This window comes from Caloenas nicobarica, chromosome 13, assembly GCF_036013445.1.
Source record: "Caloenas nicobarica isolate bCalNic1 chromosome 13, bCalNic1.hap1, whole genome shotgun sequence".
Taxonomy (NCBI): Eukaryota; Metazoa; Chordata; class Aves; order Columbiformes; family Columbidae; genus Caloenas; species Caloenas nicobarica.
Window position 1 is genome coordinate 12,712,450 of NC_088257.1, and position 72,089 is coordinate 12,784,538.

Consider the following 72,089-nt stretch of genomic DNA (forward strand, 5'->3'; position numbering starts at 1 on the left):
TGAATGCTAAACCTCATTCTTTAGGTGTGGATGGCTCTGTAAAGATTACCTATACTAAAATAATAATGGAAGATTAACACCAAATACAGTAACATCACTTAGTGAATCAGATTTTTGTTTTCCGTATAGTGTTTCAGAGGTACAACAGAACATCCTGTTTTAAAACAGGTCTGTCTTTCAAACACACACTACTGAAATAACAGAAGAAAATTGAGAACCTGACTACATAGACGAGATCATCTGGAGAACCAGCAAGGTTTCAAAAACTAAAGCATTCCTTCCCTCATCCACTTACAGAACGATCACTCAGCCATCAGCTCTGCTGCTGCTGATGGTGCTCAAAAAAAAGTGACTGAAACACACAGAAGCACAGGATGACACAGACTGTTAAACAGTATTGCTGTCACTCCCTGATTCCTTTCCCTCTGCAACTGAGTACAGGAAACAGTTGCTGCCATTAAAAGCCCTCTTGTCAGTCAATACTGGAAGGTGGCTGGCATGTCAGGTGGCAAAAAATGCTAACAAAAGATAAGGTCTTTCAAGTACTGAGACAAGGAGTTACACAGCTTACTCCTCTGTGGTTCCTACCATGTCTGTTTTGCAGTGTTTCACCTCTGTACAGCAGGGAAGGAGCTTATGGCCTTCAGTTTGGTTTAGGTTATTTGTAGATGGCACGTGTATGAGGCATCTAGAGAGAGCCATCAGCTTCCATAGAATGAATCATTATTATGACTGATAGAAATCGCTAAGAAAAACGAGAAAACACACAATACTTGTATCGATTTATACACTACACAGCCAGTTCCATCTGTGCTTTGAAATGTCGTTTATATACCTGCACTGTAGGTGGAACGAGTACTAACAACTGAACAGCAGTCTGTCCCACATCCTTCAAAAATGTTTAATGAAGAATTTAATTGGCAGCCCAGTAGATCTGCCAAAAGCAAACTTCTTTCCTTTACTGAAGTGTTTATGCTAGACTGCACATTGAATAATGTCTAAGAATCAACTTGAGATCTGGAACAATATGTTAGGTTTCTGTTTGTTTGGACTTTTGATTTTCCTGGACATTAAAGCAAACTCAAGTTCATTCTCCTATGCATACAGGCTCAACTATTTAAGCGTTTAAAATCTAAAAATAAGAATGTATGTTCGTATATGTGTCGGCAGGTGCCTAACTGAAATTCATATGTATCAATTAGAAAACAATTTTTCACAGTGGTCGAGCTTTGTGCTGGATGAGAATGACTAGGACAGGGCACCTTTACCAGAGCGTGCTCCCTGGGTTCTGAGAGCTGCTGTGTCCTGTGCCAGCTCCCAGTGTTGCGAGGTGCCAGTGGCTCAATCTGTGAGCTCTTCCAGCTCAGGAGTGGCAGTGGCAGGGCGGGGTGGGCAGCGTAGGTAGCAATCTGTGAACACATTCTCCCTCAAGATTTTTGAAAGCAGAGGAAAAACAAGGAAAGGGTAAATGGTAAATACGGCGCTGTGACAGAAAGACGGCCATAAAGGAACAGCAATTTGGCATGCATCACATTTACACAGAATTGTACAAGGATAAAACTGTTTTGTCTGTATCTCTGCTGTGTATCGTCCACAAAATGAATTTCTTCACTGGGAAATAAACAGAGCTAATAAAAACAAACAAACCCTTGAAAGCCAAATTCTTTCCACAAAGGCCAGTTTTTAAAGAAAGTTTTTGTATGTCCCTTCATTTAATTTTGTAATCATGTCCACATCACAAAAGTTTATTTTTTCTTATCTGTCATGTATGTGCTGAGGAAAAGAAATGGGGGACACGCATCTGTGTCAGGGTCAGAACAGTCAGCACATATCAGATTAACTGCAAATACCAGAAACTCAACGGCAGTCTTGTAGCCTTTGTGCCAAATTTGTCATATTTTAACTTGCTAGTTGCCACAGAAACTTCAGTCAGAATATCTATTTTCCTTTCAAAATTCCTCAGTTTCAAGAAGAAAACAAACACGTTTCTCCAGAAGCTTTCAGCTGTTGCAAAACTGATCTAATTTTCAGCTACAGTATTCCCAAATGAATCAGAAATATCATCTTTCATCACAGTGCTAATGACATCCTACAAGGTGATAAAATTAGCAGTTGGAAAGCGTAATCTTGCCACCACACTTCTCAATTTGCCATTCACTTCTTCCAAGCTGTTGTCCACTTCATGCCACTGCCTCAACAAATTTCCAAATTGTTTGTTTACTTAAATGCCCAAAGCATACGTTGTTGACAAGCCTTCTATAAGATAAACATTTTCATTATTCTCACGAGAGATTTGTCTCCGCCCAAAAATCTCTTTCTTGTCTTCAACCTCACTATTCCTTTATAAAGCTTTCTCAGATCACTTATAAAACTAGGATTTCCAAACAATTTTCTTAGCTATGTTTATTCTCAAACTGTCCTGACAACCACGGTTTCATTAAAATTTACTAGTGGTTTGATCATCTCTGATTAAGGAATTTCTGTGTTTGATAGTGTGAGCACTTTTTATAATTAGAAAACAAATACAAGAATACACAACTTCTTGGTTCAAAGAATTTCAAAACTGCTGAGGAAGGGGATATATCTGTTTCGCTCTTGAAAATTCCAAGTCCACAAAAAGAAGATGTTAACCGAAAGTGCAAGATGAATTAAATTAAGCAATCTATCCAAAACCTATTTCAGCTCGTGAAATCATCTAGCTCTGTGACAGACAGTAAAGTCCCTTCTACTCCCTTTACCATGCAAAAGCTGGTTTTAGCATTTTAGAAGGCAGGCTGAAATATTTTGAATGGCTTTGAGATTACTTTGCATGCCTCTGACTCTTCTCTGCAAATTCCTTACAAAGAATATTATCATGTCATTTTTTCTTCAGGGAAATCCCAGACTGAAATTATACAACTCATTCAAACGCTGCTGTCCATTTGCCCAAGTTATCTGCCTTGCCATCAGAGACCCGTGCTGCCATGCAAGAATTACTAGGCTGGTCTCAGAAGTGAGGTAATAATAGGCAACTAAGGGAGTCCAGAGAGTGTTCAAGATGATGCACGTGTATGCTTTCCTCTAGCTCCTTCAATACACATATTACGCTAAACTGGGTTTGCTCTAAACTCCCATTGATTCACTGCACTTGGACTCACATTCAGCTCCCAACTTGCAACTCGCACTCCTTTATTTACAGCATTAATTCATTAATTTTGACAGCAGTATAACAGCAGAACAAAGGCCAGTGCTGTGTAGCAGTACGAAAGCTGGCTCAGGGACTGAAAAGGGAATAGCTGTGTAGCACAGAATCCCATGCTAATGTACTTTGTTACTCCTTTAAACTTTCCTTTTCAGCAGGGCAAGATGGCATTGACAGGTGAGTGGGATGCTCCTTACAGTAGCAATGCTAAGCTTAGATAACTGAACATGCTGCTATTAGACTTCGTGTAACTACTGGCTCAGATTCAACACAACTGTCCTGTTTGAAGACAAGTGCCATGATCTGTATTTTTATTTTGAAGGCAAATACTGCATTGTTTATCCGTCGAAATAATTCCTTTAGCTTGCCATAAGTGAAAAGGATAAACAGAGCACAGTGGACTCCTAGACCATTTAAATTCATATAGTGTTTCTGTTCTCTGTTTTATTTGTTTTCTCCACAGAGCACCTATTTTTCAATTTAAGTTATGAACTAGGCTTCTATGGGTGGGCATATATCTAACCCCAAATTTCTTAAATGCTGCACTTAGAGTCTTTATCTATAGGACCAACACAGATGTCCCAGAACAGCTGCTGAGCTGTAGTTCCAAACCAGTCTAAAAAGTAAATGTATTCGTCTCCTCCAATTCAAGGGGAAATATATATATATTCTCTTTCTGTGACTTACGTTCTACTCTACTCCTAGCGAATAAGACAGACTCCCTTTTTGCACAATAGGAGTCTAATTTGGAACGGGGTGCTATTGAACAAAAGATAGTTGTAAATTATATGCTTAACAGAGAATATGTTCTTGTGTAATTCACAACAAAGTGAAGAGAAGTAAAAGAAATGAGGAGTAGTTCATGGCCCAATGTAGCACTGAGCTTTTAATGCCCAGAAGATGCATATTAAAAGAAGCTGCTAAAATAAACCTTTTAAAAGAAGACAAACTGGATGTGTGTAGTTAAGCTGGGGGATGCAGATTGGACAAGGCATGTGCTTAATTTTAAAAACTTTGCTCCTCTTGCACATTTTGTGAATGACATTAGAATACTCTTGCTAATATTTTGCAAGACTTCTTTTTCCTTTCATTCAAAAAGAAAAAGGACATTATCCCAAGAGGAGACATAAGGCAAGCCACAGAATATAGGTCTCTTAGCAGTGAATAAAGTCATCCAATGGAGCCAGAAAAAACAAACAAACTTTAAAATGTGGTTTTTTACATATTTATCACTAATGGAAGCATATTTGCCGTAATGGGTATTAGTGGCATTTGTATGCTAAATGCAGTTTTAGCGTTCTGAGAAGAGTGATGCACACGGAAGTGTCAAGCATGTCAGTAAGATCAAACATATTTGAAAAATGAGGTAAAGTTTTGAACTGGCAGACTTTAAATCAGAACCAGATAGAAGAACATAACCTCCAGAACGTTCTGATTTGCCTTTTCTACCCAGTAGTTCATACAAGCTTCTGATTTTTCATAGATGCAGTGCTATTGTCTGTGAATAAATTAATGTAGATAAATGGTTCCAAGTACCAACAAAAATACTGAGCTGTACAATCTCATGATGAATTCACAGTGATCACATCTTTGGTGTATTTATAGAGCACTAAAGCTCTCAGGAATTTGGGTTCACAAATGTTCAAAGGCAGAGCCAGAGCTCTTGCCATGTGTACCCAGTCCACCTATGTGGATTGTAGGATGCTATTGCCCGTGACAACAGGAGAAACTGAATAAATGACAGAGGATATCCCATATTTGTGATCACATTCGTATATTCTTTTGGTTTCACAGTGTCACAGAATCCCGGTGTTGGACTTCATCTAGTCTCACTGCTGAATAAATACATGGTTCTCCTAGCTTCATGCAAATACTTACTTTCCATTGCTTAATAATTAAATACAATTGTTTAGAAGCTGGTAATGCAAATGTGGTTTATGCAAGAAAATTTTATAAAAACAATCCATTTGCTTGGGTCTAGTTATTTGTGCCTCCGTATTACCACGAGGAAAGGAAACTGACCCAGTTGCTTTGTTTACAGTCTAGCTAAATGGCATAGGTGCTACCTCATTCATTGGCTGTACAAGAAGTAATAAGGTCGCAGAAAAAGCTGGAGCAGCCTTATTTTCCTTCAGGGCTGACTACATTAATGCACTTGCTGAAGGAGGGGATAGTAACGATACAGTCAGCACTTATCAGCACAAAATTAGTAACGATATACAATCCCAGTGCTTTAAAAGTAAGGAGCTCCAATTCTAACAAAAGTCCTGGTAATGCCCTGGTTTAAAGTCCAAGTGAAATCTGTGTATGTCTCTCCAAACCAGCTTAGTATTAAAAAAAAAAAAATCCAAAAACCTGAGCCAGAACCAACTTCACTGTTCAATGTTCATATATTAATATGTTTAGATATTCAAGCCTTCTGTACAGTTCTGAAGGATTGATCATGACGACATCCGTTGAGAAAGGTCAAGAAACTCCAGTAAATTGGAAACTGTAGGGTGGGGGGTGGTTGTTGTGGTTTGTTTTTGTTGGTGTGTGTTGTTTTTTTTTTTCCAAAGTTCTAATGATGCAGAAGCTGCATAATAATCTCCCTGTGAACCATAAACATAATAAAAGCTGAGGCCATTTCTAACATAATCTCTATCAGCAAGATGCCAGCGCTTTTCCAGATTTCCTAACGGGTCCCTGCTAATTCCATGCCAAAACTAGCAGTGGATTTCTTCCTTTTAATCTCCCCTAATGCCTTATTCGATTATTGTCACTGCTCTCCGACCGCGCACCGTCCCTTCAGACCCTAATTCCCCACTGGAACAGTCAGATGAGGCTGAACGGCGGTGGCGAGTCTAAAGGACACACACGGCCACCGACACCCCCCGCCTCCCCACCCCGGGCACAGGGCGGCAGAGCAGCACGGGGAAGGGGCTGAGCCACCCTCACCCGGCGGGGCCCCTGCCCGAGAGGGGACGGGCGGCAGGAGGATGAGCGCGGACACTTGCTCCAGTTGACGGGACTGAGGGCACCTGAGCGTCCCCGCGCGTACCTGAGGCATGGCTCTGCTCATCGCCTGGGTGTGCGTCGCTGTGAGGTGAGTGAGCGCTCCCCTCGCAGCCCCAGCGACTGCTGGCGGCTCCCTCAAGCCCCGCCGCAGCCCGGAGGACCGAGGCGACGGGGCCCGAGCGCTCTGCCCTCCTCTGCTCTCCCCCGGGGGCCGGTTCCTCGACGGGCGGGAGTTTGGCGGGAGGGCTGAGGCGAGGGGACGGCGGGAGGCGCGAGGGGCTGACGGCGGGACCGGCCTCTCCTCGCAGCCTGGACAAGGCGCTGGGGGCCCAGGGCGACGGCGGGGACCTCTACTCGGAAAACATCACTCGCATCCTCGACAAGCTGCTGGACGGCTACGACAACAGGCTCCGACCGGGATTTGGAGGTAAACTCCGGTCCCCTCGGGGAGCCTGAGAGCGCACGGCGCGGTGCGGGGGGACGAGCGGCGGCTCTCGGCGGTGGCGGGGGGGGTTCTCCCGAGCGGGCGCTGGGAGGAGGGTCCCGTCCCGGAGCCGGCGGAGGGAGGCGGTGAAGCGCAAGCGGCGGGCGGCAAAGGAGGAAAGTTTCCCGTGGCCCGCCGGCTCCGCCGGGGCAGCCCCGCTGCTCCCGCTCTGCCCCCAGCTCGTCTCCGTGTCCCGCAGGCGCCGTGACAGAAGTCAAAACGGACATCTACGTGACCAGCTTTGGGCCAGTGTCCGACGTGGAGATGGTAAGGGCCCCGCTCGCTGCCCCTGCTCTCCTTTCCCGGGATTCATTACGGTGGCATCTGAGTTGACCGTCATTAAAGCAGATTACGAGGCTTAATCTTCTTGACTATCCGCAGGCCCCAGCAGAGCAGTTTGGCTGGAGCTGCATATAGCTATTTCCCCAGCAGAGTCAGCCAGCGCAGCCCGAGGCCCAGGTCCCAGCCTGAGCACAGAGAGCAACGCGAGCCTTAGGGCAGGGCACAGGTGGGAGGTTAAAGATGCCTCTTTAACCTCATTAAGAAGATTGTAAGCACCTGTGGCCCTGCACATAGGTTTGCAGGAAGGCTGCATGGTAGGTGATAACTTAATGAGCAGCTGCAAGGGAATGATGTCATTTCTGAGATGGCTGCCTCTTGTCATGCTGGGTACCCCCCAAATCCAGGCAGCTGCAGATTTGGGTGAACTCTTGTCAATTACAGCAGCAACCCCAGGAAAATGTTACTTACTCCATCAGAGTGAGGATGGCATTGCTGTTCTCCCTGTGGAAATTGACTTTGCTGGTTTTGTCCTAGCCCGCTTCCTCCAGCACCTGCTGACCTGAGCCTGCAGTCCAGTTTGCAGGCAAGGAACTGTGGGCCCCAAGGTGCAACTAAAAGTTTTCCCACCTCTTTTCATCAGTCTATCTGAGAGAAGGCATAACCTTGCCTTCTTACACATTTGCCTGTGGCCAAGGTTAAGCTCCATTTCCTAAGCAACTTCTGTAGAGAACTCCATTCTGAAGGCTTGTGAGAATATTACTAAGAATCCTTGAGAAAAATAACTTAGATTAATATTAACTTGACATCATAATCCTACTGTAATGTGACTCTCTCACATCAGTCGTTTCTTTGTGAATATCCAAAGTAAGCTGCAGAAGAGGCACTGATCATGTCTTTTTGTTCCTGGCAATTAAACGTTGATAGTTTGGTTTTGCATATTGAAAGGACACTAAATTAGACATTTGTATTTCCTTAGACCTCAGTCACTTTGAATTAAATTATTATCTTTGAGAAGCAATGAGGTTTCTTTTCTTTACTCATATCAAATAATTTGTTCACTGATTAATTTGTAACTATTCTTTAAATAATAAGAAAATAGGATATTCTATCTTTTTTTTTTTTAGTAACTACTTAATGTTAATAGGATTAAGTGTTTAAATAGTAAATGAAATGCCAGTGACATGTGTGTTAGGTTCTTTCATGGAGTTACTGTACACACAGCAACTTGGGACCACTGGCCCCCACACATCAGTCAACTGCCTGTTTGTTTTCCATAGGAATACACAATGGATGTCTTCTTTCGACAGACATGGACTGATGAGAGGTTGAAGTTTAGTGGACCAACTGAGATTTTGAGATTGAACAATTTAATGGTTAGTAAAATTTGGACACCAGACACATTTTTTAGAAATGGAAAAAAATCAATTGCTCATAATATGACAACTCCTAACAAACTTTTCAGAATTATGCAGAATGGAACTATTCTTTACACAATGAGGTGAGAACCTATTCTTCTGCTTTTGGTTGACCTTTGGTTTTGATTCTTTCAAGTAGTGGTTTTTTTCATTATCATCTGCTATACTGTATTCTAGACTCACCATTAATGCTGATTGTCCTATGCGGCTGGTGAACTTCCCTATGGATGGACATGCTTGTCCATTGAAGTTTGGAAGCTGTAAGTTTTTCTCTTTCATTTTTTTTTTTGGTAGTAATACATTCGGTCTACATGTATGTGAGAAGCTCAGAAGTGAGATCCTAGGACACTACTTATTTTTTTATTGTATTTTTTATAGTAGACTCTTACTTTCTCCTCTGAGACTCAGACCATTCATAAGCATATGGATTTATTCACTGAAGGGTGACTGTTGAAGCATATTTTATTGTTTATTGTTCTTACACATCTAGTAGTCAAAGTGGATCTTTCAACAAGTTACAAAAGCTGTAGTAAATTTTCTATATTACTTCTAGTTTTACAAATATTTAGTCAACCTGTGGTAATCACTTTTGAAAATATTTAGTTGATCCGTAGTAATCAATGTGTGTGTTTTATAGCAAATTAATAAACAACAGCTAGTGCCTGTCAGGTCCCACCTCAACCATTCTCTTATTGGCTTTTTTTGCATTTTGTCATTAATGAGGTTAGGAACTTGCTGGAGTAGGATGCGTGTTTCTGTGGGTATCTGAGCCACAAAAGGGATCATGCTACTTATTTTTTTCAATTGCTTAAAATTACATAATTAATAATAGTAATTTTTTCCTCTGTAACTCAGATGCTTATCCAAAAAGTGAAATAATTTATACATGGAAAAAAGGACCCTTGCATTCAGTAGAAGTACCACAGGAGTCCTCCAGTCTCCTCCAGTATGACCTCATAGGACAAACTGTATCTAGTGAAACAATTAAATCTAACACAGGTAAGATGTGGCCTTGTAGGAGCTATTGACATTATAAAACACATCTTGAAAATTAATTACAGTTTGTTTTTTTAATATAGAACAAAATCAGTTTAATTATATTTTGCTATTTTAAAACCTAAAAACCTTAGAAAGAATCTAACCTTTTCAATACAGTCTCTTTAAGCATACAATTTTTCCTGCAATTCTCAAGAATTCCCCGTCTCCTTGCCACAGTAAAAACAATACATAAAATAAATATTATTCTCTTCTGTTTCCATAAGGTCACTTTACCTTTTTTTAATCAGCTTATTTTTATTATGCACTAAGAGGCCTGTAAGTGCTTTCCTCAGAACAGTATGTTGGGTTTAAGCCAATAATGTTTACTCATGATGTTGCCCAATGATGCTGACATACTTGTCTCTTAACAGGTGAATATGTAATCATGACAGTTTATTTCCACTTGCAAAGGAAGATGGGCTACTTCATGATACAGATATATACTCCATGCATTATGACAGTCATTCTTTCTCAGGTGTCTTTCTGGATTAATAAGGAGTCTGTTCCAGCCAGAACAGTTTTTGGTATGCTGCATTAAGGTCTTTGAACAGTTCAGCATCTCATATAACATTCATTCATTACTTTCATTGCTTGTTTGTTTTAGGTGAATATTCACTTCAACTGCTCTATTTCCATCTTCAAAGGAAAATAGGCTACTATCTCATTCAGACATACATTCCATGCATCATGACTGTAGTCCTGTCTCAAGTTGTGTTTTGGATCAACAAAGAATCCGTTCCAGCAAGAACCGTGGCTGGTATTCATGTTTTGTTCTTTCATCATTCATTTCATTCACTGTATTGAATCCATTGTATCGAACAGCTACTGTAATCCAGTGGGGACTGGAGAAGGCAGCTAGTAGATTTCAGTGAACAAAAGTAAATACTAAAATTAAACCAAATAATACTCAATCTACCCATGAGGGTCAAAATTATTCAGGATATTTGGTTAGCCAAACTTGTTTGTGATGTTTTCTTCCCCTCCATATGTTTTCATATGCAGGAAGGGATGATTTCTGAGTGAATGTCACCCTCTCCATTTTTTGAAGAGGAAATTTTCTGTTGATTTATTATCTTGTGAAACCAATCTGAGTTAAAGCTTTAAAAAAAATCACAAGAGGGAACTAGTCTCATCTGACGTAAGGTACCTCATCCAGCATTCATTCTGAGGTGCTCTCTTCCCCTTGTCTACAAAAGTATCTAAACAACTACTGAGGACTTCAGGTGGATAAAGTTAGGTGAGATGAATCCTGTCCCTAGCATGGGTTGAAGTTGGAATATGAAGGCTGTGTCCATACTATTATGGCAAGGCCCTTTTTTCTTTCCAGTGGTTTGAATTAATTCTCCCAAAGCTGTGAGTTTTGTCTCCTTAATTTTTAGTGTGTGTTCTGCTATTACATTTTACACCACTCCACACTTCAACTGCACTCATTATTAAGTGGTAAACTTTCTCTGACTGAACAGTTGCATTTAGAAAACCAATCATAAAAATACTAAGTAAAAATAACAAAACTTGTCAAAAACTTCATGAATCCACTACCTATACATATATATTTTGCAACTCTGTCTATTTTCTTTTAGGCCCTTTGTAAGACTTGTCTTCAGTATGTTTCCTAAGCATAAATGATGCAAGTCTCATAATTCAAAATAAGTATATAATTGTAGTTAGCATGCTACAGAATTTGTATAGTTTCATTTCAGTCAGTCGGCTTTTCCTGCCTGCAGGGCATGGTATTCATAAAAGCATTGCAAACTTTTAGGAATGTGAAATGAACACAACTTCCTCAGGTGCCTCTGAAGAAAGATCAACACTTTTGTTCTTGAAATCCCTGTTGGGAGTTGGGATGCAGTTTGACATCATTAAGCACTTACAAGAGATTTCTTTAAATGCTTAAAAATATTAAAATATCAGGCAATAGATTTCCAAGGATGTTTATTGCAATTGAAGCACAAAATATATCTTAGAGGTTTGTACACCAAATATGATGCTACCTGATTTGGCTTTACATTGCGTCTACAGTGACATCCTCTACACTTTGAGCAAAACGTATTTCCTATTTAGTGGGCAGTGGAAGTCAATTCTGTATGCTTGAAGTAATGTGCAAACAAGTCTTCAGCTGATTCAGTAATAATTATATAGAGACCCCAAACCCTAGAATAACAACTCTTAGATGTCATACTAAATAGTAAATACAGAATTAGAAACAGTAAATATTTTATGAAAACAGTAAAATAGACATCTTTTTCAGTATTGTGGAAAATTAGTCATATTGATATTTTAAATACATATCTCAATCCTTATTCCATTCTTATTTCTCCCAGGCACAGTCTGAATTTATAGTCCTCATTAATTCAAAATCCCCTGGATTCTGAACAGCTCCATCTAAGAAAAAGAGGGCAAATTCCTTATGACAAAAAAGACTTTCAGGCCCCAGTAAAAAAGAAATGTTTTAAAATTATCCTTTCTGCATCATATTGTAAATACTTGAATTACAAATTTTCAGTTTTACATCTCAGTTCCCAGACCATGAGGTTGAGAGAAATTAATAGTAGAAGAATAACAATGGTGTGCCAAAACCAATTTCTCAGAACAAATTCATTTAGCAACTCTATTTACCTCTAAAATGGATGCCAGTTATCTTTTACAGGTAATATTACAACAAGTACTCTAAACATTTTGCAAAGATAAATTAATGGTCATAAGCACCTACTCTTTGCAGACCTGCAAGTGAAAAATGGGAGACAGAAATACTTAAAGAGACGGTCTCGTATTCCTTATAATTGTGTCACTGCAAAGAACGGCAGATTGCTAGTACAGAATTCCTTTTTTTTATGTGGAGCTACGTATGTAGCTATGCATATACATATATATGCATATATGTGTGAAGTTTTATGAAGCATGGTATGATCAGAAATTTCTTAGAATAAGAAACATGGTTCTTGGAGGCTGAATTTTAAGTATGCTCTGAATCCACATGGCAGTGGCTATTATTTTACATTTTTATGTGACTTCATCTAATCTTTTTTATTCCTGGCAGAAATTAATCTGTTATTTTGCAGAAAGATAGTACTCAGTTTCTACTTTCCAAGGAGGTCACCCTGGGAATTTTAAATTAATGTCGAGTCATTAAACTTTATTTATAATAACGTCTCAGATAGGGAAAGGTGTTTGGGGTTTTTTTTGTTGTTTCATTTTTAATAAGAGAACATATTTCAGTATTTGCATCACGTAACAGATTCTTCAAAATGTACAAAGAAGTGTTCAAATTTGAAAAACAAGGGCAAACAATCATCGGTTACACAGTTTACCAACTGTAATTTGGCATTCAGTTTGATAAAGTAGTTTTCTACAGTACAGAGCATTTCATCAATATTCACTCTACTTTGAGAGAAGTCTTATCTATATCTGCAATAGAACAGGAGTCCTATTCCTAAGTTTAAATTCCTGCTGCAGTAAGTTTTTATTCAGACACAGAATATATCATTTTTATTACTAACTAGCACATGGACAGATTCTAATCTAATCACACATCATATTGAAAGGTTCATTCTGGACCTTTGGAATTGAAATATATCTCAGCATACTTGTATTCATAGTATAAAATGAGTCTGGCAGATTTGGGAGAAGTAGCGATCCTACATATTTTTATACCATCTCCTATTTGCATTTCATTAAAATGTGTTAAGTAATGACATTGGGATGTAGTTAACCTCAGACAGCTGGCAAGTTACATCATGTGAAAGAGTTGCAAAAAAACTCTGGAAATGATCAAGTCACCCTGTCTTGATGCTGCAGTATGCAATGACACTGCATCCTTTCCACTGAGCATCATTCATGGTGTATTGATTCATCATCATAACATGACATTATAACATCCTTTCCTTTCCCACCTACCCTTTCCCAGTTGCAGAAAAGAGCAGACGGGGGTATTCTCCACCTTACTATCTTTACATACCTGCAATTTTCACATTCTAGCAGGCATAATTATAAGTAAACATGAGTCATAGAGGCTTATATGTCAATGAATGAGTTTGCTTTTGCACTTTTAACTTCTATCAGGCAACAGTGGGAAGTATATTTCCTACATTGTTAACGCTGTATACTTCAAAACAGAATAAATTCATGAGTTCACATGAATAACTCTGTAGGGCCCATATGAGCTACATGACCAGAATTGTTGTGTGAAAATAGATAAGCAGCTATAGAGAAGTAGCTTTTCTATCCCTTGTTTGTAACTATGGGCACTTTCAAATTATAGTAGTGTTATTGAATCTTAAACAATGTATCCAGTGATTAAAGACACAGGGGACCAAACTCTCATTACTATAAATATTTGGATCATAGCCTACCACTGGCTTTAATGCAGAATTCAATTGATTCAGTGAGGGTTCTGTAAGCCATGATCTGACTTGTGCAACAACAGGAGACAGGATTACTGTTGGGAAATGATAGTAGATTTCTAGATTTCTAGATTTCTGCCAAACACTCCATTTACTAACCCCTCAAGTAAAGTGTCTTTCATAGTTTGAGCCCCAATTTTGTTATACCCATGTTTACCACAATTCTAAGAAGCTGCACCAGGTAGTAGGTAGTTATCTTCACTTTCACTCTACTCAATGTATTAAGGAAGTTTGTTCAGAGCTTTTAGATGCTGAAGCCAGTATACATGAATTACTTAAGAATACAAAAGACTTAGCAGTGTTGGTAGTCAGCTGGTATGTAGGATGACAGCTAAAACCAAAGAGGAGTTGTGGGGTTGTTTAATATATATGAATTTAAGAGTAGGAGTGTGGAAGCAAAAATCTAATTCCCCCATTTTCTTTCCCTTATTTTCAAGGAATCACTACAGTTCTAACAATGACCACTTTAAGCATCAGTGCACGCCATTCTTTGCCCAAGGTGTCCTATGCTACCGCCATGGATTGGTTCATAGCTGTGTGCTTTGCCTTTGTCTTCTCTGCACTTATTGAGTTTGCAGCTGTCAACTACTTTACCAATCTTCAGACCCAGAGAGCAATGAGGAAGGCAGCCAGGGCAGCAGCACTGGCAGCAGCACTATCAGCAGCAACTGTACCGGCAGAGGACGAGATTGTCTCGGTAATTGCTTGCTTTTCTGATAATAAGCATCATATAGGAAGAGGCAGCCAAAGTAGTGAATGCAAAACAATATTAAAGTGATCTTAACCTGAGACAGATTATGTAACCAGACCATGTCTATTTATCAAAGACATTGTTCTTATTTCAGAAAATAAAAAGGCTTCATTTATTCATACTGTTTATTTAAATTTGGGATATGATTTACTAGAGAGTTGTTTATTTGGTAAGATATTTAAGGAAAGCCATTAGGCTGTTACCCATAATACTTCTCTTGAGCAATGCTGTAGGCAGTGTGGTCGGGCAGCTGTGGTTCTCTCAGTCAGACTGCAGTGTTGCAGGACACTGTACAATGAAATGAACATGTGCATTGGCCAGATGATTATGGGATCACTGTAGTGTACTGGTACATACCATAAGTGGGTCATCTGGAAAAAGAGGAATTAGCCTTTACATAAACTTGGCATCTGTTACTTTCATAAAAATCTGTGTTGGTGGAAGCCTGAGGAAAAAACATAAATGTAAAGATTACGGATAGATTTTACTATATGCGAAAGACAGGAAGGCTTTCTAGTATCAAAAAAATTTGTCAGAGTTGCTTGTAAATATTATTCTTTACATCTCAGGCTAAGTAATGAATGCTGTCTCACAACATATATTAATATATTTATCACTATAGCCCTAGCCCTCCTGTTTTCAAAATCAGTTTTGCTACCACCAGCTTTCCCATTCTGAGAGGAATAACAGATTTTAAATGACCTTCTGCAAAACCTTTGAGTCTGTAGTTGAATGAGGAAGTCAATCTAAGAGAACATCAGGACAACACCTGACCCACCACATAGTCATTTTTCCACATTTGCTTATAAACAGCAGTTAAGGTTATAACATTTAGGTACAAACTGTTAAAGTCATAATTGATAAGTTCCATATTATAGTGAGGCCAAGCTCCAGGGCACCTTGCTACTGGTCCTCATTGGAGCTAATCTATGAATGTTCTTCAATCTGGAAACATTGTGCTTGTAAGCCATTTTGTATTTTGCTCACAATTTTTTTAACATTTAAAAAAATGGTAAGCCATATTGTATTTTGCTTACACATTTTTTAATATTTAAAAAAATTGAAGACATTGTAAGATGTAATAAAATATAGAAATGTGTTTTATTTTCCTGAAATACATAAATACAAAAAGAAGCAAATATTTATACATTTTTTGTTTGTTTTAAACCACAGTTATATAAAGAAAATACAAAAGAAAGTCCAAAATATCTAAAAGGAGCTTGGACACAAATGTTTGCAGAATCTTGTACTGATTTTAAAGTGACAGCAGGAAGGCTGCAAATATTGCCAAAACTAATTCAACGTTCATATCTACATTTATTTTAACCAGTAAGCTTTTGTAATTAAATTTAAACCTGACAAAAAACAATGAGAGGAAAAGAGAGTATCTGTTTGCCAATAATTAGGATATAGTCCCCGTTCCGCAATATAATGATATTTGAATAAGAAGTACTCTGGACTGAATGAGCAGAACATTGCAATGGTAAAGTAGCGTAAAATAAGAAAAATGCTGTTAAGACAGAAGGAACTTTACAATGTAGTAAAACTTCATTTATTTCTTGTTGAATTTTTTTTCTATTTTGAGGGCAAGCTATCAGAAAAAAGAGAGATCGCTTGGTTTTATGTAGCATGGAAAATATTGATAGCTGCTACATAATGTAGTGAAACAATAGCTCAGTTCTTTACTGCACACACTTCCTTACTTGAAGTCCCTGCTGAGCGATATGAAAACAGTTTGGCCCACTCTGCACATGCTACTGCTGGTGAATTCACAGCAGATGCTACAAAGCCACCACCACATCCCCCTCACCTCTCCTCCCCCAGTCTCCAGAAGACAACAGTTGCAAAAAATAACCCTCTGCATGTGCCCAGATATACTAGAACATACTCCTGCTGATTGAGGCTCCTTCAATACTTCTGAGTCAGGTTTACCTGGCCTCTGTATCATTGCAGACCAAGCTAAGCACAAACTACAAAATGGCTGTTGAACAAATTAATTTAAAAAAATAAATTAAAATATCTCAAGTTTCTTATCAAGGGCTTCAGCCACAAACAGGCATACAGCCAAACTGAAGACACACTTTTCTCATTTTGTAAATATTTACTTGTTAGCCTTTCCAAGGGAAAAAAAAAAAAGGCATCTAACAATAAAACAGACACCTAGGAAGCACACTGCAAGCATTTCCTCAAGAAAATTATTTACAACTAGCTAACAACATACAGATTTAGCAGAGCAGTAAACCACATAACATCAAGGTCCCAAGGTAAATTCAGACTCTAAAACACTCCACAGTGTCCACAAAATTCTGTAGTCCTGATCTTGCTCAAAGATCATATTATCCAAGACAGTAATTTTTGAGCCCCGTAAGTCCACCGCTTTTTTTCTCACAGGACCCTTTCTCTGTGAGAACCCACCTCTTCAGTAATAGAAAAAGCAAAATCAATGTGATCATAAAAATGAAGGATACTTACAGTTGAAGGAAAGATGATGTAGTCAGAATAGCTTCTAGAAGAATTAACTATTAGATTTAAAAGATCCCATTCCACAAGGGCAAGCTGGGAAAAAGGAGTAATTACAGGATAAGAGATAATAATAAAAGCTATTTTTATTATTATTTTCTTTCTTTTTTTTGTGTGGTGAAGGTAAGGGGCAAAGAACTTTTGTGTATTGTCACACAGATGGATATACTGCAGGCAGTGATATAATTTCAGCTGAAACAGACCTGAACTAGCCAATTTGAATGCTAACAGTGTAGTTAGCACAGGCTGATTGCGCGAGTATATGACCATTTCCTCGGGCCTCTACTGAGCTTTTTACTTCTATAGTTACATTACTGGTTTTAAGGCAGTTGTGTTTAAATAAGACACACAGCATAATACTCAGTTCCTTTCTTATTGTAGATTTAAGAGCTGTTTCTGAGGTCCCGACTTCCCTTTTCTTGTCCTACCCCACAACTTGTTCCGCTTGTTTGTCTCTGGATTCTTTAATCAGTTTTCTCTCCAGATTTTTCTTTTTTTTGGTTGCTACAATGCTCAGTTATTATTGCTTACAATTTATCTTCCCTCTCCTGCTCTTCTTTTTTCTCCCCATTTACTCTGCCTCTCTTCTTAAAATGTTTTCTAATTCACTAGGAAAAAAAAAAATTCTATTAGAATCCATGTCTTATACATTAAAATGTTTTTTAACTGTGTACTTTATTTGATTTAAAAAAAAAATCTTGGCCTTCTCTCATACCCTGGTCTTTGTTACCTTGTCTTTTCTAATATGTGATTTTTTAAAAAAAATTTCTTTTTGCTCTTTAAGATAGGATAGTAAAGTTGTTTATCCACTTGTAATGCTAGTATTTTTATTTGTGATTTTTAAGTGCATGAAAGTTCTCAGAATTTTGGCTGTATGAAAGGGCAGGTATAGGATGAAGAGTTGTGAACAGTGTGTCAAAAATGCTTACTGTCTTCTGCATTCATAGAAGTCAGATGATATTGTTACATTGAGAAAAATTCTGAAGATTGTAAAGGTTTACTCAGTTTCAGAGAGTCTATTTGTAAAAATAAAAGTGAAAAAGTGAGATGTACCTACTTGAACATATTTATGGCTGTACAACTGCCAATAGAACTCTGCTACCAGTAGCAACATTAAGAATAGCAATACAGGCTAGAAGTTTTTAAGTGCCTGAAGAGTGGCTAAAGAACATTGTGGTGGGAATAGCCTTGGGCTGTCTGAACTAGTACTTTCTATATAACAGGAGACCCATTCTTCTGCTTTGCGTAAGAGAAGCCCAGCGAGACAGTTTTGGTATAAATGAAAATTCAAGGAGCTCTAAAACAGCCAGTTAGAAGATTTTGCTGCTTGAGTGAGGGCCTAAATTCATCAAGATAAACATAATTACAGAATATATTCAAGGTTTTTTTAAATTCCAAATTAACTATGTCTCCTAAAAAAAAATTTCAAAATACTATCAAAAAACCTCCTTCCTCTTTTGCCCTTCAGTCTAGTTAATTTTATTTAAAATCTTGCTTCATTCAAACAACAAAAAAAAATTCTCACACATTTTTATGTTGTAGCCAAAAAAACTGTACGCTCAGAAATGAAAGATGGCAGACAACCAAATTCTGCTCTACTGTACTAGTGAGAGAAACTCTGCTCAAGCCATTGGACTACGCTGGTTTCAGTAGGAGAGACCACGTACTCAGTTAACTGATGGCAGCCCAGCATGTCTGTTCTGGCTCCAGGAAAGCCACTCTATTTACCTCCATGAACTGAGAGCAGAATTTGGCTTGCTGTCTTTGTCAGCTGCAGGCAATCCCTGTGTGAAGTACAAAACTATGGGCGTTCCACTCCAAAATACAATGGCAACAAGCTGAGTGGTCATCTGGACCCTGACAGAAACCTGGTTTTATTCATAGTGTGACCAAGCTTGTTCTAGCTTGTCAAAACCAAACGTTATTATATGTACATGTATATATAAAACATTATGGCATTTAGCTTTTGAATTCATTTCAAATGTCTATTTTCTATATCAATCATACTGTTTCATCATTATGGCTTCCTTTATCCAGGAATATCACAGTACTGGAAGTTCCAGGGGAAGGGGAATTGGTGATACTGTCTGGAGTGCACCATTTAAAGTAACGCTCTGCAAGGTGGTCAGGGAGTAGACACACTGGATCAAAAGACATCCTTTGCATGTGAGAGACTGCATGTAAGAGACAAAAGATTGTTACAGGGTGGTAGCTTGACCCGTAGTTTTAACAGAAAACCACACAGAACTGTGAAATACTGCTGGGAGAGCTTTCTTCTCCTTACAGTGTTCCTATGCTTCAAAATAACATGGCTTGGGCAGAAAAGGGTTCTCATTCTCTTTAACAACCCTGCCCGACTGCAGAGCAGCCATATGTCACTTCTGTATAGAGGATTTAGTTTTCTATAATTACGTCAGAATATATTGAGTATGTTTAATGAGTATCCCAGTGTAACTCAAAAGAGAGCACTTCTATTTGTGTTACTAACAGAAACAGCTATATGCATTAAAGTCTTGACTGAGAACATGGCACTTTCAATCGAATTAAGGAGACCTTCCTGCTCCTCCACAATTGCAGATTATCGAGTAGACTATTAAAAACAAACAACAACTTTCAATTATATTGACTTTTTGTCATCCCAACAAGGAAAGTAGATGCTGATTATTTGATTCTGCCTGAGTTATATATTTGTCTGATTGGCAAAGCCAATGCATGGCAGTAAGGAAGGTTTAGAAGTAGCTGATATCATACACCAAAATAGAAAAACTCAAGAAGAATTGGATTTAGACATTTTTTTGTTCAGCATTGAAGTCTAATTCCAGTACCATTTTGCAGGGAGGCAGTAGGAACAAAATATAGTTAAATTACAGAAAAAATCCCAAACAAACCTCTCTAGTGCTGTTTGTGCAATTCAGTCTCATTTAGACCCTCAAAGAAGTAGTTCCTATATGCTGCAGAAATTTAGCGGAGTAAATGCAGACAGGGACTGTTTTCAGGACTGACACTGACAAGTTTAAGAGCCGAATGTGACTCTGAACTTTAAAATCTGTTTTAAGATAAACATATCCTTTGGCAGAGGCTCTGTGCTAATTATTCAATTTTTCTGATATGCTACATGTAAATGTTAGGAAGAGACTCTACTACAGTACCTTCATGTTGACAAGAGAATGACTAGGGCTCCAGTCTCTGCTCTCCTTACTGCTTCACCTGATGGTTAGGCTATGTTTTGAAAGACATTAATTTCTGTCCCTGAAGGTTAAGAAAGAATTAGAACATGGCTTTCTCATGCTCCAAGTGAGTAATTTAACCTGAGTGATTTAACTTAACCCTTTTACTAGGGTAAAGCATGAAGAAAAAAAATTTGCATGTTATTCTTCATAATATTTCTAGGAAAGGAAACTGAGAATTCCTAAAGAGATGCCTAAAGCTAGGACTATTAATGACTTCGAAACTGTATTCAGCTTTTGATTATGCATAACACTGTTTTAAATGTTTGCAATACACATTTTTTGAATCAGATTCCATAGATGAGATATGCAAAGAAATGTCTAAATTATAGGTTATAATGAACCTCTGGTATGAGATGGATACTTAAACTGCACAAAACTGTAAAGACTGAGATGCCTTAGTGCATGCCCAAGGGCATCTTACATGACATGGTGAACTTTACTGCTACAAGGTGCTGCGTGTGCATTGTTCAGTAGCTAAGAGGAGATTTTACAGATCACTGTGGAACATAAGGGGCAAGCTATGCGTAACTCCCTCTTTGGCAGCTAAGTCACTAGCATGTGATTTTGTGTGTATAATATGAATGGCTGAAATTACTCAAACTGTATCTACTAATGAGATGGACAGAGAAAAAGAACATTTAATTTAGTGTTCTGCCTTGTACAAACATTGAGTTTTGGTTCTAGTTTGTTTGTTTGTTTCTACTTTTTTTTTTCATGTGATTGGCGATGTCAGGAAGTTCAATATCCTTAACCAATAAAGTATAAAGAAAAGGGGGAATAACACATTTTTTAATCCAAAGTTTTAGAGTTTATTCTCAATGAATCTCTTTTTACTGCATTGTCCACAGGAAAAAGAGATGTGAGTAAAAGAGAGATAACCGAGGACACATATTCATATATTTAAAGTTATCCAGTATCTGAGTGTATACATAAGATAGTCATGTTACTGCTAGGTCATAAACTAAACTGATAGTGAGAATATGTATTTGCAGTACAAAGGAACAGAAAGCAGTAGAGAATTTTGCAAATATGAATTACAGAAATCTCTTGAGGAGGAGAAACATAAGAACAAAGGACATTCATAAATCACAGTTAGCATCTGTATAAAAATCAGAACAAGTAGATCAAAAATTCCATTTACTCCAAGGTTATATATGTTGTATTTTTTAAAATCTGGAAGCCAAGCAATTTGCTGAGAGCTTCCTGAGATATTCTGGTCATAAGCAAATTGTAGTGATATTGATGAGACTTGTGAAGAACTGTACCTTTCTAGACGAGATGAGACTGCTTTGTGAGCTTTCCAGGGGATCAAAGAGCTGAGCTGCATAAGCCTAATAGAAGCCAGACTATACCTTACTAGCCCATATACACACCAGTCTTTGTCTAGTCTAGTTGTATGATATCTCAAATTAAACAGTGATCTTGCAATTTGTTCTGTGTCACTGGGCAGTCGTGCATAGTGACAAGTTTAATTGCCTGATGGGACTAGCATTCCACATGAGTGCAAGAGTACTCCTCTGAATCAGGATTCAGTACTTAACAAAATTCATTATTTCTTTATGACAGTGTGCCATGCCTCAGGCTTCTTTTTGTTGCTCTTGATAATTCTAAAATAGTCCTTACTATTTGAGTGATTGCCTATGTGAACTATGCAAAACAGACTATTCATTCCTGTTTTCTCTCTGTGTTTTGCTAAAGCTTCATGATGTCATTGCGGGTAATCCTTGTCAAAAGAAAAAGTTAAATGTAAATACAGTAGACAAATTATCTGCAATCTACTGTATCTGTACTGCATGACAAAAAATTGTGACTTTACTGAGACAAGAAAATGCACTGGTCCTTCCTAAATATTGGAATAGTCTATTTGAGGTAATGAGAAGTTATTGATATCACTTCATTGATAGAAATTGACCTAAAGTGGTCCATAAGGGGGAGCATAATCAAGTTAGTTAATATGCTGCCCAAGTTCTGAGGGCACACATTGACTCCGGATCTTCCTGTCTCCAATTTGAGATGGAATCACATTGACGTAATCATCCTTCTGTAGCAATCCTCCTTCAATAGGAATGAGATTGAATAAATGTTATAAATAAAAGAACTACCAAGATTATACTTTACCAAGAGCATATTCAGATGACACAATGATTTTACTACCTCTGCATTCTAAATATGTTCAATACTGAACATCATCCACAGACCATACGCTACATCTGTTCTGACTACTGTTAACTCCATCACCTCAGTACAATAACTCCTGATTCACGCTTGAATGATCCAGAGCAGAATTTGACCTGCTGTATTCCAGAATATCACAGATGAAAAGGGCGATGATTCACCTTAGCACTTGTATTTTAGGAACCACTCATTCTCCACAAAAGGTCAAGCTCTCTTACAGTAAAGCAAAAAACAAGCTACCTTATAACTTTTACAATTCAGTTCAAAGCACGGCATACAGACAAAAGGGAATAGCAACTTGTATGAAAGCAGTAGCCCAGTCTCTATCAGTCAGTCTGTTTATAGAGTGGGATTATTATTATTATGATTAGTGCAAGTGGACATGGATAACCCTGTTTCTGAGACACATCTGTAGATCATCCTCCATTTAAATCTCTCTGTTGCTTGCTGTGTTACTAGAAAATACAAAATCCAGCATCTGCGTTCCAGATAGGCACAGTCCCAGAATATGAATGCTATTAATATCCTTTCAAAACATGATACTAATAATTTAATGTGTAGTTGGGAAAGTGGAAGAATGAGGGATATGGCAAGTTGGAAGTGTTGATGGGATGTGGGGGAAGAAAAACATAATAGGCAAAAGAGATAGATACAGAAAAAATGTGCTTTTTTCTTTTTTTTTTTCTTTTTTTCTCAAAATCAGACGTTGTTCTCTTCACCTTTTACTCAGACTAAAATCAGCTGTGAGGAACCCATCTCTCCCCAGTTTTGGTTTGATACCAGTGCATTCATCCACAAGCACAACTTGGCATTGTGTTATAGCAATGTCATTTGTTCTGAAACTCTGGTGTAACACTGACCACTAAAAGGATAAATCCTGTTATAACTCTATTTCAGTCATACATGAGATACCAGGTGTGTTAGGCTAGTCTTGTATTAGAGAAATTACAGCCAAAATATAAGCAATGTATTTGAGAAAGTGCTTCTTTTCCTTTTAATTACCAATTCATTTATCTGATTAACTAAAATCCGTTTCCATGCTTAGAAATCCTGCAAGATAAATCCCAAAAATGTTGACAGTGGGCCGCATTTAAGGGAGTGATTGAGTGACAATCATTCACAAGGAATGACTTTGGAAATTGCATATCTAACAGAATTTGGCCACTTTAAAACCATTCAAGTGTTACTATTTCATTTTGCAATACATACATATGCTGTTGTATTCTAAGTTATTTACATTGGCTAAGACTTCCCTCATCAGCTTCAGTCATCTTGTTCTGCTGACCGAAAAAGCTGCTTATTCAAACACAAGAATAGCTGTGTATGTTGTGTGATTTTGCTGCGCTATATTCTTCATCAATAATGTGGAAATAAGTTTTGCATTCCTTTATTGATGAAGCCTCAGACTAAAATGTTGTGTATTAGCATTCTTGTTAGACTCTAGGGTATTTCTGTTGCTCTCCATTAACAGAAGATGTGAGTACTTCATATTAAAATAATAAAAAACAACTTGATGCTCTAGGCGTTCTTCCCTATTTTCTCAGTCATCAGCCGAATCTTACAGCTGCTGCCATGCAGCCACATTACTAATGGCAGTCCTGGGCAGTGGCAGTAGCAGCAAGGCTTTCGAAAACTGCCTCCCATTTGATAGTACTGTGAAAGTGGGTAACCTATATCCGTTAAAGCAGGCTTAGATCCTGGGGTAGGTCTTATTCCTAAGCCATTTCTGCAAGGAAGAAATCTATTACTTCTACTCTTGTGCAAGTAAAAAAATGGCAACTTGGCCACAAATAGAACAGGTGTATATAATGAATATACATGTCAGCCTAGCAACTAAGACATAAAATCTAAATGTTCCTGAGGTCTGGCTAAATTTTTAAGAGCTATTATACAGCTTTCTAAAAAGTTATTTGACCTGGCTTTGAATATTGCACAAAATATAGGAATAATCTAGTTTCATTTTGCCATAAATGAAAATAAAAATAGTCCCATTACAGTTAGAATGAATATTTGTCTTCAGTTGTATGCATGAAACTGCTGTGGGAATCATGAGATATTTGAAAACGAAATTTCATCCTAGAAAAACCTACAGGACAATTTAGCATTTGTGTCTTCAGCATCTGTGAAGTTAGTCCATTTCTTTTTGTGCAGCAGATTTCTGTTTCATAAGCAGTTAGTCTGCGACTAACATGCATGACAGCTCAACTCCATTCAGTGAGCATTTACCAAAACTCATCAATGGGCTTACACAGTGAAGATTGCACTTGAGCCAGCCCATATGTGCTATTTTGTTTAAACTTGATTCATATCTACGTAGACTTCAGTCATGCCAATATATTGCAACTTAGATACACTATTACCTTCTTTTCTTTTAGCTCAATCTTTTCTTTCTCTCTTGTAGCTTCCATTTATTATCATGTTAAAAATATAGGAAGCACCTATTCTTTTATGTTTTTACAGAAAAGCTCTAGGCCACAAACATACCTCTGTATATTTGCATTATTGTTGTGATTTCCTTAGGTTGCTCTATAGCAGAGAAACAGCAATAAAATCAGAAAATTGAGTAGAAAGGTGGAGAGAAGCCTAATGATCACAAAACCTAAGATTCTGTATCCAGAAATCATCTTTTTTTTTTTTCTCCTTTTTCTTTTTTTCTTCCACAGCATTCTGACTCTAACTGTAACCTGAAGAAGCGAGTAAACTCCGTAACGTCTCAGGCAGAACAGTCTCCTGAAGCCAGCATAATATCAAATAGTGCATCCCAGTGTCAACCAGTGTCTGTTCCTCCACCAGCCCCACCACCACCACTTGGAGGCACAAGTAAAATAGACCAGTATTCTAGGATCCTCTTTCCAGTGGCATTTGCAGGATTCAACCTCGTATACTGGGTTGTTTATCTTTCAAAAGACACAATGGAAGTGAGTAGTAGAATTTCTGAATATTTGCTTATGATATGTAATATCTTTACTTGACCAACATTATTTTAATTATTCACTTACTCTTGCAACTCCAGTTAATCAGTCCTTTCTTAGGAAAGTTACCAATAACAGCTTTCTCTTAAAAAAATCAGCTGTGGCTTCCAGTAGTAGCAGCACTCAGTACAATGCAGAAAGGCTATTTGAAGATGAGAAATGCAAACACCTATCTCTATGCCATGTTGCACTGAGCAGAACACATTGTGTGAGGGAATGTATGATGCTATTCTCAGCAAACAAACTAAATCTTCCATTTCTTAATCTTCCTATCTGCAGTGAGGAACAGTAGAATTATCTGCTGAAGCAATGTAGTGAAAGAGACAAGAACTTTAATATCTCCTAAGGTTTGCTCAGTGAGGAAATAAGAGAACAGTCTCCTCCCAAAAGTTTGTTATTCATTCTAAATATTTATCCATAGTGTGAAGAATCGACAACTGCAGTATACAGTTTGTGAATCAAGAGTCCCTGGTTTTATACCTTTTAACACTGATTTTTCCTGTTTCTTTGTATAGCTTAACCGTTGTATGCAGACAAAGCTGCTAAATTTTTTGCTTAAGTTATTTTGAATCAGGTGGAGAGTGATCACATCTTTAGGTATCCATGAGCTCCAGAAGACATGTGCCCTGCAAATTGAGCATGTCTAGAATAACCAGTCAGTGATTAGCTTATAATTTTCCAGCAGTCATTAAACTTTAAGTCTTTAATGCTTTAATTCTCTGATTTTTCCGTTTTGCCTAAATACAGTGAATAGTGTCCCATTTCCTTGGTAAAAAAAAAATATTCATTTGCCTCGTTGCCATAGAGTTTTTGAATCTCACTGTACATTGCAGTCAATATGATTGGTACATTTAGCTTTATTTAGGACAGCTAGAGAGATAATGATGGTGTTTAGGTAGTACTGAATGCACAAAGTCCCTACATCAATAAAAACAGAGGCTGGCAATCTGGTATGAGTGGTGAGCAGCTTGTGCCTCTGTTTCCTAGATTAGAGGTAAATCAGGCCAAGGGAAATCTCATGGACAGCCAGGAGATGTTGAAGTAACAAGACAGTGCTGATCAGCTGACGGGTGGCATCTTGCCTCTGCTTGAAGCAGGGGCTACTAGCCCCTAATTTTGCTGATTTTTGCTACTGGTATGATCGGGAAAATGCTGTCTCTCGAAGATGGAGCATGCTGCCAAGCAGCTCATATAAAATCAGGAGGGCAGGAAGATAGGAGGCCCTATCTCTTACAAATGTTTCTGCAGATGTCTCTCTCAAGAGGTCACAGCTGCTGCCTCCTGGCCCCTCAAAATCTGCCCAATGCTAAATTTAGCATTTGTGCCAGAGTTACTGATCCTGCTATTAAAATATTGACTATGTGTGCAAATTACTTATCTCAATCAGAGAAGGGAAGTATCAAAAAAGCTCATTTATAATCATTACTGCTTCTGTTTTGAGGCCAGTTCCTCAGCTTGTGTAGCTTGCCATAACTCCAGTGATTTCATTTAACTGTTCGCATTTTGAATCTAGAAATGTTTGGAACATAGTTGCCATTTCCCTTGGTAGTGATGAAATATTTACACTGAACCTTGTATATTAATAGTTATAGTAGAACTAGGCTTTTAAAATACTTCGAAAGACTAGGGCGTAGTGCTGACTATAAATATTTTTAAAATGGCACTTTTGCAAGCTCGCAAACCTACTTACAAATTCAGAAATTATGTTCTGTAGTAGCCTTATAGAATGACAGAAATCTAGGAGCAAGATTTAGAAAACAGAACAGTATTGACAGCTGGGGTGTTTCAAATGATGAAGAATGTAAAACAATTACATAAAATGTTGATCAAGCTCTTATTCATAAATGATATTTTCCTGTTTGTGTATTCAGCTGTAACTAATAATGAGTGAGATACACATTGCTAGGTTTCTAATTCAATATGTTGTATCGGTTTACCAGTTGTTACTTTCAGGGAAAACCGGGATTGCTTTTGCTTTAAAAATACATTAAAAATATTTAAACCTTTCCGTTGAAGTGGAGAATATAAAGTTAGGTGAGAAAAGCGTGGCATGCTTCAAGGCCATTTCAACTCAATCACAGGCTCAAGCCCAAAAGATTAAATATTCGTACAGCCTTATTCAGTTAAGAAATTTAATTTCATTTAGAAAGTGCATTTTATGCAGTATCGCAGGTATATTAGCTTTTCTTTTTTGAGTTACTACTTTGAGTTCATTTGGCTTTTGTTTAAAAAACAAAATAGAAAAAAAAAAATCTAATCAGTTCATTAAAATAACCAAATTTCCTGTGCAGAAGTTCTTTTAGTGCACCATTCTAGGATTTTTGATTAGTGCAGTTTGGAGCATAGAACATCATTCACCTAAGTCTGTTATTGTGGAGATTCCTAAAGCGAACATCCACCTACTGTCTTTGGATGGTGCGTATAGAATAAATCAAGAAGCTTTTCCTGAATGGGTTTGTAAAACCAGGCGATTAGCACTGGAATCAAAGGTAAGTTTCAACTCATGTAATTATCTTGTGGCCAGACTCTGACTTTGAAGGAAGTGCCAGAAGCATTTTTCACTTCATGTTCTGCAGTCAGAGCATCAGCTAAAATGAGCAGCCTTGTTAATGTAATGACACAGAGTTGCATGAAACGAGGAACTCTCTCCTACGCTGTTTGGTACTTTTCTGGGCACTACTAAGCATTTTTCCTTATGGCTTAGGTAATGGGCCATATGTTACAGAAATGAAGAAGTCATTCTTGTGTATTGTATCTGATAATATTTATAAGAACCTTGGGGCTTCAGTACTTTTCAAAGTGCTCCTTGGAATACCTTTTTCTTCCCCCTCCATTTAGTAATTTTATTTTTTGGAAGTATTCGGGTTAATCACCCTTTATCTTGCTATACATGTAAACTAAAAGTATGTTCATTACACAGAAGGTTTAGGATTTGGAAGTTTGCATAATGAACAAGGTGTCTCTAAAAAAAATATACGCCTTTAAACATTCGAGTATTATTTTTTCAGAGCAACTAGGATTATGCAGATAGCAAGAGTATCTTAGGCTGAACTCTGTATTTGTACTGACATATATATAGGATCAAGTCCAGCTCAGCAAACCAGATAGTAGCAAACTTTCTTCGTAAAATTAATCTTTTGCTACATTTTCAAGCAAAATAGCTGTATTCTCTGAATCAAAAAAAAAAAAATCCAAGTTGAAATTAAGTGCTTCAACTGAATGCTTTTTATACATGGATGGGGATGAAGTTACCTTCTGGCCTTACTGTTTAAATAAATGGTTCTATTCTCCATTGGAACAAGTGGGAAAACATTCAGTTGCAGTCATCCACCATGTAACTTGATAGATACAAGATATTTCAGTGTAAACTGGTTTGCAATAGCATTGCAGGACAGCAATTAAATTGGTAAAAGTACAGAAATGAAGCTAATATAGTCCTCTGCCTGCATTTTACTAGACAGCATGCTATTAGAACCTAATATAACCAAAGGACAACACAAAAGTAGAAAAAATGAGGTACTTGAAAATACATACAAAAGAATCCCCAGTTGAAATAACACATGCCAGTTTTTAGACCACAGAAAATGCTGATGCTTGTATGATAAGCCAACCTTTCAAAAGGTTTTATAACTGTAATGCTGACAGATGCTTAACTATAACAATCACTGTGCCATTTATAATATAAAAAAATAAAGCATTAAATTACTCTAAGAGGACTTACTCCCTCATTACAGAAGGTCAGTTTGTAATTAATTTAGATGGAAGGTTTGAAAATGTGACATCCCCATGATCTACACGTGCAAAACGGAACAGGCATGTTTCCGTGGTGCATGTTCATCTGTAGACCACAGTCACACCTGCCATCCACAAAAAGCTCTATGCAGTAACAAACAATATGCATTTGTCTAGATTAGCCAAATAGCGAAGTTCTTGAAAGTAGAACAAACCTATCTGACAAATGAGAAAAAGTCATACAGCATTTTTTGGCTTTGCTTTTGGTTTTAAATCTTCCTAAGTCCTTGAGCTGAATACTAATTTATGACTGTGACTTTGGGAGGTGAATTGCATGCCTAGTTTATTTTAAAACTTGCTTGATTTGGAATGCAAAGCATGCCCTTTTAATGAGAAGAATACAAATACTCTACCTTGCCATACCATTCACAATGTGTGTGCTGTTCTCACGTCTTGCACATCTTCTTTTTGAAAGTAAAGGGTCTTAATTTTTATAAATTTATATTACAATTTGTAATGTAATGAAACATGGAATGATGGAGTGAATCAAACTGAAGAAGGATAGGATGTTAAAGTTTTGATGATAAACTGCAGAAAAACAAGCAGGGGCCAGCTTTTATGTTTGTGAGTAGAGGAACGTACAAAGTCACTGAATGTGCTAAATGTGCTGAGTCCTGGATATTATTTTGACACAGAGAACGTAACGGACTGAAAGAGAAGACAAGATACTAATGATGCATGGGTCAGGTGGGAAGAAACAAAAACAGAGAAAGAAACAAGAACTGGAAAAGTATTTAGCTTCAATATGTTAATATTGATAGAAATTGCAATGCGTATTGTTACATCATGTTTCAGTCTAAACACTGGAAGAATAAAGTTCAGGAGAAAACAGTTATTGCCATATGCACAATTGAGCATTGATGATCTGGGTAACGAACATCAAATTCTAGGAGGATTCTCCCTTATGACACAATTCTATTTTAAGTCTGCTGAGACAGTCAGAAATCAGGTGGTTTTGTTGGTTGACTTCATAGTTAACCACCCATAGCTTAAACTTCTCTAAACTTTTCTTCCAGTTCTTTGAACCTACTGCAATGCATCTTCGAAATGACCATCAGTCCAACTGAAGAACAGCTCAAGGTTTCAAAGAATTCACTGAAGGTCATATAGGGTTGAAGGGACTTCAAAGGATTTGGTCTGTCCACAGGTGCTCTCAGTTTTCAAACAGGGAATATTTACATTGGACATCACTTGGAAACAAACTCTGGACAAATCCAAAAGATGGAAGCTGCACAGGGTTCTAACAATACTTCCTTCATATTTCTTACACTGATTCTACTGTAAAAGTTCTCGTTAAATTATTTTGTTCGATTGTCAAAGAAAAGAATGTGCATTTGTTCCAATTCTGTTATAAACAACCGAATGTTTACATTGGTATAAAACAACAATACAGGATTATTTTTTAAAAATACGGAAAGGGTTGCTAAAATAAGCCTGATTCTGAACTGATGCAACTTGGCATAATTTCACTGAAAGGTGAGGAGCTGCACTGATCTGCAGCACTTGAAACAGACCCAAAATACTGTTAAGAAATCCCATGAAAGGGAACTGCAATCCCATCAGGTTTTCATAACCCTTTCACAGAAAAGATGAAAGATGAATTCTTATTTTCTTTAATTTCATTTTCATCTCCTCAAATTCGAAATAATATTTATAAAGAACAAGATATAAGAGAAAAGGAAATAGAAACTATTTTTTGTATTGTTTGTGTACTTTATCTAGTTAGTTATGATACTGCTTTTTTTTTTTTTTTTTTTTTTTTTGGAGGCAGAGCGACCATGAAGATACAACCAGACTAGTAACAAGCAATTTCTGAGCAGGATCTAGACAGGCAGGACTGAGTTGTCAGAGAATTTTCAAGGTCTAAAGCTGAATAGACAGAAAGATGCAGCTACCCATCAAGCTAAATGCAAGTCTCCAACTCCAGGGAACTTCCTAGAAGCAAGTCTTGACAGGTAGTTAGGGAACGAGCTGCATTTTCTCAGCTGATTCTACTGAATTGCCTGTAGTAAACTCCCTGGAACTTTTTTCCAGAGGCAAAATACTGTCAGCATATTCAGAGTCTAAAAATAATATTTTAATTCATTTGTCACTCTCAGCACAAACAGTCACAGGATTTCTTTCTCATATTTCATAGCCATCTATTATTTTACTGCCTACTCACCCTTCATCTCCATAATCCTTTTTTAGAATGTAACTGGAAAAAATATGCCTGATCAAATCAAACCGAAGGCAACTTCATTGCAGGTGTAATGGACACTGGTGGGAGTCAAAAGCACCCAAAGAACATTTACATGCAGCTAAATAAAAAAATAAGGACTCCTATCTTGAAATTAATTTTAATACATTAAAAGTAAATCAACTTTAATAGAAACATTAAATGCTGCGTTGATTTAGGAAATTCAGGGACTTTTGCTTTGTCTAAACAAACATCTTAGTCACTGTGAGAAAATATTTAGAGGCTGATTAAAGAGTTGACACCAGTACATTGTCAACTGCTTTACTGGCTCTATAGCATTTTTAACTCTCTGATGAATTAGCTCCAGCTGTTTTCTTCCTCCCGTTTCAAGAGGACTACGTAGCTTTTCCTTGTGCAGTAGCTGGCTTCAATATGTGAGATCACTTGTTGTGCTTCCTGTTCTTGACCTCTGAAGAGCGTAAATGGGACAATTTAAGTAGACTTGAGTCAATAACTATTGTTTGCATGGAAATGTCATGTTTGCAGTTTGCTTTTCCTGACTGGCTGCAGGCTGGCACACTTGGATGTATTTGTAAGTGCACTGAATTCTTTCTTCATTTTCCTTTGAAACTAAAATTGTGACAATTTTTCCCATTTTCAGCCTTTATATACTATTTTTTTAAAAAATTAAAATATGGACACTGGGCAAATATTTTATAACTTGTAGATATATCTTATTTCGCAAAAAGCAAACTGTGCTGTAGGGACACAGGTTATTTTTCAGTATAACTATACTCATTCTTGCCTCACTGACTAATTTTCTATTTTGAGTACATCGATATCTGTACAAGTTTTCAGAGTATTGTAAAATTGGTTTGTGCACAAAATGAAAATGTTTAAAAGCTGTGGAGAAACAAGTGACACTGAAGAAGATAAATTTTATATCTGATCTTTGTATAAAAGAAATCTAAATATGAATTTTACAGCAGATTCAGAGAGTTCCTAAATAGACACTATTTCCTTGGAGTGTAGTTTTTCAATGTATAAAATAGTGGTAACCTCTGATTAGGAAACTATATCAACACCTTAAAATGTACTATCAGGTCTTGGTATTTAATAGCATATTTCAACATGACCACAAAGACTGCTTATCATTTTTCAAAGGAGCTTTTCATGTGGAAAAGATAGACAAGGGTTTGTTCTCCATATCTGTTGGAATGGTAGGAAGGGAATATGTATTTTTCCCGTTAAATGCTTTGTAGAGACACAGGTGTAATCAATAATAATGTTAATAATGTCAAGTTATATCTTAGAATAAATGTAATTACGTACGATCAATGTCAGTTCTTAACAATCCTGGTTATTGTCAAACACTAAGCAAACAAGCAATACAGTAAAAAAAGCAGGAAAAATTGAGAAATTTTGTATAAATATGTATATATTTATGTATGCATATATGCCTATGTATTTCTATAGAAAATATAAATAATAAGTTCCTCTATTTAATACAAACGAAGAAAATTAAGGGATATGGGTTTCTTCCAGTATTTTTGACTGTATTGCAAAAGGAAGAGCAGGAGCTAAAGTTGCTGTGAGATGGGAATTTGTATGTGCAGAACAGGACACCGTGGGGGAGAAAATGGGCAGTTACCGTGCTCTGTTGCACTCTGCTAATACATTATTCAGCATTGACCTAACTTCCCATCTATCCCAACAGAAAGGATGCTCTGGTTTTAGCCCACAAACCCTTCAAAGGGACAGAATGTAGCTTAAATTAATTTTAAATGTGTTCTGCTTGATCAGAAGTACAAGAAATCAAAGACCTAGGAAAACAATTACAGAATTATCATAGTACAGTAGAAACCTCAGTTACACATTCATCTTTATTATTATTGATCTGTGCTTTTCTCCCTGCTTCCTCCACCTCCATTATTTTTTCAAATTTTCTAAACCAAATAAAAATCCAGCAGTTCTAAGAAATAGAAGCTATGCAATGGTCAGCTAGGTCAGCCCTGAGATCATCCAGTACTGTGTTCAGAGGATAGTCCTCACTAGAAGCTAAAGCGAGAGTTGGATAATCCCCAGAAATGTGAAGATGGAAGTACTCAGCACTCTTTTGCTATAGCATACTGTCCAGTGGTTTGATACTTTGATCCTGTCATGTTAGTAACTTAATGCCTTTCTCTTATACATACGCAAACAAAATTCAGAGGTGACTTCGTCATTGCTGAGCTCATTACATTCTTGTTTCTCTTCCAGTTCATGACAAGAAGAGCATTCCTCATCTGCCTTCTTTATGTAACTCATTCTTGCAGGATTTTCCTCTAATCAGTAAGCAATCAAAGCCTCGCAAGTCTCTGCATAAATGCTGTCCGTCATCTGACTCTATGGAGAAACCTGTGAAGGAAAAAGTCCTTATCTATAGGCAGAATAGGGAGAGACCTACTCTTTTCTGCATTGCTCCTTCAACATCATCCAGCCGTGGCTGGAGTGGTGCTTGCGTACAAAGAATAAAGATCCACAGTTCATCTCCAGACAGCACTTTGATGCAAGTGACTGCAATTGAGTGTCAGCGAACAAAGCAGCATGAATGAGACTCAGCCATGTTGAGATGCGAGAAAGTTTGACCAAGACAAGTGAAGGAACCCAAAGAAACCAAAAGCATCCCCACAACTGTAAAGTAGGAAACAGAATTCCCTATATCTGGAGAGTCTTTAAAAAAAAAAAAAAGAATTTTAAAAAAAGAAAAAGAAAAACCACACATACTATTCTAAATCTTGTCCAAAACCAAAATATATGTGATCTTTCAAACCCAGGTGAGGAAACAACCCTAACTCCTCTATTTAATGTAGTTACACAAAGGTAAGACAACGCAAGTCAGTGCAGGACTTCCTGAACCATGTAACATGCATTTATGCTGAATCACGTTGCAACATATCTGACCTCAGTTATGACTAGACTATTTTTTACTCCATAAATAAGAGTAATCTCAAATAGTTTTAAGGTACTACATTTTTATATGCCTTAGGGCAAATAAACCTTCTTCAGGCCACATATATATTCAAGCGCTACTGCAAAGGTTTTTCTCCCCACCTCACACCTGTTCTGTTTATAATTATGGTTTCATAGAGCAGATAGAAATATTTTGTAACACAAAACTAATAATCTAAAACTCTTTGCTAGAATACTTATATCTGCTATTCCTGTACGTTAAAAAAGCTTCATTACTGTAACTGAATGCCAGCTTTGCTTTGGTTAAAGTTAGGAAATATCAACTGTTAGAGGGTGACTTTTCTAAGGGCCACAAACTCAGTGCACTGATTGAAATTACATGGAGACATGATGTTACCGTTAGAGATGTGGGGAATAGTTATGAGATTTTAAAGTAGGTTGTCAGCAACGAAGTCACAGGTTCTATCTGCATGTGAAACAAATCCTAGCTAAAGACAAATACTAAAGCTCAAATTATGCCTTTTATTGTCTGCTTTCATCTCCTTTGTGTCTACCAAGTGATCTGACTCAACTATTATTTAAGTCAATGCATAATGTTTGCAATCTCCTCAGGAACTTATATTAAAGAAATGTTAGTTCCACGAATGAGTCTGTGGGAAAAATTGTGATGGTGAGACAGACTAGAAATATGATCAGAAAGAGACTAATTTTTTATTCAAATATTTGAATTTCCCTGGAATAAACTTTTTTAAAAGCAGGAATATCTTTGTATGAACAGAAAGATGGGGTTTGGTCAATAAATATAATCAACGTGCATTGTCAAGTTTTAGTGAGTTATACATTCCTTATGGACTAATACTTGGTACACTTCCACCCCCACCCATGCCATTCGAGATGAGTAAAAGCTTCTGTTTCTTTCCTGATCCAGTCTTCACAGGAAAACAAGATTAATTGCTTAGTATGAGATGTCTGCTTGAAACTCAAATAATTTAAAAAATATAAATAAGCTTTCTTTTTAGGCTAAATCAGTTTTAAATTTTACCCAAGTACACTTTGTTTTGAAACACTCTTTAATGTTCTCACTTGTTTTCCCTCAGATTTTTGTGAGCTAAATTAATCTACTTGGACAATGGCCTCTGAATAACTACAGTTTATAAGGTGTTGCACCAGATCAGCTACACAGCCCTGAGGAGTAGCTGAACAAGTATTAATAAAGACTAGTTTTAGTGCTAACAAATACATACCTGCACCAGAGTGCAGCCTCTGAATTACCTACTGATCTACTGAATTGTTTCCTGTACTACATGCTGCCAAGAGCAGGATTTCTCTTTTGTTAAGTAATTTAATTCAAAACAGAAAGAGAGAATACATTATTACAACAGTAAACAACAACAAAAAAAGGCATTAAATCTCTCAATATAGGCAAAAGCTTGTGAGCAGAGTGGTATTTGATGGGTTTCTTGTGGCTTCTACAAATGGAAGAGATTGCACTAATGACAGCCAGGGCTCAAAACATGGACTGAGGGCAAGAAATTACCTTATCTTCATATCTCTGAAACACAGGCCTAGCATGGAGAATCAGTACATTTAATGTTACCTTTGGATTTTTCTGAATCTTATTTCATTCTGTTACATTTCTACCCTGTTTCCCTGAAAATAAGACAGGGTCTTATATTAATTTTTGCTCCAAAACTTACTACATCTTTACATGCATAGCTGCCTGGACACTATTTAAATTGACTTTTTTTATGAACTGCAACTAGGGCTTATATTTCGAGCATCCTCAAAAGTCATAAAAAAATCATGCTAGGGCTTATTCTTGGGGTTGGTCTTATTTTCAGGGAAACAGGGTAGGTAGGTTTTGTTTTAAGGAGTAAATGGCTGAATCACTCACAAGTAGAGTAAGACCTTAATAACACTGAATATGGTCTCTGTAAAATAGTTCAAAACATTTTACAGTGCAGCAACCATAAAATTCCTGTTTTCAAATTATTACTTCCCAATGTAAGAAATAATAAGCACATCAGCTGTCTAGTCTTGGATTTGAAATATTTGGACATTTATACTTCAAGTATATCTGTCTACAGATTATACTGTATTTGTCTCCTCACAAAAAAGTCCATTTCTAATAAGGTGGACAGAGCCTTTGCTGACAGACAGCTGGAGCCAGACTTCATGCTTTCGATAGTAAATAAAGGGGTTTTTTAAGGTAGATTCTTAAATCAATATGACAAAGCAATAAGTTTTACCCTTCCTACATTAAGGGCTTTATTCCGATGTTACTTCCGACACCATAAAAGTGGAGTAATTCTACTGAAGCAGACTGAATAAGACCAAAGTGAAAGGAAATAACTGAGACTAACTGGTGCCATATTTAAGCAGCTGTTTTAAATACCAGGTTTTAAACCTGTGTGATAGCTCAGTTGTAATAGTACTGTGTTACTTAAATTTAATATCTAACAACCTATTACAAAAAGCTACATAAATCCATTTATCACAGATTTAAAAGAACAGCTAAAGAAAAACTGAGTGTCCACAACTTTCAGTAATGACATGAATTAAGGCAAATGTATCCTTAAATGTTATGCTTTGTAAGGCCTATTACAGTACTTTTTTTGAAGAATGAAAACACAAACCAAACCGTCCTTTATGTACCCTATGAAAGCAACATGAGGAGATTATAACAGTGAATAAAGAAGAAAACCCTCAGGGGTGCAGGAACTTGGAAGCCAGAAAGACCACAGATGTCTTTATAAGAAGCTCTATGCATAGTCTACCTATTTGTGCTTCTATTCTGCAGGCAGGCACAAATTCCTTATCGGAAAACCACTCTGTGTTTGAGATCTGTTCATTAACAGCTCTTTACAGGGCAGTCACAGCAGTATTATTGTGTACTTGAAATAAATTAAAACCACTGGGTAAACGTGCTCTATTCAGGACCAATAAGCAGCAAATAAAGCTAAGCGAGTTTAAAACTCTAATTCCGGCTGTACTAGAAGTTAAGATCCACATGACTCCAACATCCTGCCCTTATTTTTAGATCAGAAAGTAATTTATGCACTCATAAGGTAGCGTTTCATTGGGGGCTGATCAAGGAGTCATGACTTTATAAATGAGCACCTTAATTTTCTGAAATCCCCAGGAAAATATTCAGGTCAGTGATGTGCAAACTAACACTTTTTCTCTCTGCAAGTTCCATTTAAAGTTGCAGCAATCTCAAAACATTTCCCATGACACCCTCACAAGGAAAAAATAATTCCTGGATACACTAAGTTGAAAAATGTAATTGGAAACTATTCTGATTTTAGTACTAAAAGGAGAAGGCAAAACTGGATTTTGTTACCTACATGTTACTTACATGCAAGGGACAGTTCAGCCATTACAATTATTCAAAATAAATGTCACTTGTAATGGTCTCCGAGAAGAGACGCTGACAGTAACAAGACCCACATTCACCATCTGAGACATATTCCTTATGTGCCACACTACTCACATTGCCTTAAAGGCTGAAGAGATGGTAAAGGTGTTGGCATGACTACAGAGAAAATACGGATCCAAGAACAATTTTTTAATGGTGTTGAAGAATGGCGGATCTTCTAGTTCCTTCACATCAGTGGAACAGCAAAAATTGAATAGTACTTGGACTTGAGTGCAATCCCAACAGTTGCTGCTAAATATATTTTAGCTGACATGCCATGGTTCATGCAAGCCAAATGCCACATGAAAATGAGCATCAACAAAATTTTAATACGGAGAGTCTCCGAGATTTAGGAGTCTCTCTCCAGTCCTTTCTCACATGATGTCACATATTAACAAAACACAGAACTTGGTAAGCAGACAGCATTCAAGTCAGCACAACTCTCCTTTACATAGTTTCAGGGGAAAATAAACCCACCAACTTTCATTCTAGAGACAGTAAAAAATTCCCTTGGAAATTGTTGGGAACAGTTTTCCTCTGTCACTTCTCATATCATTCTGCATACAATTCTAGATAGTTAACTAAAAACTTGATAGGCTAGGTTAATATATGGCCATCAGTAGTGACACCACTGATGTGTCCCCCCCACTTAAGCTGTTATTAATACAAATGCTTTCCTAACATGGAGCACAGGTTCTTCTGTCTAGGAGGAATTCTGACTAAGGTTTTTATTTCTGCAAAGTGCAGTGTGTCCCACACCAGGCTCGGTTTACATCTGTGTAAAAGAACTACATGAAGGAGCAAAAGTGGTTCGTGCACTAGAAAGCTTAAATGCAGAACTAGACAGAGAAATGATCCTGCCTTCCCTCCCTGTGAGATTTTGATCCACATAGATTAAACCACAGCAATTTTGTGACTTTATTAAAATCAAAGCATTAGTTTTCCAAATCATCTTTTTTCTTCATTTTAATCCTTCTGGATAAATGTTTTAGGTTTGGGTCTGAACTGTATAACCATTCCCAAAACACTTTCTCTAAAGAAGGTAGGTGATATTCCACTAAAAAAAAAACCAAACACAACAAAAAAACCCAAAAAAACCCCACACACCAAAACCAACCAACCCACCCACCCACAGATTCTCCAGTGGACAAAAGTTTTGTTTGTTGAAGAGACCCATTTTCCCTTGAAACAGTTTCAACAGAAATTAATCAGAATTTGGTTATCTACAACGTAAGTTAGTTCTTTCCTAACGATTGTACAAACATCAGTTTGCAGTAGAACTAGTGACAAAATGTAGGACACACATCTGGAATATTGTCCCTGAGGTGACACACCTTTTATTATGCAGAACTTTGGAGGATAGGAACTCCTTTACTTTGAGAGGAGGCATTTTCACTCTCACCTGTGAGAATGCAACAGCTCCTGCTGTAAATTTGAAGATTAAATTTACAGCGCTTTCAACACTCAACAGTCCCCACACACCACACTTAGTGCACCAACTGCAATGCAAGAACCCACGTGGCCTCCAAAAGAAGAGCGCGCACTGAGAGGACCATGGCAACCACCCCAGATACTGCCCGACATACAGATATAAAACACAATCAAGATTGTCAAGACTTTCAGAAAGGGCACAAACTGAGTGAACAAAGTACCATGAGTGTGCCAGCAATGTAATCTGGTCGGTCTAAGGAGAAAACGCAGCGCAGATATTCATACACAACAGTGAGGAATTATGACCTACATTCAGAGAATGGTTATAGCCACTGGTTTGCAGCCAAAGGTTGTCTGTTCCAGACGCTCCCTGGAAGCCAGTAATGCTGCGTTACTGGTGATGAGCTGCTGCTGGCTGGTCCAAGAGGGCCACACATCTGCCACTCTCACAACTGTCAAAGAAAGCAGCTTTGACTATTTCAGTTATGGAATTATCTTGCTGAGTCTGCCTATAAGTTTCTTCTTGTCTTAGAAAGTGTCCAAGAATGTCCCAGTCCTGCGAAATTGACCGGTTCACAGATTCTTAGGTTGCTGAAAATCACAGCAGTTGGTTATTTTGCTTTTTCTCGTTCACTTTAAGAATAAGAATAGCAAACTCTGCTTGTAATTCATTGAGTTACATGGGACACGCATTGCTGTGGCTTTTATAACAAGACTGTAGCCATCACCTACTATTATCCACTCCAGCCCATGGCAGTCATCTCTGCATTTCTTTTGCATTTCTATAAAGTTTGGTTCCCAAAATATTGTTCTCATTATTTCAAACAGCACTCACAGAATTTTCTTCCAAAATATCAACACTGTTTTCTTTCATACCTCCAAAAGCCCAAACTTCCTCTATACAATTACTTCATCTATTTTTTCACATCAAGAAGTCTGTCTACACATGGCTGAGTAAATACAAATCACTATGACATTTTTGTCAACTGCTAAGCCATCTCTAGAAATAGTGAAACAAGGTGCACTAAGTAGTTTTATTGTGCCTTTTTTTTCTATAAAATAAAATAATTTTTGAGCGTATTACTTTTTCAATCTAATACGCTGTGTTCATTTTAGGGACAGTGTATGCTTGTTACAAAGCACTTTCATAAAAGCATTCCCATGAGGAGGCTGGAATACCAGCGTATCTCCTGATGGCTGTTCTAAAGGTAGAAAGAAAGTATTCCAGACTATGATGGCATCCATGCAGCTAAGGGCAGGCAAGTGATCACCTTGTTCCTAAATCTCACAGTCCTTTTTGGGCACACAATTCTGTCAAACCATTATTTCACGGTAAGTCACACAGACACATGATACTGCCAATGAACTTTTCTCCATTAGCACCATATGTCCTCAGCTTTCATACTGTTTCAAGTCCTTACCTTTATCTCATAGAAAGTTCTAAATAGGAGAAAGACAACTGTAAAGAGGATAGGAGGTAAAGACATTTCAATTTTCCATAAAATAGGAAGAAGCCACATATAAATCCCAAAATTCTACACTAGCGCCAATCCAATGCGTTTCTATTCACACAAAAGGAGAAGCCTGTGAAAGTCACTTAGTGATCAGATCTAAATACAGATATTTATAGTAAATCAATATTAATTCATTATTACATAACCTTGTACACATCTCAGATCAAGTGGACATTGTCACTGTGTCTTACAATACAGGACAAGTGGCTCAAAGTGGCTTTCCACAACAGTTTCTTCAAGAATTCATTTCTACCTTTCCACTTTTAAGCATTTTAATTAAAATGCTTATGATGTCCCTGTAATTTATAGAACTTTTATTTACTTTGTAGACATGCTTGTGTTCCTCTCTTCTCAGTGCACACAATTAAGCACCCATAACACATGGTTTATTGACAACATTGCCAGTTGGTTGCTGGAACCCAGAGAGTCAGTGCACTTAAGTAATAAAATGCTAGAGTTGTTTTCCACACTGTACGTGCCAGGCAAACGCATAGATTAATTGACCTCACGACAAAGTAATTATGCAGAAAATGTAGTATGTAAAGGAGATATTTCCAGTCAGAACAGTTGCACAGGCAAATATGCTGAGAAGCCTCTGAAACAGCTCATCATGCTACAGCTGGATTAACAATTGCAATTAAACTCCCCAATACTGTTTAACTAAATATTAGATATATATAAAAAGTGTGGACTAATCTGTGGTGAATAACTTGAGAAGAAGAGCTGGGAGAAAAAAGGGTACTTGTCAAAGAGCAAAAATTTCAGAGTACAATATTTTACCATAAAAAAATAACTGATTGGTTACAAGACTGTCAGAAACATATTTGTAAATTTTAAATATACCAGGGCTATCTAGTTTTGCTACTGGGATTGTATGTTGTATAATGCAGCATATAAAGGTGTATTCAAATAAGTCATGAAGCACTGATGAGTCAAAGGTTCGACACTGAGATATCATTGGATTTTCAGTCTTGTTGAGCTCTCAGTCAGTCATCAGATTAGATCAAGATAAATTTGGTCTAAATAACACCTATTAACTTTACTTGGTCTCTTTATGACCAGTATTTTCTCACTGGAAATATTTAGAGAAATTTCAAAATGTAATTGTCATTTTCAATTGCTAAGAGCAAAGTGGTTACTTCAAAAAGAGCCTTAGGTAACTTACTGGCTGCAAATGTTTGCTGGGACCCTTCTCAAAGTGACATTTCCTTCAGTGTTTCCTTTATACCTTATTTTGATCTACTTGCATCTATTTTTCACAGTTCTTAAACTGCTTGATACTTCAGGTGTAATTGTCATTCTAGTGAGTGCACTTTTGTATCTTTAGTTTATCAGCACTTGTTAAGTTCAACTTATTATCCTGTTTACATCATTAGCACCATGACAGCTTAACCCTGCAGTTTATTACCAGCCAAAACCAGTTCTAAGCAAGTAAACGTGTCTAATTTTAACAAAAATATGTGCTTCTTTTCCTTTCTGAACTTAAGTTAAATTGCTATAGCCTTTGTGGTTTCTAAAAGTAAGCATATTTATAGTCTATCCACTTAAATTGGAAAACTTATCAGACACATGCTTTTCCTGCTTCTTTTTAGATACACCTAAAATGTTTCTATTCGTGTTAACAAGCTAGCAGAAAATTAATTTTCAGCAGCCGTCATCTTCTGCTCCTACGTCTTTAAGCAGAAGCTAAGCATAGGACATTTCATTCACAGTTTGGGGACATAAGGACAGCAAAACCAGATTATTTTCATGTTAATTCCTTAAATCTTACTTGAATATTAATAGGGGTTGGGGCAGGAAATGGGGGGAGGATGTGGGCACCCTCATACATACAAAATTAAAAAAAGACACAAACAAAAACCCAAAAACAAACAAGCCAAGTTCATAAAAGTCTTATCTGGGGATCAATAGCATTGCAGAATAATTTCTTATTTTATCATCTCACATAACCCTTCACAAGAATGACTTTCCTCGCCATTGTAGGAATGGAGCAGGAATGAGCTGTGTAAGAAACTGAACTGACTGCGGTGACCCCCTGCGGGGGTTGGTCAGAAGCTGCTCTGCTGTTTGGAATGAGACAAAGAAACAGGGTACAAAATCCAGCATTTCTAAGTAAATCAGCTTGTATTCAAAATTTCTAAGCCAAACAAAGACTATTTGGGAAAATAATTCCCAAGCAATTCCAAAGCATTCTAAGCAAGTCAGGCTACTAAACTTTACACTGAATGTTATGAAGAGTATATCATTCCTGCTTTAGGCTTGTTGGCCTAATATTTCTCTCTCATTACTTCCTTGCAAAATGTGCAAAATTCTCAGTTGCCTACTAGAAGCTAAAAGCTGGTATGAAAGTCCTACTTTAATTAACAGAAAGCAATGTTCACAGAGCTCAGGGGGCTTCTCTCATTATGCTAAATATAAAAAATTGTGGGAGATGTTTGTTAACCTGAGAAGATAATTATGGAAACTCATAAATAAACATACCTTTCAGACAAAATTTCACTTTGTGGCCTTATTAAAACAATGTTAGGTACTGCTATTACTAGTAAAGAGGTGCAAGGACTGAGGAGTAGGTTAGCACCTATCTGCTAGTTCCATTCAACAATTCTGAGATTTAACTGCAAATTTTTCAACAATTGGAAGCAGCAAATTTATTCAGATATCCATCAATAAATTCTAACGTAACATAAGCCAGTTTCACTGTATCTTTAAAACAGAGGATTTTCTGAAGTCTTCAGCAATGTCAAGTCTCATTTACCCATTTTTGCAGAGCATGAGAACTGCAGGTTGAGTTGAAGGAAGATGGCCATGTAGTTCACCACCTTGCTTCCAATGGCACAAGAGAAAACTGCGGAAGTTTTCCAACCTAAATTCTGCGTGTACTTTAATTACTTCTAATTAATTATTGTCTCTCTTGTAATCAGCTCTGTCTTTCAGTTTCTTTCTCTACCTGACATAGCTTTTGTTATGTAATTCTGAAACTTGCATTTCTGTTAAACGTTTCTTAAGACTATCAATGAGAATGCAATGTTCCATGCAAGATTATACACCTATTAAATGTATTAGTAATTTGAACATATTGTAATGATAGGTAGCACCAGATGGTACAGGTAATATTACTAGTTCTGTTTCTGTTATGAATGATCTATTACTTTAACAAAATAAAATGTAATTGTTTATTTTGCAGTCTAGAATCTACTGGTTGTTCATTTGAAAAGAAAATTGAAGTGTTCTCTGATTTTTTTTGTCTCTACCTTTTTAGTGAGTGTAGGTCTGGTATTAAGTTACGCATCCCACCCTACTTCCTCCCCGTCAAATACAATAAACTAATGTTTGTACTATACTTCTTGATTAAAAAAGGGAAAAAGCTTTGCCTGCATTCTGTTGATGAACATCTGTTCAAGACAGTTTTATGCAAATTCTTGTTTCTTGTTTAATTTGCTGGGTGGGCTTAACATCACTGAATTCACTCCCCGTGGGAATACCGTACCTATTGATATTCAAACAGGCTTGTACTGTTCACCCATCATCCCATTCAATGTATCCAAATATTGAGAGTTTTCTTCAACCACTACCACACCTGTAGTTGCAATGAATGAGAATAAGCCATGCTCTTTGTAAAAAAGGCATTGATTATGTCTATAAATCAGATCTGGGAATGCAAATTACTATCCATGTTGGAAACAAGAGGATTTACAAACATAAAACTGGAAAGACTGAGGTCCAAAGTGCCTGACACTTTTTCCTAACATATATTTTTAAAGAATGCTTAAAATTAGAGCAATAACCTTAAACAATTTTTTTTTCTTCTTGCCATTTTTTACAGCAGTATTTTTCTTAATATATTTTTCAGAAGATTTTTCAAGACAAAATACTTAATTTTACATCATTCTTGTGAGGTAAATACACATGCGCTGGGTGACTATTTTTTTTTAAACTGATGAGAAAACTAAGATGACAGGGTCAACAGCTCAATATGACATTCAGCACCAGATGCACTGAAAAATTCTAACTCCCATTAATTTCATGTAAGGTTGTATGTACATAAGACACTCAAAATCACAGATGGCTTTTAAAGATCTCTGCGCCACTTTCCAAGGTCAGATGAGTCAAGACAGAACAAAAGTGAGAATTCATAACTTTCTTCCTCTGTGGCATGTTTTATAATTACCAATAGACTATCAATAACCATACAAGGCACTCTAAGTGCTGTATAATTGCAAAATAACACGTTTTACAATTTTGCAGAGGAATAAAGTTCACCTGCTCTTCTTTTAGGTGGAGTTTTCCAACCTACTTTTGTGTACTCAACAAAACCTAAATTCCTGTTTCAAAGAGGCAAAGGATAGCACTCACCTACCTGATAGGAGGATTCGCTCAAATATTCAAAGCAATGAAGAGCTAACATACAATTTCAACCACAATCCAGATACAGGTATAACAATCTGGATCCAACTTTCAGTCGCCAAAAGGAAACCAGTAAGATAGAGGTCATTATAGTACAGACACTAAACCAGGATCAAGGGTATTTAAATTTGTTTCCTGATGCTGTCAAAAGTCTCACCCATGACCTTGAGAAGTTCATGATCTCTCTGGAACTTACATCTGAGGACTCCACACAATAATGATTTCTGTCTTTTCTACATATACAGTAAACTCTTCACATCAGGGTCTACCTTATTACAGCAAAAATCCCCAGTTAAATACCAAAACTATCATTGTTCTCTGAGTTTCCACAATATATAAATACACTAAGAATGATCCGAATCTTCCAAATGATGCAAGTCAATGTCAGGAGATGTTCTATCTCGTCAAAGAGAATGTCAGGAGCCTCTTCATCCCACTTATTCTGCAATTGGTGAACATTCATCCACCTCTCTGTGGGTAGAAACACCTCTCACTTTCAGAAGACATGATATTTTTATGCACACACTTATACGCAGCTGTTATTAAGAATGCAGTCACATCATTTTTTATTCTAATAGTGGGAGTACATAATCAGTTCAAGTGCTGCACTAGTAAGGAGAATTCAAGACAAATTGTAAGTCATAGATAATCACTATTAATAGAAAATATGCCTCAAGGAGAATGGAGTTATTAGATAAACATCATTGCAGTACTTAGTAGCTGAGAAGTGGATAAAAGAAAGGAGAATGAGTTGCTTTGGGATTCCTCCACCCTGTCACAGTTGAAGGGATTTTTTTTTTTTTTTTTTTCAGAATCCTTTCTGTTCCTGGCCACATAAAAGCAAGTTCTATTTTAGAAGAGGCATGAGAAACTACAGAACAGTGCCATCTTGAAACAGTGCAATATTTGGTGTTGCAGGAGATGCAAAGGCTCGCTCTTGCTCTTGTACACCTTTCTGCCTCAACTGATCACGGCTGAACCTCCTTAAAGCCACACTCTTGAAAACAGGAATTAGTTATCAAAAGTGAATTTTTGTGTATATGGCCTAGCTGCTTTAGATAGGAATTTGCAGAGAAGTGAAATAATTTGCTTGCTTTTTAAAGTTTTATGCCACGTACTGGAAGAAATCTTTCCAAGCCTGCTGTCCTTCCTCTCAGCCCTGTTTCAACTGGACAACTGACTGTCATGCTACTGGATAGCAGATACTCACACTTTACTTTAGAATTAAAAAAACAAAGCAAAACAAAACAAACCCCACAAAAAAAAGAACAACCACCAAAAAACCCAACACAACAACAAAACAAACCACAAACAAAAACCCCACACCAAACAAACAAACAAACCCCGCAAACCAAAAAATATCCCTTCATATTGAAGAGGGAAAGTGTAATTACTGAACTAGTTGATTTGCTTGATACAACAGTATAATCTTTGATTGACCCACATTCACTCCAAACATTTGGTGGCTGGTTTCCTTTCAGAGCCCTCTGGGAAGGACTTATTTCACCTCTCAAGTCCCACAAAGCACAGGCCCACCGTGCCAGCTCATTTCCAGCCCCAAAGGGCTTGGCTGCTGTAATTCAGTACTGGAGCACACTTAAGGTGAGAGAAGAGAACCAAAGGCATTGCTTTTGACACCTGAAAAAAAATAAGTCAATAGTGCACTAACACACACCCTGAAGTGTCTCAGTGCTAACAAAGAACAGATTATTACCCTGACACATCAAAAGTTCTTCTAATGTGTGTGTTTCTATCACATTGTCCAAACTAGTACAAAAATTGCTTGTTTAAAAGCCCTTTTAGAGAAAGAGAAAAGACATCACTACAGTATTTCTTCTTCCATGTTGAATATATTTGGCTTTATTATGAACCCTTCCGCCTTCTGTAAGGAAAACAAAAATTTCCCCAGCTATTTTTAAAAATGACCTGCAGTTGTTATAGACTAATCCCTTTGTACCATTTGAAATCAGCATATTTGCTGTAAACAATAAAGGTTTTCTTTATTGTGGCCTCTGTGCAATAAGAGGTAGAAGGATGGTAAAGCAGAAAGATGAGGAACAGAGGGGCTACCAATATGATCCTTTGGTCAGGAGGGTGTCTTTGGTCAGGAGCTTCTATCCTGAATTGCTCTGTTTGCTTGTTCAGTTGGAATAAACAGTGCAGGATTACACATAAAACTTCCGTTCTTAGGAGGAGTTATTTTCCTCTTAAGTTCTATTCTGAAAATACTTTCAGTATTTCTGGCAATCAATGACCTTACGCTTTATGATAATTCTTGATCAATTAGCCTTATTTCACACTGCTTTGCAGTCAAGGACTGTGGGAGAGAGATGTCTGGCATTTTCTAGTCTGTATGCCTATGGGCAAGGTAAGCACATAGATTATTTTTCATGGAAAATTTCCTTGGCTTACATGTATTTCCCATTTCACAGAAGGCTGATGCATTATCAATTCACAAAGCCCATTCAGTGTGATTTTTGTAAAAGCAGAAAACTAGGTAACTGCAGAAAACTGAGCATTGTATAGGGCATCTAGGAAAAGTAGCATTACAAGTGTTCATGCTCGGAAAAATGAAACCAGTGCTGCTTACAACATTGTTGGTCTACAGCTTACAAAGTGATGCAATAAGTGCCCGAGAGCAGCTCTTTTCTACCTGATGCTCTTTTGAACATCGATTCTTTCTGAAAAATGCATGGGGGAGGATGCACTGCCTGCTTGAATAACAAATAACTACAAATTGTCTTTTTTACGCCTGAAATTTCCCATAAGCCTTTTCGCTTTTTCTTTTCACTGCACCTCCGAAGCGGGTCAGGGTGTGTAGCTGAGGACGCGGGGACGGCCGGGACCGGTCCCGCGGGACAGTGGCCTGTGCAAGGCTGGTCAGGGCTGAGGAGAAGCTCCCAGGCAGCAGCCACGAGAGCTGGCATGAGCACTGTCTTCTCCGTGTTTTGCGAGTGAAAAACAGTCCCCATGGGAGTCACACCATAAATCACAGCCCACATAACCGCTTGTTTGAGTCTCTGTCACACTATGTGTGACTCCCCAGACAGAGTTCTGTGGCTTTTTTATCAACACATCAACAGAAGCTCACAGGCGCGTAACTCCCCCGTTGTACCGAACAGCAGTGCCAAGTTTGGCGCGGTTTGATCACCCTCTGTGTAAAGACGTGTCTCAGAGGGGACATCTGTGAACTCGAGCGGGAGGCAATGACGGACCTCTCCTGCCAGCTGGCCGAGGGGCAGCACGATCTCAACTGGGAAACAGCTGTTCTTCCACCTGCAAGAGTCACGGTGGCAAGCTGCTTGCAGAGCAGTGGGGGACAGACACAAACGTATATTTTCTAATTATACAGTTGTACTCTCCTGCCTATTTTCCATTTGGGAAAGCAGAGCAAACTGGCACAACTACAAGTTTTGCTTTGCTAATGCACACAGGGGTCAAACTGGAGTCTGCACTACAGAACAGAAACAATAGTCAAAACAATTCTCAACCTGTACTCACTGTAAGGACAGGAGTTATGATGTCTAGTAATTTGATGCAAAGAAACTTGATAATGCTGTAACAGAGAAGAAATGACACGAGGAAATATTTAAAGCCAAAGGCTAGATTCCATGATACATAAATATTTTTCCTTTTATAAGTCACAGCAGTCAAAAGTGACACGACTTGTCTTTGACACGCTTCACAGAAGAGACAGTTCATGACTTAGGCAAACAACAGCAGCCTTATTAATTTATTTATTGGAGGTACGCCAGAGCAGCCCCAGGACACACACCCCTATTTGTTGCCTTCATTGGCTACAAACAAACCTGGACAGAAGCTTCACGGTGCTCTACACAGTCTTACTCTTAAATCCTTGACAGCTTGACTTCTGCATAATGACACTGACTAGGTGCACAAGTAGGTACCCAAAGTAGAACATATATCAGCTGATTTTGGTCCTTGCAGCATGGGTATCCTCCACCAAGGCACAGGGCACTGAGAAGCCCTTATTGCAGTTTTGGACCCTGAAATATTTCTCTGTGAAATATGAGGTAGAAAGGTGTGACAACAAAGACTGAGCAACTTCAGCAAGCCGCCTCAATCATAACACTCCATTCAGACTCACCATCTGAATAGCACCCTAAAACCCTGAGTTGGTCATTCCTAAAAGCCTTCATATGAAACAAAATACCATATTAAGAACAGTCACGTAGTAATAAAATACCTCCTTCATTCTACCGGTATTTTTAAGAACAGGTCCTAAAAAAGTGACGCTTTTCAAGGGAAGAAAAACTTTTGAGAGAAACTTGGGCAAATAAAATACAGAAGGAAAGCACACAGCTCTTTCTGCCGGTCATAGCTAGTAGGTCAAAAATCTGAACAACAAGCACTTATACAGAAAGTAGAAGGATCCGTGTTAAAACATGAGGTAGAAATCATTAGAGAAGGACTTAATATTTTTGAATTAAGTCTCCTTTGAATCAGGGGGTATCCACAGTCAAATCCATCTTTAGAGCTGAGCTTGTCAGAAACTCTTAGAACTGGATTTTCAGGTTCTCACTGATGATGTTTGGAGCTGTATTTCCAAGCGAGGATAGCTGACAATGAAGTGCTGTCATTAAGATCATAATACTAAACTTTTCTTTCAGGAAATAACAAGCAATGTAACATATAAAAATAGTTAGAGATATTTATGATTGTTTTGTTGTTGCTTTATGTTTATTTTTTTGGCTTTCTTAAAGATGGGAATATCTCTTCCAAAACCAATGTTTGGAAAGTGCCCTCACAAGGCTGACTAAAATTAGAATGAATAGGACTAGAATAAACACAATTTCATATTAGTTTTCATCTGTTATTATTTTCAGCTCTCCATTTAACTGTGAATGATCGTGAACAAAATTTGTTTCTCTTGCTAATGATACAGTCCTCTTACTCTTTCATGTGGGATCACTCAGATTGAAACGCACTAATGAGGCTTTCAGAGCTGAGCTCCCGTTTCCCACTTTCTTTGAGCATTGCTTCAGAAAGCAGATTTGCTATTCGTGGAAGCTTTAGAAATAAACCCAGGGCAGGTCCAAGGGATGATCCTCAGGATGCACCACTGCCTTGTAAAGCACAGAGGCTGGGGTCACCCGATGGAGGAAGGAGTCTGAGCTACCTGCGCGCAACAACATTCCAGCAGTACCTAATGATTAGTTTTTCAAAGCTGTACAGCACTCCTTAATTTATACAGAATCAGGGAGGCGATGAGCCCCATGCTACACCATGCGGTCCATGATACGCCTCAGTAATTCAGCTGCAAACCCAGCATTTCCAACAGGCTGAGAAGCAGAGAGATGCTATGAATGGCCAAAAAGAGAGTCTACAGGAATTCACTTGTAAGCAGCAATAGCAAAGTTCTCTCTCTCAAAAACCAAAACAGTCAGGCAGATACTTTATTATTCCATAACAGGTTTTCAGTCAATACAAAATAAAAATTAGAAATATGAAATCTTGTTTTCTTAATCTTAAACCGGCAAGTCTAGACGTATTAAAAACAAGAACCTGAGCAAGTTATAAGTGAAAGTTCTAGGTTAAGAACCTTTTTCTATTCCTATTCATGTACTGGAAACACATTTAAAAACCTAGAATAGAGTGACTAAAAAAATCAAGAATCCTACAGTAACAAAAATTTTAAGAGAGATTCAGAAACTTGCTCAGAAAAAGCATTAGAAGAGTTCAGTTCTACAAAAGTACAAAAATAAAAGCCTGCAAATATTAACAGGAAGGCAGAAGAAAAAAAAAAAAATGAATACCAAACATCATTCCAAATTCTTGAGAAGGTGATTTCAAAGGAAACGGGGAGATAAATGGATGACAGCATGCATATTAATCAACCCAAAGCAATTCTCAATTACAGTTCATTATCATTAACCATTTGAAAAGTAAAAACCAGATAAACAACTCAGCCTACTCTAGCAGGAGTTGAAAATTGCCTGGCAAGAGATGCTTCCCTCTCAGGAATTCTAAGTAAAGGCAAAGAGCCTCTGAATGTAACACTTAGAATTCAATTCAGATAATGAAAAAGACTTGGGGAAAGGGGAATTGAGTTGCATTATCCAGAAGGACAAAAATAAAGACTCAAAGACAACACAGTATTTATAATATTCTGAGCCCGCTGTCGAATACATCCTCCCATGCTGCCTCATTAATACTTCAGCCTGAACATCAGGTTGCAGTGCAGCTTCCCTGACCTCTCCACCTTCATTTAACCTTATCATCACACCCAGGCCTGCTCATTCTGAAATAATGCCCCGTCAGCAGGTTTTGGGCTCGGCTAATAGTTTTCTTGATGCTCACTGCTGTAGAAAACTTCCCTGAAGACTGCTGACTAAATACAATTCCCATGCAACTGCATGCATGCTGGGGATCTATTCACAGCACACACATTATAGGTTCAAAGTCAATAATTTCTTGCCTTGTAAGTATAAAACAAGTCACCTGCCTTATTTAGACCCTGAATTAAGTTTTGGAAGGAACAAAGATTTCAGAAGGGGACAGGATTTAAAAACCAAAAGAGCAAACTATGGCTGATAGAGAAACTTTGGAAGGTAAAGACTGGCCATACTTGCTGCTGTAAAGAGTACAACGTGCTCTGTTTGTCACGCTGAGGAAGTTCTAGAAACATTCCTTCTCCTCTCAGAGCCTGTGGCTGACTGCCGTGGTGAGCCTGAGCCATCACTCAGCCTCCTTGGGACAAGTGCCTAGAAATTAATAACTTGCAAAAACCTGAAGGGGTTTTGGTGACCTGCTGAAGCTGGAAACAAAGGAGAGGAACATGTATCGCTCAGCAGTTTCTCATCTTTGCCATCTACCAAAACAAACAGGTTTTGCTCTTGAGAGTCTGGCATCAGCACTTAATTCATAGACCAGATGAAGCACCTAAGGGAAGGTCCTGGAGTACTCTCCTGCAAATTAATTGAGACTTTGGCATCTCTGAAGATATTCCCAGAGTGCTACCTTGGAGTCAGCTCCTCTGCTGACGAGAGGGGTGTGATTGGGCTGCCTTCCCTGGAGACCATCTGCAAGGACGCTGCGGGCGTCCCCGTGTGGCACAGCGGCCTCGTGTCCCACCTCCCGCCCCGCCGCTTTGCCCATGAGTGTCCTGACCCAACTGTCCCGGTGCAGGCAGGACTTCCGTGTTCCAAACCTCATCAAGAGTGTCACCTGTTTCGAAACTATTTCATCTATATTCTAAATCTATTTCATCTCCATTCTAAAATAGTTTTATCTACTCCGAAGCTTCATCAATAGAAAATGTATGGTTTTTTCCACCAGGCTTCGGAGCACTCAGGCAGAAGTGGGACTGCCGTGACTAACACAACTTGTGTTTCAGTCAGAATAGATGTATCTATGCCCTATCTGTCCCTTTAAAAACCTGTGTCAAGTAAACAACTGGAAAGAGACTGGCAGAGAGAAATCTTGCAGTTTCCATATTCCAAATTAAAACCAGAGAGGTTCAACGGCGTTGTTTTTTTTCTTTCTTTTACTTATTCAATCTTATTCTATTTTTCTTATTTTCAAACTCATAACTTTTGGTAAATTCTATGCATTCACAGTATTTTTCCTCTTTTGATGTTACAAAATCATCCCCTTTCATGGCTCCATTTAATAGAAATTAGGAAGCCATTTTGCTAAACTCTAAATTTTTAAAGACTTTTATAATTGGAGGTTGAAAAAACTTCATATCCTGCCACTGGGTCAGCAGTGGAATCATCAGCGATTCCCTTGATGTCGGAAACACTCGTTATAAGTTTTCTAAAGTAACCTGCTTTAAACTTTCATCGCCATCCTGCATTAGTACAGAGGGAATAAAGCATTTGTCTAACACTAGGTGATTACAATTTCTATTAAGATTTTCTTTGTTAATAAAAAGCTGAGAGCTTGCGCATACCATCAGAAATAGAAACTGTTTGGGTTCATTTAGTGACACTGTATGACGAAGTCAACAGACAAAATTTGTTCAGAAGTTCTATTTCGTTCAGCGGCACCCCACAGTTCTCGCTCTTTGTGGTGAAGTCAGGGAACCATTCTGTTCGGTGCAGTACGCACTTCATGCTGCCGTTTTTCCAAAGCTGGTATTGTCCAGGCCTAGTCAGAATTCCGAAGCAAGTGCTAAGACTTGGCACATAGAGGAACAAACCCACCACCTTGAAACCTTTACTGAAATTAGTGGAATTGAGTCCAGTTCTAAACAAATACTTCCAGCACTTCTATGTGAAAATAATTTGATTTTTCCAACCTTCTAATACAGTAAGTAAGAAATGTACATATAGGTAGTTGTTCAATATTTGCATTTGGTCACTAAACTTTAGTAATTGTACCCTGATATTAAAAGCATTTGATTCGTTTAAAAATATCCTCTCAAGAAATGATTACACAGCAGCTTCTGTGTAGTACATAAATTTGATTTTTTTTTTTTCCCAGTGTTGGAACACTTTATGCTTTCCCATAAGAACAATTATTTTCCAAGGCATTTTATTCTTTTGTTTTCTTGAAATGTACGTGGTCACTACAGGGTTTGGGAAGACAGAGCAAAAATAATTAATCTGGATGAAAAACTCCAAACTGTAAGACTTATTCATTTGTCCAGACATCCTTCAAATACTTAAATGAGAGCTGACCTCTCCTAAGCTCTTTAACTGAGAAGGGCTCTAATGGTATTTCTTGTAGTAATTAACGGTACCTCTTCTGCCTTCAAATGTGTTTAAGCAGGCAGAGCTAGGCTAGAAATCCAGGAATACAGAAGCAAACAACAATTATGAGTCCTATTCAAATAAAATACTCATCTTTTAAAGTACTTCCCTACACACATCCAAGTCCACAACACTTCAGGTAAGAAGTCAGAAGAATATTCTAAAGTGACTTTCTCAAGCAGAAATTTTTACACAGGCTTATCATCATTCTGTATTTGTTCATCAAGAGATTTTCTGCTTCATTTATAGGAGACCTACACGGATTCACACAACTCACCGGCATCTCACATCTTTATGAAGGTTCATTTACTCTTCATAGTGGCAGTGTGATTTACATGACTTCTGGTAAGCAAGTGATTTGAAGAAATCACGAGACTCTTTGTCAAAGCCTCTGAAGAAGCCTCACCAACAGCTACTATTCTCTTATTCTTAAAGCCACTGTCATATACAGCATCAGGAAAAAAAAAAAAAAAAGAAAAAGCCCATAATTTATTCAGTCTTCATTGTTTCCCCCTGCAGGTTTCATTAACAAAGTTCACTCTTAAAGACATTTTCTGTCTTATTGCTCAATATTACAACAATGCTGCATTGTTTAATTTCAGAAAGGCTTTTCAATGTAACATCTACTGTTGAAAACTTCTTGCAGACTACCAAGCCAACAAAAGTTTCACCATTAATTTCAATAAGCATAAGCTGTCAAATTCATATTAAGAAACATATTTTGCTGATGTGCCAGTAAGCAATGCGATTATGGGACTATATTACCCATCTATCATTTCACTGCACTTCTGTTGCAATAAAACATTGGGTTTAACTAAATGCTTTGATGTCATCAGCATCCATGAAAATGGAGCATAACGAATGTGTGAATGGGAGACCTCTCCAATCTGGAAGTTAATTTGCATGACATTATGACCTTGTTTGCATTGCAGAATATTAAAATATTCCTTTTAGAAAACCCTAGCATTTTGAATACCCGGGAAATGCAGTACTGAGCTCTTAATAGGTTATTAGTTATGTTTCAGCTTCCCCAATTTTTTCCAGATGGATGTAATAGAAAAGAAAAAAACCCTCTTATTATGGAAGAAAGGGTAGGTTTTTTTTCTTTAAGTGTCCAGGATAACAGTATTAACATGTCTTAAGAGAACAATATCAAGCTACTGTCAGTCCTCCCTGTTAATATTGTGCTGCAGTTTAGACTAGTGCACATGCCATCATTTTCTCTAGGAATTTATATTGTTCAGGATAAAATAATTACCTATATTTTCAGCTTTATAAAAATCTGAACATTGTTGTTATTATTATATTAATTAACAAATTAATATAATGAAATAAGGCAGAAATACACTTGTTTTCATCCAACATCACAAAATCTTCTGCACTTACAGCTTTAGGTAAGCAATGGTAGTTTGTTACACTCAAAAATAACTGAAAGGAAAAAATGAACCAGGACCAAAGCTCTAACCCTCAGTTACTACTTGCTTTGGCTTACAGGGCTCAGGACCAGAGCCTGCACCATCCTGTGCCCTCCCCTTCCCGACTGCTGCCTGAAGGCCACCAGGGCCAGAGCAGTGAGAGGGAAATCTGTGGCCAAGGGAAGGCTGAGCTGCCCCCAGCTCCTAAGGCCAGCAGCAGCTGACAACATCCTCAAACAAACTGGTTCAGCACGTGTCCTGTCCTGTGTAAGATGCCGGCAAACCTGGCTTCTCCAATGGGAAAGCAAAGAAAGAAACAGCAGAAGCACATTCACATTTGGTGTTTAGGGTAAAGACCGTTTTGATGCACCGAGGCTTTTTGTACTGCTGCAAACTAAGGTCCAGAAGTATTTTGAGAAAGTATCACGAATCTTTCAACCCTAAATCATGTCATTGCATGTGAATATATAGCTGCTGGTATCTGCATTTCGGAAGTTACCAGGAGGTTCAGGATGCAGCACATTTTCCCTAAATGCCCAGCTTCCAGACGGGCTGTTTAGAAAGCATTCATTCACAACACACCAAGAAAAAAAACCACCTGTATTTTTGCACTTGGGTTAAGCAGCCCAAACTCCACTCAAAAAAGGTACATAAATATCATTAAGGCAGGAAAAAGATTATCTAATGGTAGTCCATAGCTAAAGACTCCTATTTTCACACAGAGCTATCTACTCCTTCAAAAAGCACCCAAGAGCTACTCTTATTTGCTGGAAAATGGTGCTTATTAAATTACAGTCTGATATTTTCAAAAACTTAGAGATGCAGAATCTTCCAATAGCTGGTCATAATGTTCTTATTTTTCTACTTATTCTTTTGCTTGTATTCTCTCCAATGTTACCATGCTGCTCTTAATGAAAATATTCCCAGAAGTACATCTGCAAGAGCAGAGAAAAGTGTAGCCAAAAATCAGGTGGGTCATCCACAGCCCTTGAATTAGAGGGGAATGCAGAGTCCCTGCAGGCCCATGAGCACAACCAGCCCAGTCCCAGAGCAGGCTCAGCCCTACCCCTTTTCAGTGGGATTCACACATCACTCAAACGTGCAGCACAGTAAGGGAGCCTGCGATCTCTGACGTCAAACTTAGTTATGTATCCAACTCATATCCCATGGGATTCTCTGACTATGCAATTATTTCATCTGTAAAACAAATATTAGCTGTCCTCAGGGAAGAGGATGGGCACTTCATTCAGAAATGCAGAGGACAGAAATTGGAGGAGAAACCTGAAGTTCTTCTCAGAAAGCAGTGCGTGGCTGATGATGGGATGAGAGGATGGGGGTCCCACCTGCAGTCACGCTGGTGACAGACCTGCAGAGGGGTGCAGAGATGCACCAGTTTCTCTGAATTCTCCTGTAGTTCTTTTCCCTTTTCATTCCTGCTATATTGTTCTTTCCCTGTACTTCTTACCTTTGCTGCTTTCTAGATTGTTTAGACCTTGTCCAAATGGCCAAGTCTCACACCTATTTCACTGTCATATCTCCTTTTCCCTGAGGGAATACAGTCTAGGCTATTTCCTCTGATTCTTCCCTTAGGCCATCATGTACTAATTGGCTACAAAATGTAAAAAAAGATGCTTAAGCGTCTTCATATTCTAAGACATTGCCAATGCCACAGAATCAAGAGTTACACACAGGACATTAAACTTTAATTCAAAGAGAAAAAAAAAAATCCTTTCTATTCTTTATGGGCAGAGAGATGAGTTCTGAAATCTTTGCAGTTTTCTGCACTGTCTGACAGCTTGTGCCAGCGGGTCTGAGTTTAGCCAAAAAGTGTGATAAATTCAAAACGCAGCACTCCACAGCATACAGCTACTACCTTTGAGGACTGCTGGGTGCATAGCAGGAGTCAGCAAATGCGGGAGACTCTGGCTGCATCTGAACAGAACAGGAGGTGTGACTCACAGCATCTCTAAAGGTGCTGGTCTTCCCCCACCAGCTCAGGAGAACGTCAGCCTTCATCCCCACCTTCCTGCTTCCTGGCAGCACAGGGGAGTGGAGGACTGGACAGGCGTGATTCACACATCAGTCTTGCCATGATCTGGGGACACCTACACCCAGCTAAATAGTAGTGCTGTGTCCTGCAGTTAAGGGATAGTCCACTTGACCCATCCACACAGATGTCTTCCAGCTGCTGCAGTATTTAAAGTGATACCAAAAAGGGGAGCGGTAACACACATATTGCTTCTGACTCTTGCAGCAACATCTGAAGGATAAGAGTCAGCAAGACCTTTCTTGTTATTTTTGATGGAGGAAGACAGTTCAACCTGAAAAGGAGCAACTAGAGACAATTTAGCCAAATGACAACTTAAAAGGGAACTAGAAAATTTGCAGGTAAACTACAGAAAGCTCACTGAGTGGATTTCCAAGATTCAGATACTTCATAAAGCCTCTAAGGTCTTGTAGACTATTGCCCCAGCTACTTTCAAAGAAAAATATACTCTGAATCAATTTTGAAGAGATACTTTCAGCAGAGTACAATGTTATACACTCACGTATAACTGCTGCTTCCTTCAGTGCTAATGAAAGCATTACATCTACTTCACATGAAAATAGGACAAATTAGATGGGCTATAAAGGCAGGTATGTCCTGAAGCAGTTTGCGTGTCATTTCTTTCTATTTTGCTCATTTTTTGCAAACAACTTAGTTGTACCTGATATTGACAAAACAAACATATCTTTAGCAGCAGATGAAGGCATCTACTTCACAGGAGTTTTAGAAAACAAACTGCAAACATTAATTTTTATTGCACAGATACTTAGTTCCTTCTGCTGGCCAATCCAGCTATCAATTTACCCATTTCCATCTACAGGCTAATCCTAGACCCTGTCTGTGATAGGTTAGTCACACCACAGGGCCAGAGACTTAAGAGGTCTTTGCTGAAATAGATAATGATTTCAGATTTACTTGGTTTGGCCTCGTTCTGTAGTGTTGTTGGCAGTTTACACTACTTAAGTCTTTTCTTTGAGTCAACGTGATTTTATCAATGCATTGCATGCTATGTTCATTTATGGGTTGTTTTGGGGTTCCTTGGGGGTTGGGTTTTGGTTTGTTTGGTTTTTTTTTTTTTTGGGGGGGGGGGTTGTTTGTCTGTTTTCCCCCTAAAGGAACTAGTCACTGTACTTCTCTTTAACCTTTCATTATTTTATTCCAGATGCTATGGAGATGCACTTCCCCAAAAACATTCCGCCAGAGGAAATCTTTAGGGAGATACACTACTGTGTATCAAGGAGTTGTAAACAAAACTCAACTAGGAGTGGTGTGTGGGGAGCAAACTGAGGTTCCCCATTGCCTGCCAATGTGACTTAGGAACACTTCTTAACAGGAGAACTTCATAAATTTGGGATAGTTTATGTTTTGACTCTGAGGCCTTTGTGGAAACACCCCTTCTCAACACCTTGAAGGGTGCATGAGCCTGGGGAAGACAGAAGCTTCCTCTGAGTACCAGTTACTCTGCTTGAGCAGGTGCATATGATTTCAGACATTAAATATGCCCATGGTCAAATAACACATCTGAAACCTAGATGCTCTCTTGCTTTGATATGGCCATTCCCCGCCTCCCCCTAAGGTTATATATAGCAAGAATATTTGTGTGTTCTGAATCATTATTTTTCTTTGAAATATCTAAAAATACCATTGCTGGAGGAAGCCAGCCATTTGAACTATGTTTATTTAGTCTTCTCCAGCTGCTGGAAATGCTGATAGGATTTGAATTTATCAGAATTTTGGTTTAGGCTGTAGGTTTTTTTCTTAGCAACAGTTGCTATGCAAATTATTCAGAGAGAGTTTCTGCTGCAATTGATGCTGGATAGAGATTTGGAATATCAGATTCTTAAAAATCTTTGCTGTGAAATACCTCAAGTTCTTAACCTTTTAATGTGTTGAATGTTGACAGCTGTATCAACAGAATCACTTGCCCTTCCCTACTGCTCTTCAGCAGTGAAATCTTAACGCATTCCAGATAATACACAGAAAAACCCCAGGTTTTATAATATTCCCAGTGTTGCACAAGAGAGGAAGTGAACAGAGATGAAACTCTCCTTTTCTCTACTCTTTCATTACCACAGAGGGCTCAATACTTTGTAAAAGGGCAAACACTTTTTCTGTCCAGTGGCAGTGCCAGACTCCTGGGGGGAAAATGAGGAAAAAGCAGAACTCCCATCTAGCATTAAGTCTGTTAACATCTTTGTGAAGTTTGGGTCAATTTTGCATTCATTGTACAGACAGACAAATCAAGCCATGACTAGGTTAAATCAACTAGGTTAGAATTGCACAGTAGAACTAGGAATGAAATCATCCTGGACTCATGAATTTCCAACACTCAATGCAAGTCTGCAATAATGAAATACATTGTTCTGATCGTCTTTCCCAGGTCACCCCCTAAAGGTGTTGAATTTCCATGAGCCGCTACTACGCATTTATGCAAAAGCACCTTACGTAACCCATCATGTTCTGCCAAGAGTGGCAGTTGAGGAACTAACCTAATGCTATTGCTGCCATTTAGATATTTAGATATGGACTGAGTTCTGATCATATTTCAGTCTAGTTTAAGCAAGGTTTCAGTGTTTGAGTTTCTCAGTAAGTCAGAGCTATAGTTGGACACTCAGAACTTTTCTTTCTGCTTCCAGATTCCCATGAAGTTAATACAAGTTCATAAAGAGTAATTACTCAGAGATTTTGTGTTCAGTCTAGAGGAAGGAAATAGGCCACTAATATTTTGAGATCACACCCATAAACCCATAGTTAGAGATACAAACCTTAACAACCTTTCCTTAAGCCAGGAAAATGATGATTTTAAGCCAAACTCTCAGCTGCATGCGAAGTTTTGCATGACAAAAATAAGTGAATTTATGCTTTGCTTATTTTAATTGAGGGGAGGGGAATAATCACCAGTGACCAATGAAAACTCCTGAACTTGTGCAACACATGAACAGATACGAGAACTGCAGGTCTTTGGTTACATTTTGCACAGTGCTACAGCACCAGTCAGCTTAGCAGAAACCTTCAGTTTTCAGCCAGACTCAATGGCAAGTTCAAGTCATACCCAGAGGAATGAATGAAATGATGGAGGTGAGGAAACACTGCAGAAAGAAAGCTAACCCTCTCAAAGCTAACTACAGGGTAAAGAGTCATAAATCTATAGAGATCTTCAAAAATTGAAAATAAGCTGTACTATTTGGAAAAATTCCCCATAAGTTATAGTTATACAGTTCTGCTGGATATGTTGATATTGTATAACAACAGAGTTTGAGCTCAATCTTTACGTGCCCTTCTGTAATCAGTGATTACTTTTGCAAATGTCACACTGATTAGTCAGATTCTCATTGTCAGAGAATTGTGCATTTCTGTTTTGTGTAAACAATCGATGAACAAGGAGTCCTTTTTCAAGGGCATGACAGGCAAATACATTATGTAATATCTTACATTAAAGAAGTGGAAAGTGTAACATCTGGGACCTTCTAGACTCTTCAGCTAAAAATGGTTTATCAGCAAAAAAAGGCATTTGTTGTTGTGAAGAGGATAATCTAGTTTTCGATTATTATGTCAAGTAGCATACAATGGAAACAAATTCACAATTTGGATACTTCTGTCCTCAACAGCTATAAGACACTATGGCTCAGCAGATGCACTGTGCACTAACTTAACCTTCTCTGTGTCAACTATGGAAGATGGGCATTTCAAAAGACACATCAATGAGCACCAGACAAGCCTTTTGTACAGGTAGCTTGGGGAGCTGGGAGGGGGAACCATGTGTTGCAGTAACTTCTTTGTGAACCATTAGCAATGAATTTACTCACTGAACTGAACTAAGAGACAAAACACTAATAAAAGCTTGCCTTGGGCAACAACTTTTTTATTTAAGAAATTCTATTTCTATTTCCATCATCTCTGAGCATTACAAAAATCTTCATCTGACTTTATTCACAAGAACGTTTGTTCCTATGGCAGAAGAGCTGCAGCACTGTGCTCGGGGTGAACACTTGGCATGTCTGCTCTTTTGTGCAAGGTCCATCTCACCTTATGTGCTGTAACCAGCTCCATCTCAGTTTAGACTCCTTTTGAAGACACTGAGGAGTAGCAGGTTTGTTCTAGGTACAACTAGTCCCATTCCAGGACAGTTGTCTGAAATAGTGGACAAAAAAAAAATTTAAAGAAAATTAAAAATCACTTCCTAGAAATGAGTCTGTGAGGTATTCCAGCTGACCAGCTCAGATGTAGACACCTGTTTGATAGGAAGTCAGATACAGAAAAAATCCCAAACATGCAGTCTGCAGTCTCAGTTTTGTGCCCCTCTGAAGCCACAGCCTATGCAGGGAGTTAGACCCAGAATGACTATTTTAATAACTATTTTTGAATGCTGAGGATTACCAGACAGCTTCCTTCATTCTCTCCTTTGCTTATTCCCAGTACGAGTGAAGAAGGCTTCCTTCTACCTCGAGAATTGTCTCTTCCATTATAGCTTTAGTCATTAATATATTTCTGATAATTTGTTTGTCCCAGGAATAAGCACAGTTCTCTGAAGACTTTTTCGTGCCTTTTAGGTAGGATGTGCTTCAGATACCATCACAAAATAGGGCCTTTTACTAAGGGGTCACCAAGTGGAAAAGGAAGGGGAGAAAAACCTGTTGTATTGAGTGTTATAATCAAATAGTCCCTTCCACCTTAAGGATTAATAGTGTTCTCCGAGTGAACAGTAAATAAAATTACTCTCTGTTCCTTTCAGAAGAATACCTGTACCATGCCGATGCAACGCTGTGCTCATCTAGGGCAGTTAGAAAGAAATAAATGAGTTTGGCCATTAAGTTTAAAGCACTGGACTCGGATCTTTTGTATTGTGTGTTGTATGCTATGAATACCTAATTTTATGTTCAGTATTATTCCTAGAAACACAATATAAAAATAATGAAAATCCTACAAGTCTACGCATAAAGTTATAAGGTGGTCCCTTGCAAGAGTGAGGAAAGATAAGCCTATCTTCACAGAAAAGATTCAGCATGATAGGCTATATTTATTTAAATATTTGTTCATTTTTCATTCCTTGTGGCAATTAAAGTGAACTATTATTATGAGTTAAAGACTATATAGATCACTAAGATGACAGGGCAAATTTAGTATTCTTTTTATGACTTTGCTGTTATAGGTTATTAAGATTCATTGGGAGATTTGAAAGCTGAATTTTGTTTTCTGATATGAAAGACCCTTATTTCTTCCTTCTCCCAACCCATTGCTTAGGTATGTCTGATATTTTTTCTTCTTACATAGCCTCAGCAACCCCAGACTAAGAAAACTAATTGCTTTGCTGTTTTTGAAATTGCTGTGAGCATTCCACTGTAGAGAAGCTGCTTTTCTAAAGCAAATATATACGAGTTTCTGAAATAGAAAGGCTTCAATTGACATCAGAGGGCTTTAGAATTGCTTCTTACTGTTTACATACTTTTTAACAAGGCTGAATTCTCTTTGTAGAAATCATTAGTGCAAAATTCTTTAGCAGGCTACGTTCACTTCAGTCATTTCAGTTGCTGTTTATTCTGAAATGATTTAACATTCAAAGCAGATGAAGGTCTGCTGCAGTAAAAAGACAACTTCTTGCTGTGCCACTGCATGTAATAAATACAGAGCAGACAGTATAACAGAATTATAGCAAGAGGGATTTGAACCATAGTCATTTTTCTAATATGTTTAGTACTGACCACTACTACTTGTTACGCTGATGTAAGTAACAGACAGAGTTGTGGTATTTTTAATGTCTCCTTTCCTAGCTTTTTTGTTGAAGTCAGATCAATTTATCTGACCTTAGTCCCACAGCACAATAAAAAGCCAAAATCATATGTCCAGTTAAGGAAGTAAAATACATTTCCCAGTTAAAAGATATTCTTTTCTATTAATCTGCCTCTAGTGAGAAGCCCTACCTTATGATTTCCAAATCCATATGGTAGGTTTGGGACAGTGTAGTGTCAGACCTTACTCCAGCTTCCACAGCGTATTCAAGGCAACCCTGACTGGCACAGTCCTGATAGCTGTTATAAACCAGGGGAAAACTAAATCTTTCACCAAATGTCTTAACAGTGATTCTTTCTGGCAACGACAGGACTAGCCAGTCAACCCTGAAAATCAAAGTGGAAAAAGCAATCTCCTACCTTTTCCCTTTGTACAAGCATGCTTCCTTGGCAGCTATCAGCTACTGAATTAACAACAGACCTGAAAAAATCTCCCCTCTCATATGAGGACTAGATCATACTATATGTGAAAATTAAAACCAACCAACAACAACAAAAAAAGCTACACATGTAGGTCTTCTGCTATATGGGCTTTTTTGTGTTCCTAGAGAAAAATTCTCAAAGACTAGTCAAACATCCGCCCACAGATCAGTGCACTTAATATTTTCAGTATTTGACAACCTCACCGCTTAAGCTGCGAGCCAGACTTAGAGCACAAATCATACAAGGAAAGAGGGTGCTGAGTGAGTCCCTTTTCGTCAGCATTCCTCTGGCATTAGCTGTAGTCACCTGGAGACAGCTCACATGGCCATACAGAGCCCATCGTGACCCTCATTGTAGCTATGAAAAAAGCCAGTGCTATCATTTTGGGCTGGAAGGAAGGGTATTGCTTGCTGGGCAGGACAATGTTATCAAAAAGAAAAATATGAGACTCGCAAACAACTTGGGATGGAGTAGAAAAAAATATTCCCTCCATTTATCTTCAGTTTCTTTAAACAAAACTAGGAAACCTGAGAAAAAAGAAAAAAAATTTAAAAAGAAGAAACTGTCTCTGCCTGGAAATTTTCAGTCTTCAATAAGTGTGCATGTGAGAGACTGAGGAAAAAAAAAAATCCTTTGAACTATTATGTTTTGAACATCTTTAAATGCATCAGTTCCTGTTATTTCTCTGCTCTTTAAACGGCTTTGTCAAAAGAGTCTGTCCTACACTTGATAAATTCCACTTTAATCAGCAGGTGTCTCTCTCTATTTATGACTGAGAAGAACAAAAAAATTGGTTAATCAGTCAAAAATGTATATAATCGAATAAAGAAAAACTCATATAAACTCCAGGAGTTAGTGTCTGGAGGTGATTAATAATTAACATTCCCATTTTCAAAAGGAAGTTTTATTCTCCAAGGTGACTAATTTTCCAATGCAAGATTCCATCTTCCTTATTTGCTTTAATATCCTTTTAGAGTAAATAGAAATGCTCCTCCCAAAAATTCATAACTCTCAAATAAAACTCATATGTATTTTGATAATAACACTTGCTTTCCAGAGATTAATGTTGAGATTGTCGTTTCCCTTGCTTTATGTATTTCAAGGGAGATCAAGCTGTTACTATACAGGACAAATACTGCTCAGAAATGGATGAAATTAATTAATTATAAACACTGTACAAACATATTTTTGCTTGTCAAAATGGCTTCCATCTTAAAACAATACCCATAGCAAAACATTTGCCATAATGTCATTCAGTTTCCTCTATTCTCTCATTCCATGCAGAAATATTTGAGAAGTGAGATTGGAGATTGAAGCTTTTGCTCCCTTTCTAACATAAAAAAAAAAAAAAAAAAAAAAAAATAGGTGAAGTCGGAAATATATGATATATAGTAAAGAAATCAAGCAGCTGCAGTATTTCTCCCTCCTGCCCCCCCACAGATTAACAGAATTGCTGTAAACTATTCCTGTCTAGAAGGAAGGATCCAGTTTACATTTCTAGTGGACTATGGTCAGTAAAAATTACCTGTAGTTTTACTGTCCAGAACTCTTTAACACTTAAAACTCTGCAACTTCATGAAAAGCACAGCATAACCTTCAGCAGTAAACCTCTTTCAAAAAGAACTCATGTGCTTAGACTGCCGAGTGAATTTAAATACTTTCCTAACAGCGAGAGAAACAGAAATGTCCTGGACTGGCGTGAGCAGCCATTAGCAACGTGAGCATCCCCCAGCCCAGGTCTTACAGACGCTGCACATCAACACCACCTCTGCCAGAGGGCTCTCACAAGCCCTTTGTCAAAATACCACCACCAAATTGAAGGTAGGCTTGAATTCCCTGTCTCTGATGGAGTGCACCCTTTTCTGGATACTGCTTAATCATCCCTGCTAGAAATAACTTTTCCCTGGGGCTTATGGAAAGACTTCTAAAGAGAAAATCTTTTGCTTTCAGAATGTATCAGGCTGCCCAAAATGGCAGGTATTTTCAAAGGCGATGTTCCCAAAGGAGATTAACCTCCCTACAAGGTCTTTACTCTTTCGCTTTACCCAGCTCCAAGAGCTGAGCGCTGCACTGGCATATTAGCATGCGCAGCATCCCGTTATGAAAAAGCATAAACATTTCCAGCAAGGGCACTCCATGCAAGTTTGCCTGCTAAGTGGCTTTGCCTTCTCCTTAAGATATGCTTAAAATAAAGCAGTTCTCAGCAAAATAGTTACTCCTTTCCCTGTGGAATGTATTCAGAGCCAGGACATTTTTACACCCGCTCCATTAACTCCTCGGAGTTTGCATCCAGCCCTCCCATTCTTTTGACGGAGGGCAGATCTGATTGCAGGCGGAGGCGACCGCCCCGTGCCCGCCCTTGGCTGGTGCGCCAGCAGCGCATCGCTGCAGAGCCAGCGCCCTCCGCTCGAAACGGGCTCTGCGGGGAAAGGGAGGGCCTGGCAAACACATACATGCCGTTACTTCAAAACCAGTACAGAAGATACCGGTGGTCTGGTGGTTACACGTGACATTGTAGATCAGGCTTTGGTATTCCTGTTGGATGTCACATTTTACTGGTAAGAAATATTAGAAGGAAACCCGATGGCTCTGTTGTTCAGTTTTTGCCTGATGATTAGCAGTGTTAAAGTGCCAAAATAATTTGCCATGTCCTCTCAGATTTCCCTATATGAGCTACTGTTTCTGGAAAGGTAAAAAAACCACAGCTAACTTTACTAATGTATCAAAGGTTATTATAGAGGCTCCCCTTTCTTGCACTGAGAAGAGACTTTCTTTACAGTTAGTCCCAAAGGCTCTGCAGCCAAGGGTTTCCTTGTGGTTAAAGATAAATAAGCAATTGACCTGTAGCTATAAATACCAAATGATATGAATTTGTAAGAATATTTTTATTATTCAGTATTCATGACTACAGATCAGATAGTCATATTAGTTTGCTTTGAATTCATCAAAAATATAAAATGGGACCAACATACATATTGCTAAATCCACATACATACACACGTGTACACATCCTGCAAGTCCACATCCACTTCAAAGAACAGATACTGATCAAAACTATTCTGAACATAATTTCTTTTATGCACAATAGTACAACGATCTATGATTTCATTTAATGACACGATTGTATTTGAGCTACTAAAATTTTGTCCCAGCAGAAGTAACCATTTCTCACTTTGTCATACAGTATGGGTTATATACTGTTAGATGTTAACTACAATTTTAAATATTTAAAATCCTTTACACAATTGCTATGAATTTCCTATTTGCAACTTATCTTTCACATTGCACAGAGGATCTAACTAATTAAAAATATACATTACATAAGCAGAAAAAACAGCAGACAATCAAAGAGAGAGAATACCCAGGCTGAAGTTTCAGTTTAGTAAAATACTTAAATGTCAGCTCCTCTGAGTTCACTGGAACTATTTATATACTTTAAATAAGTCACATGCTTCAGGCCGAGGGCCCCAGAAGAATATGGCCATATTGATAATTAGGATGGAAAGACTTCACTTCCATGCCCACTTCTGGCCCCAGCTCAGTCCTGAGGCAGGTGAGTGAGTTTTATCAGCCCCAGAGGCCAGGTACTGCCAAGCTGGCTGCACAGAGCTAATGCAACTCAGCCACCAAGCAGCACAGGAGCAGCACAGGGGTTGTCCCCGCCAGGCTCTGCTGAGGGGTCCCAGCCAGCATAGCAAGAGTTACAGGAGCAGCGGATGGAAAACATCGAGACACTGTAGGTGTCTCCTGCTTCACCACTTGATTGTGCTGAGCACAGAAAAGGAACGAGACTAGCAGAGAAAAGAATAGAAGCTAAATGAAAACTACCTTTCAAAATACTGAGTGATATCTTTTTTAAAAAGTTATAAATATAGACAATACAATCTCTGGCAAAGCCCCCAAACCTTCCAATCTATAGTTAGCTCAGCAAGTGAACAGGAGGAGAAGCTAAACTGAAAGTGATGGTATATATTTTAAGAGAACTAATAAATCATTCATCAGCCTTTAATTATCGTACTCTATAATCACAGAATCAAGCAATAAGCATTTCATATCCAAATTGAACACTTCTACCTGGCCATTGACTAAAATTGGGAAGCACTTAAAGACTTCTGTTTTGTTTTAATTATAGACAGCCCAATTTCAATCTATTTATTATGTCATTTGCATCTCATCCTGAAAAATACATTTGCATTTCAGCATCTTTAATTGTGTGATTAGACCAATGACACTAATATCTGAAAGACACTTTCTTTTATTTTGAATAATATTACTCAGGTACCAGAACAGATCTATTCTGAAAATATTTACATTTTACTGTATTTTAAGAATGTTCTCCAGTACTCAAATTTAAGTAAAAATACAAGGAAAAAAAAATCTTCCTTGACTGTTCCTCATTATGATTAACACACTTCTAAAGTGAATTGCATTGACTACGACTATGAACTTTTACCCTGGACTCCAGTGGACCTATTATGTCACCATCCCTGGAGTAAACGGCCTGCTAACGAAATGCCATGGCCTTCTATGAGATGGAGAGAGCTAGAAATCACTTTGTCAGAATCCTTACTCATAATTTTTAACATGAGGAATATTACATAAAGAGTTGGGTAGTTAATTTAATAACACTTTACTAATGCTGAGAAAAGGTTAATTAAGGTAATTTGGAGATAACAGAGAATTGTTTTAAGCTAAATGCCAAGTTTTGTTAAAACCTTTCAAACAAAACCCCTAACTTGATCAGTTCTTCCTACAAAGAGAATGCATTAGCAAATGTGTGGCTTTGACTGTCTTAGAGGGTATTTTTTCACTTATTATTGTTGTGCTCTTGTGCTGTAAAGAAATGTTTATATGAAAGAACATTCAACTGTAAGCTGAAAAAAAGACCAGTGCTTATGCTTCATAGTGATAAAGTATACATGCAAGATTGCCTTTTTATTATGTTAATGTAACTTCAATAATGGAGAGCCTCTGAGACATTTAAAGGTTTACTCAATCAAAAAATATGCATTCAAATTTTATTTGAACTTGCCATGTCTAACATGACATTTAGCCTAAACAAAGAAACAATCTCAACACTCTGTTTGAAGCATGACTATAAGCAACTTTTGATACTCAGTTTACACAACCACACCCAGTCCCACTGCAATTTCTGCAGTATATTTAGCCAGTGTATACAAGTCCACTTCATCAGAAGGTCTAATAAGACTTAAAAATGAAAGTTCTTTTTTACATAGACATTCATTTGAATAGAACACTCTTTTTCCAGCACCTTTGTTGCCAGTACCTGCTCCCAGAATGGATTCAATTACATTATAGTACCCTCACACATGATCTTGGCTGTCTTCATATTTTAAGCGGGTTAAAAACAAAACAGGCAAATCTATCTGCCTTTGATGTCAGTGAACATTTTTATTCTTTGTTTCAGTTGTGTTGGTGACATAATTGGTTGGAAAGTGTGTACACATACACAGGCACGTCGCAAGAAGAGCCATAGGCTCTTGTATTGACTACAACTATGAACTTTAACCCTGGACTCCAGTGGATCTATTATGTCACCATCCCTGGAGTAAACGGCCTGCTCATTGCAAAGAGCAAGTTTTATTTTAGTTACCTCTCTACGGGGGGATCTCCGAAGTCGCACCTGAGCTCCCAGGCAGAGGTGACACAAGCGCTGGTGAGTTCAGCCCTGCTGGAAGATCGCTGCGCCTGCTGAGCTCGCCTGCATTTCAAGGCTTCAGGTGGGCGCAGCCTCCCGGTCTTGCTCACAACAAAGCAGGAATCTCAGACATAGTGATAAGGTGCTGGGAGTTTCTCACAGGGCTATGTTATCTAACACAGAGGTTCTACTCATCAAGCACACAAGGTCAGTGTGATGCATGTGCTTTTTCTACAGACAGGTGCAAGTCACTTGAGCGTATTTACATTTAACCAACCTCCTCGCCAAATCTTCTGCTACATTCCCATAAAGTTTTCAAGACGTAGAGACTCATGACACTGTACTATAAGTTTCATCAGTGGAGTCTCTCTGAAATAAGGCTGGTATGCCCCAGCATGCTGCTAGAGGCATCTACCACCAGAAAACTTACTAGAGGTTTTTAATCCGAGTCTTACCATAAGCCCAGAACTAACAGTTTCCCTGTGAATATGTCTAAGCAAGTCAACTAAAGAGAAGAACCCTACAGACAACATCATTTTTCACAAAAGCCTTGTATTAATGCCTGCCCAAAGTTGGATATAGAAATAAGCATTAGAAACACAATAGTGAAGTTAAATCTGAAACTACATCTTTAACCTTACTGAAGGAATCTCAGGACCTGCCCACCACTGCCAAGTTTCAAACAAGAAACATGGCCCTGGGGCATAAGCCAGTGAGCTGCTTCAGAGGAAACATGCTTCCCTTTCATCCCTCAGGTTACAAGACTGGGAAACTCTTGGACAGATAACTCATCTGTAGCTTTGCAGCACTTCTTCAGTGTTACAGCTTTTGCATCCCCAAGAACGTTTAATGCTAAGGTTATGCTCACACTTCAGACATCACCAGTGTGCAATAGCTCCCAGCAGATGTGTACATATATATATATATGTAAGCATTCTGTATGTCAATAGTGAATAGCATAAGTGAGAGAGGCCATAATGCCATAATGTTCTTCAGCTACAAAAACCATTGCAAGAACTGCTCAGCTTTGCTTTGAGAGCACACATGCTTTTAGATTAATCTGTTTCTGAGCAACCTATCAGAAACAGACTCCTGAACAAGTAATTCCAGACCCAGATAACACAAGGTTCAGCTTTGCAGAGGTTTTCTCAGCTTTTCTAGATACAATGAACCAGTCTTGTCAAGGAATAAGATCAGACAGACATCGGGTATTTTATCAAGGGCAGAAAAGTGACACGATTCCCTTCCCGTTGAAGTCTCATCCATATTGTCCTCAGAGCATAGCTCTTGTTCATCAAGCTGATGAAAAGCAGCACCCTGAAGAAGTTTGCCAATACACACAAATTTTAGATCTTTACATATAAATCACAGATATCGACAGCCAATACTATCAAACTATATATGAAGGGAGTTTTTTCTTTAACTTCGAAAACACACAGCAGTCACATGAAGAGTCATGGCAAGAAAAACTAAGGTAAGAAAAAATGTTTGCTTGTTCCCTAGATGTAAATGTGCTAGGGAGAGAAACGGAAATGAATTTTCATGTTGTCTGTCCGTCTCTGTGCTTTAACCCTGCCTACTGACTTTATTGCCAGGATATCATGAGATAGTATGTGGATGTCAGCAGTTCTCTTGGTACTGATAGAATAAAAAGAAATGCATTTTTCTTTTTCTAAGATTTTTTTCCACTTGTTTTATAAAGACTACATGTAGATTATAAAGAATCTGCTTTATAAACTCATGTATTTACTTGTTTTGTTTTTTGTTGTTGTTTTGTTTGGGGTTTTTTGTGGTTTGTTTTTGTTTGTGGTTTTATTTTTATGTTTTCTTTTTACAGTGCCTTACTTATTTGGTCAGAAGTTGTGTTAGTAAACTGTAGACACAGTATATTAATTTTGCTGGAAAATGTAAGGATTAATTTAATGCTGGTGCTTGTCTTGTTTAAGGCTAGAAGGTATGATCTGAAATTCTGGAGATACTGAAGAAAAACTGGGGTATTTCAAGTGCATGTGTTTTCATAGCTCTCTATTACTAAAAAAATTATAAAAGCTGCTCCTAAGAGACACATTCATTTTTCCTGGGAAGGTTAGTTATCTGTCTACTTATGCCTTGTGCTCATCTTCTACAGATTTTTGAAAGGTGCTTTGAAGTGGGAGCAAGACAAGTGCCAATATGCCAAGCAACTCTCTATATTAATTCCTCTGAATTCTGACACAAGAAATATGCATAAAAGGCCAAGAGACAGGAATAACACTTAACTGCATTCATTAAGAGCAAGAGCATACCGATTCTCTGCCTAATGAGCATCCAAGATCAATAGAACTTACTGAGCTCCCCAAGCTTTGACTTACGGAGATCCTTAACAACCCAGGACATAAGATATAAAAGCAGCTATAGTTTGCCACCAAAACTAGAGCATGGATAAAATCTTGATCCTTTGTAACAGCTAAATATCCATCAGTTTTCATGATATGGCTCTGAATTTTGGAAACCTTGATTTACTCGCTGATCTTCGAGTAGTTTCTACTCTAAGAAAACAGTTGCAAATTCCAAGTTCATGAAAAGTGTCACAACGTAAATAAATGTTGGGAATGTTCAATTGCTTCTGTAATTCATCCATGACATACTGTTACAACCTCTCTAACTCTGTATGAGAAGATATTTAACTAAATGTATGAATAATCGAAGAACAGTGCTGACTACGAGTTGAAAATCTAACGCACGTATTAAAATTACATAATGTTAATGCTCTTTAAAAGACCAAATTTTGTAGAGGACTATAACAAACATTATGGTTTACAAAAATGATGGATGCAGACCAGACCTGTTATCATGCTGCAAATTTTTTCTAATACAAATTTGACAGCTTTGATTTTCATTTCTCCATGTTTTGTTACAGTGAGATCC

The 72,089-nt window shown here is 37.9% G+C and overlaps 1 protein-coding gene across 1 annotated transcript; it reads left to right on the plus strand.

Moving 5' to 3' along the window:
- The first annotated feature begins 6,228 nt into the window (after positions 1 to 6,228).
- Positions 6,229 to 30,304, plus strand: GABRA6 (gamma-aminobutyric acid type A receptor subunit alpha6). The gene is made up of 10 exons (XM_065644199.1): positions 6,229 to 6,266; positions 6,487 to 6,605; positions 6,862 to 6,929; positions 8,222 to 8,442; positions 8,537 to 8,619; positions 9,215 to 9,358; positions 9,769 to 9,921; positions 14,235 to 14,494; positions 25,137 to 25,391; positions 30,254 to 30,304. The coding sequence occupies exons 1-10, from the start codon at positions 6,229 to 6,231 to the stop codon at positions 30,302 to 30,304; spliced, it is 1,392 nt and encodes a 463-aa protein (XP_065500271.1).
- Positions 30,305 to 72,089: the final 41,785 nt, after the last annotated feature.

Bases quoted from the DNA above. Each gene is read 5' to 3' on its own strand.
- GABRA6 (XM_065644199.1), top strand. From the start codon at position 6,229: ATGGCTCTGCTCATCGCCTGGGTGTGCGTCGCTGTGAG. The intron at 6,267-6,486 runs GTGAGTGAGCGC...CTCTCCTCGCAG, and splicing joins TGGGTGTGCGTCGCTGTGAG to CCTGGACAAGGCGCTGGGGG. The intron at 6,930-8,221 runs GTAAGGGCCCCG...TGTTTTCCATAG, and splicing joins CAGTGTCCGACGTGGAGATG to GAATACACAATGGATGTCTT.